Genomic DNA, 72,089 nt, shown 5'->3' on the forward strand with positions numbered 1-72,089 from the left:
TCCTGCACAACTTCAAACCTATTATCATGGACACCCTTTACCTACCCCAGCGGACGGGCCACGTTTTGCTGGTAGATGCTTGGGGTAGGTAATTTTGACAACCTTTGAAGGGTTAGTCTTTTTTGTTAATAAATAAAATCTTAACCTTTTGTCGCTTATCCTGTGTTGTTATCCTTCTGGTTTCTTTGATTCTCAATTGTTTTGGTATACACTTATTAAATCAGTAGTTTTAAATAAGTCAGATTGAAAACATTTAGGATATGATCCTTGATCAAATATCCTATAGTTGAAAAATCCCAAAAAGTAATACATGTTTTAAGGATCATGAGTTCAGTTGTCAAAGTATAGGGTTATTCAAATAAACAATGAATAAGATAAAAATAGTTAAGGATCATACCTGAGGATCCAAGTTAGGATCCTAACCATAATCAGGATAACTATAAGATAAACCTTAGAGAGAAATAAGGATCAAGGATCCTTAGTTGTTTAACTTCAAGGACCTGAAATAGAGCATAACTTGGGACTAAGCCAATATAAAATAAGAGTTAGCAACTGGGGACAAGCCCAAGGATAACTGGGGACAAGCCCAAGGATAACTAGGGACAAGCCCAAGGATAACTGGGGACAAGCCCAAGGATAACTGGGGACAAGCCCAAGGATAACTGGGGACAAGCCCAAGGATCGTATGTAAACTGGAGTATGGCCCTAACTGGCGACTATCCAAACTTAGTGACATGTAAATGCCAAAACCTTAGCTAACGTGAAAACGTTAGAAACCTTAGGAACGGATGTATGGTACGTCTACCATTATACGTAGGATCCTAGGTATAGCTAGTACAATGGAATTATCAGCCCCTAAAGCGAGTACTGGTCCCAATGCCTTGAACTATACCAGGATCATCATGCGCTACAGGAGAAACTAGGGGTCAAGCCCAAATAACTGGGGTTAAACCCAAGGATCTGGATTGCTTCTGTAGATAATCAACATTATGCTAAGGATACCTGAACTTTCAAAACTCAAAGTCTTGTGAGAGAAGGATGAAGGACACATGATCCTTATCCTTGTATGAGAAAATAAGTAAAGTGAAATAGTTCAGGATTTGGATATTACCAGAGTAAGGATCAATGAGGCTTTAAGGATCCTTCAAGGATACCCCTAATGTAAGGATCATAGGCGCCAGGAGGATCCTGCTCACATGAAATATTTCTTCAAATGGACAACATTCCAAGCTCTTGGTAACAAATCACCTTCCATGGTCAGCAATCTATATGCCCCCTTTCCTGCTTCAGCTTCAATCAAATAAGGGCCTTCCCACTTTGGTGCCAACTTTCCATCAGCAGGATTGGTGGTATTCTGGAATGCTTTCCTCAATACCATATCCCCAACTTGAAACTTCCTTGTTAGGGCTGGATTTTTACAATACATGATCCTCACGTGTGATCCTAACCAGTGATCCTTGTTTCTTTGGCAGATAGTGATCCTCAGCAGAGTTCCAGGATCAGGATCACGGACCATCATAGGATCCTCATGCTAACAGTTGCTTTCGTTGAACTTAATGTCATTTTGCAGGAATGTCTAGCAGGATCCGCTCTTAGCATCACGATCAAAGGACGCGTATTTACAATTATAGCATGTGCTTAATCGAAGATGAACGTTGCAAAGGATATGGAAACTTGGCATGATTTAAGGGCGACAATTTAGGCTAGATTTACTTTTATTTCTAAAGGGGTAATGAGCTGATTATTAGTCTTTTTACCTAAAATAGGTCACCTACACTTGTATATATAACACTCTTCCCCATTCGGAAGAACACACAACACAATTCTCACACGCTTAGACACACATTACGATAGTGATCCTTGTACTCAGCTCATTATCATCCAAAGTTGTAACCATATTTTGATATATTGAAGTTTGGTGATCGGTAGTTGCCATCACCCGAGGTTTTTTATGCCGGAGATCATACATTGATCAAGGGCTTTTTCCTCGTATAAATCATTGTGTCTTTGCATATTTCACACTGAAGTGATCCTTTACTTTTTCAATAAACCAAGCATCATACCCCATTTACATAAAGTTTGGTTGCATTATCCTTGTGAGATTTTTGACCAAAACAGTTTGGCGCCCACCGTGGGGCAATTGGTGCTTCATTCATAAGAAAACCTTTTTGTTCGAAATTATTTCAAAGAATTACATGGCTTCATCATTGAAGAATACGTCCACGGCAATGTCTGCAGTCACCTCGTCCCAGAACACTCTGCCTCCACCACCGGCAGTATCCCAGAAAAATGCTGAGAAGAGACCAAATCCTATCTTCTCTAAACCTCCATCTTCTTCTGCTATGAATTCTTCTGTTCCTAGTACTAGTGATGTGTTTGCTTTAATTTTGCAGATGAAGGATCGTATGCAGCGGCAGGATGAAACCAATGAAAGGATCCTCAGGGAAAATGGAGATCTCAAAAGACAAAAGAAGGCGGCAGAGGATCATTCCCCACTGATGCCCAAATCCCTGAGCTTTGATACTCCAATGATCACTTCTCAGCCATCGGGAGTCCCAGACGTGCAAATTATGGGAGAATCAAGAGGATTGCACCTCGGATCGGCAGCAATGACTCAGGCATCAGGCTCACACTTTCAGCCGGCAGGATCCTATCCCCAGCATATGGGATCCTTCATGAATTCAGGAGCCTATCCGGGAGCACAGCAGTTTCAAGGATCCTACTTTGTTCCAGGATCATCCCAGGTTCAAGGATCCTCCTTCATTCCAGGATCATCCCAGATACCAGGATCCTTCCAGATGCCAGGATCCCTAAAAAGTTTGCAAACAGGAAGTCTAGATGTCCATCGAGGGGACTTCATTCCAATGCAGACCATTGCTTCCACTGGTCCCTCCGTTATCCCAGAATCCCAGCAATATGGATTCACTAACTTGAACTCAATGGGAGGTAACACTTTAAATAATTATCTTACCACTAACCATGGATTCATGCAGGATACATGTATCAATCATGCTATGGCCAGGGAGTTGCAGAAGCTAAAAGATATGATCTCAAGTGTTCCAGGGGTAGTCAAGCCTATCCCAGAGATTGCAGATGGAAGCCATAAGTATCTCGCTTTGCACCACCAATTTGTGATGCAGAGGTACCCAAAAGGTTCCATATCCCTACTATGAAGCTGTATGATGGTACAACGGATCCTGAGGAGCACATAGCACAATACAGGGAAAGGATGGAGATCAATCCAATCCCGGAAAAGCTAAAGGAAGCATGCCTATGTAAAGGATTTGGATCCACTCTTACTGGATCAGCTCTTAAATGGCTGCTAAGTCTTCCCCCTTACTCTATTACTTCATTTGCTAATTTAGTTGATTTATTCAATAACCAATTCTCTTGTAGTAGAAAATTTGAAAGATTAACTAGTGATTTACATAGGGTAACTCAAAGTCATAATGAATCATTAAGGGATTATATAACTAAATTCAGTAAAGAATCCTTGGACATTCCCAACTTGGATATGGCTACGGCTGTTGAAGCCTTCAAAATGGGACTGCTTAAGGATTCATTATTCTATGATGATCTTGTTATGACACCATGCAGGAATCTAGATGAAGTAAGAACTCGGGCACTCAGGTTCATCCGGCTAGAGGATGACAAGAGGATCCAGGAGAGACAAGTAGGATCCTCAAAACAGGAGAAGCAAGGATCCTCCTTCAAGAATAATAAATTCAAATCCTACCATAGAAGTGACAACCAGATTGTGCATGCTGTTGACCAAGAAGAGGATGATGAAGATTATCCTCCAATCTCAGAATATTGTTTTTCCGTTGATAATCATGAACTAATCCTTGCAATGCAGAATCTAGGAGAAAAAGCTAGGTGGCCCAGGAAGAATGATAAACCTTCCGGGACTAAAGACAAGTCAAAATGGTGTGCATACCATGAGGATTTCGGGCATCTAACTGAAGAATGCATAGCTTTAAGAAAAGAAATTGATATCTGTTAAGCAAGGGGCATCTAAAAGAATTGTTAGGAAGAAAAAAGCAAAGGACTCAGGATCCCGAAAGGATCCCTAAAAAGGCTCCAGCCCCTCCGGCGAATGCACAAGTGATCAACTTTATTTCCGGAGGATCAGACATCTGTGGTACATCCTTCTCGGCGGCCAAAAGGCATGCAAAGGAAGCAAAAATGGATAATGGAGAGAGACCTATTCGAACATCAAGTGTCTCGGAAGGAAAGACGATAACGTTTGATGAGAATGATCGCATTAACATCCAGGATCCTCATCATAATAGTTTAGTTATTACTCTCTTTATCTCTAACCATTTTGTCCGCAGGATCCTTATCGACGGAGGAAGCTCAGTAAACATTATCCAGCTTGATGTTCTGAAGAAAATGGGTATCCCAGAATCAGACATCACACCAAGATCCTCCGTGCTTGTAGGATTCAGTGGAGAAACGAAGAAAACTCTAGGGGACATCAAACTCCCAATCTACGTGGAAGGATTACATAATTATCAAAAATTTTGTGTTATTGACTGTTTATCTTGTTGCAATGTTATCCTTGGCAGGCCCTGGATACATGATATGAAAGCAGTCCCATCCACCTATCATCAATGTGTGAAACTCCCTAGCCCATGGGGGATAATCAAGATCGACAGTGATCAGCAAGAGGCTAAGGATTGTTATACCTCATCCATGAAGCCAACCTCGAAGCCAAGGGAGCAATAGCAATTACAGTATCCTCTGAGGAATGTCTTGGAGGCAAGGGAACAAGATGTGGATGAAATCCTCTTGGATCCTAGTGATCCTGGATCAAAAATCTATATCGGATCAGGGATCCTTGGCAAGATGAAAGAAGACATGATATCCTTCCTCAAAAGAAGAAAGTCTACCTTTGCATGGAAGCACGAAGATATGACAGGTATATCTAAGGATATCATAACTCATAAACTTGGCATTGACAGGTCTATCAAACCAATCCATCAAAAAAGGAGGAAGTTTGCACCAGAAAGGAATGCCATTATCCAAGAAGAAGTAGAGAGACTACTTCGAGCAGGTATGATCAGAGAGGTAAAATATCCAAAATGGTTAGCCAATGTGGTCGTTGTCCAAAAGAAAAACGGAAAGTGGAGGGTATGTGTCGATTTCACTGATCTGAATAAGGCATGTCCCAAGGATCCTTTCCCATTACCCCACATTGACTCCATGGTGGATGCAACAGCGGGGCATGAACTGTTGACCTTTATGGATGCATCATCTGGTTTCCAACAAATTCAGATGGAACCATCTGACCAAGAGGATACAGCCTTTATGACCCCAACAGGTTTGTATTGTTATATTGCCATGCCTTTTGGATTAAGAAATGCAGGTGCAACATATCAAAGGCTGGTGAATATGATGTTCAAAGATCAAATTGGACAAACTATGGAAGTATACATAGATGATATGGTAGTCAAATCAAAGAAAGCTAAGGATCACCTAAGGGATTTGGAAGAAGCATTTGATATCCTTGATAATTATAACATGAAGCTTAATCCTTCAAAATGCCACTTTGGTGTTAAGGCAGGTAAATTCCTAGGATATATGGTAACTCAGAGGGGTATTGAAGCAAGTCCGGAGCAAATTAAAGCACTGGTGAATATCAAATCCCCTGCCAATGCTAAGGATGTGCAAAGGCTAACAGGCAGGATAGCAGCTCTGAACAGGTTCATATCAAAATCCTCAGAAAAATGTAAAGAATTTTACGATATCCTAAGGAAGAACAAGAAGTTTGAATGGACTGAGAAACATGAGAATGCTTTACAAGCCCTTAAAGAATATATGTCCTCAGCACCAGCATTAACAAAGCCCGAAAAAGGAGATGTGTTATCCTTATATTTGGCGGTATCCTCAACTGCTGTAAGTGCTGTCCTTGTTAAGGATCATGAAGGTATACAATATCCTATCTACTATGTAAGTAAGAGTTTACTTGATGCCGAATCCAGGTACTCACACCTCGAAAAACTTATTCTTGCATTAATCATGGCATCAACTAAGTTAAGGCATTATTTTGAAACCCATACTATCGTTGTTAGAACTAACTTTCCAATTAAGAATGTCCTCAGGAAACCAGAGATGTCAGGAAGAATGGCTAAGTGGGCAGTAAAGCTTAGTGCCCATGATATAAGATATTAGCCAAGAACAGCCATTAAATCCCAAGCACTAGCTGACTTTGTGGCTGATTTCAGTAGTGATCTACAAAAAGAAGCAGAATTGGAGGTCCAGCAGCTGGATGAGACCAAGGATCCTTGGATACTACACACTGATGGATCCTCAAATGTAAAGGGCACAGGGCTCGGGATACTACTAAAATCGCCACAGGGGGACATAATACCCCACTCCATAGCCTGTGAGTTCCAAGCAACTAACAATGAGGCTGAATATGAAGCCTTAATTGTTGGCTTACAAATTGCTAAGGATATGGGGGTGAAGTATCTTAATGTATATGTAGACTCATTATTGATCACCAATCACTTTAATGGATCCTATGCTGTTAAAGGAGAAAAACTAACCAAATATTTAGAGATAGTCAAGGAATTGGCACTCTCTTTTGTCTCTTTCAGCTTAACACAGGTACCAAGGGAGGAGAACACAGAAGCTGATGCATTGGCCAACCTAGGATCATCCTTGAAGATTCCAGAAGACATAAGTATCCCTATCATCCATATCCTGGCTCCTGCTATTGAAAATCAGGTGGCCATGGAAATAGAAGAGGATACTGCAGTGATCCCTAGTGAAGAAGCTCAGTCTTATTCAGGATCATGGATCTCACCAATCATGAGATACTTGCAATACGCGGAGATTCCGATGGGAGAAGATCCTAGAGCTTTCAGGACTAAGGTATCTCAATTCACAATTTTGAAAAATGTATTATATAAACGATCTCTTGCAGGACCATATTTAAGATGTATCGAGGATCCTGAAATTGAAGAAGTGTTGAGAGACTTCCACGAAGGAGATTGTGGAAACCACACTGGGGGCAGAGCATTATTCTCAAGGATCCTTAGAACAGGATACTACTTGCCAACTATGAAAAGGGATGCTGTAGAATATGCTAAGAAGTGTGATCCTTGTCAAAGACACAGCAATATCCTCCATCAGCCAGCTGAATTTTTACACCCGATACCATCCTCTTGGCCATTCATGAGATGGGGGATGGATATAGTTGGCAAGCTTCCTAAAGCACCTGGTGGAAAAGTGTTTATGCTTGCCATGACCGACTACTTCTCCAAATGGATAGAAGCTGAAGCTTTTGCTTAAGTCAGAGAAAAGGAAGTTATATCCTTTATTAAAAGAAACATTATAACTAGATTTGGCATTCCCTCTGAAATTGTATGTGATAATGGTTCCCAATTCATTGGAAGCAGAACCACTAACTTTTGTGACAGTTGGGGAATTAAGATGATAACATCAACACCAGTTCATCCACAAGCCAATGGTCAAGCAGAATCATCCAACAAGATCATCATCAATAATCTGAAGAAGAAGCTAGGATCCAAGAAGGGGAAATGGGCAGAGGAGTTACCTTATGTGCTATGGGCTGATAGGACAACTCCCAAGAATGCCACTGGTCAAACACCTTTCTCTTTAGTATTTGGGGCAGAAGCAGTGATCCCAACAGAGATGGTGATCCCAACTGCTAGAACAAGTGCTCGTGATCCTGAAGAGAATGCTACAATCCTGGCACAGGATTTGGATACTATTGAGGAAATCAGGGATCTGGCTAGGATAAGGATGGCAAGCTACCAACAAAGAATGGCTGGTGCTTACAACAAAAATGTTAGGATAAGGAAGTTCCAAGTCGGAGATATGGTGTTGAGAAAAGCATTCCAAAACACTATCAATCCTGCTGACGGGAAGTTAGCACCAAAGTGGGAAGGCCCTTACTTGATTGAAGCTGAAGCAGGAAAGGGGGCATACAGATTGCTAACCATGGAAGGAAATTTGTTACCAAGAGCCTGGAATGTTGTTCACTTAAAGAGATACTTTATGTGAACATGATCCTTCAAGCATGTGATCCTTACATTGAAGTATCCTCGAAGGATCCCGGTGATGTCAGTGACCCTTACTCTGGTAATGTCCTTATCTTAAAACTATTACATTTCCTTACTTTTTACCTAAGGATAAGGATCATGTATCCTTCATCCTCTTCTCACGAACCATTTGAGTTATGATAGTTCAGGTATCTACAGCATATCGTCAAAGATCTTCAAAAGCAACACAGATCCTTGGGTTCAAACCCAGTTATCCTTGGGATTATCCCCAGTTTTCGCCAGTAGCGCACGATGATCCTGGTATAGTTCACGTCTTTGGGACCAGTACCCACTTTCGGGGTTGACAACCTCATCGTACTGGCTATACCTAGGATCCTACGTATAATGGTAGACGTACCATACATCCGTTCCTAAGGTTTCTAACGTTTTCACGTTAGCTAAGGTTTTGACATTTTCATGTCACCAAGCTTGGATAGTCGCCAGTAAGGGCCATACTCCAGTTTACATACGATCCTTGGGCTTGTCCCCAGTTATCCTTTGGGCTTGTCCCCAGTGATCCTTTGGGCTTGTCCCCAGTTATCCTTTGGGTATGTCCCCAGCTACTAATTTATCTTTTACATTGGCTTAGTCCCAAGTTATGTTCCGTTTTTCAGGTTTTCGAAGTTAAACAAATAAGGATCCTTAATCCTTATTATCTATTAAAAACTCATCTACGGTTATCTTGATTAAAGGTTAGGATCCTAACTTGGATCCTCAGGTATGATCCTTGACTATTCTGATTATACTGAACAACCCTTACACTTTGACAACAAAACCTATGATCCTTGAAATTGATTGCTTCAAAAATTTTCAATGTCAGGATATTTGATCTAGGATCATATCCTAAATTTATTAAACATGGTTTGCCCAACTCTTGTTACTCTAACAAATATATTTCTAAAACAACTGGAAAATAAAGAGGATAAATAAAGGATAACAACACGAGATAAGCCAGAAAGATTAAAGTTATATTATTAACAAAAGGATCTTAAACCCTTTCAAAAAAGTTGTCAAAATTGCCAACCCACATTTCTACCAGCAAAACGTGGCCCGTCCACATGGGTTGGCAAAGGGTGTCCATTGTCTATGCGGTCTTAGCAGGTGCAGGAAATTAAAAGGCGGCAGGATCACAAAGGCTTCATTCCCCAAACAGAGGATCCCTCCACTATTTGCGATCCTACCTATTGTTCAAAGTTACAAACCATAATTGTTTCAAACATCACAACCACAAACCACTACCAAACCTAAAAAATTGGGCTCCGGCCTAGTCACGAATATCCATCATCGCCCAATCCAGCAGCTCACACCTTTGCTGCTCCATCACCACCAGCTTCTCCACCCTGATCCTTATCAGCATCACCGCCCTCCAGCATTGGGATCTCCTCAGCTTCGTCTCATCCTCCAGCTCTGCCAATCTCGCCTTCCAACCCTCCACGTCCCATAAGCTTTTGTCAAAGGCAGGATCCTGAGCCTCCGCAGCCATCTGTAGTTGTATCTTGTACATAGCAATTGCGGCAGAGACCTTGGCGTCCTAGGTGATCTCCTGCTTCTCGCCATCCATGTTGATCAGCATTTGAGCAGCCTCATCCTTAGTAGCCCGGAGTTCCTTCTCAAGATCGGCTATCTTGGGATCCTTTAACACGCCCATTTGTTGGAGGTTGGCGAATTGGCTTTCCTGATCCTCGACATGGCCAAGGTAGGTCTCAATCTCAGCAAGTTTCTGCAGAAGAGAAAAAAGGTAAGTTCAGGACCAGGTGATCCTCAAAGAAGCAGGATATACAGGCAAAATACACAAGCAGGATATTCAAGAAGGATAACCAACAGGGGCAATGATCCTTACCTCATTGACATAGTCAAGGAACTGCTGGCGGAGCAGGGGAAATCCTTGGAGATCCTCAGAAGTCTTTCTCTTCTTCCCCTTACCCCTAACAGGTGCTTTAGGGGCCGAAGCAGAGGGACTGGAAACAGAAGTCTTCTTTCTTGAAGACTTGACATTGGCAAGTTCATCAATCCCGAACTTGGAGGCAGACTTGGCAGACTTAGCAGATTTCCCAGCGCCTACACAATCAAAACAAGATAAGTTCCCTTACTAACTAAACAGTCTTACATATAACTTACTTTTTAATAAGGATACTTACTTGACATAGTGGCAGATGCGGAGGATACTTCTTGTGAATCTTGGACGGTGACTTGAAAACTTCTGGTCTCAGGATCAAGCTTTTTGAAAGCTAAAACTCTCTCTCTTGCAGCAGGAGTTAACTTGAGATGAGCAACGGATATGGCTGCACAAAAGACAAAGAAAACATTAGTGATCCTCATCATAAGAGACAAGTCTAATGGTGATCCTTCCAGGATCCTCTATCCTACCATGAGTGGCCCACTCCTTGGGTAGATCCTTCCCATCAGGGATGGTATCCCTCCTAACAAAGAAGAAGCGTCGCTTCCAGTTTGTGTCATTTTTGGTAACCTTAAAAACAGGGTGATCCTCCCTGGCTTTCCGTTTCAGCAAGTATCGATAGGAACCAAACGTGGTAAGATCATAAAGCTCGGCCAGCTCTGCCATCCCCAAGTCAATCCCCTCCTGCTCGATGATCCTTTCGAAGGTATACAACACCCTCCAGATCATCGGCATGGCTTGGATATAAGATATGCCGGTCAAGGAAAAGAAGGATTGGGTAAAGGCTGGAAAAGGATACGAATATCCTATGGTGAACGGAGTTGCAGGAAAAGCCACCCAGGTCTCGGAAACAAAATCGCTTAAAGCGGTGGAGGTGAATGACTTGAAGATAGCATCCGCCGGAAAACAATGACGGATCCTATCAACATGAGCGTCGGTGAAGCAGCATCTCTCCGTAGGAGAGTCTTTAATGATCCCTTGGCTTTTTAGGGGACTGCTCTTCTTGTGATCCTTGTGAGGAGAATTTCGGAGCAACATACTTACAGCAGAATGAAAACAGAGGAGCAGAAAAACAGAGCAAGAGAAGGAAGAAAGAAAAGAAGAGAATACCTGATCGATCTTCGGTAGAGATTATAAAGGGAGTATATCTTGAATTTAAATGCAGATTGATCCTAACCATATCTCCTATTTATAATCATGATTTGCAGGGATGTCACCTCAGTGACGTAAGGATTGCAACGGCTAGTTCGAGATTAACGGCTAGTTATCCGAGTTGTTCGTTGCAGATAAGATCAAAGCAAAATATAACTCATTTATTTACAAAATCACTCCTTATATTTTGGGGGCAATTGTTAGGGCTGGATTTTTACAATACATGTTCCTCACGTGTGATCCTAACCAGTGATCCTTGTTTCTTTGGCAGATAGTGATCCTCAGCAGAGTTCCAGGATCAGGATCACGGACCATCATAGGATCCTCATGCTAATAGTTGCTTTCGTTGAACTTAATGTCATTTTGCAGGAATGTCTAGCAGGATCCGCTCTTAGCATCACGATCAAAGGACGCGTATTTACAATTATAGCATGTGCTTAATCGAAGATGAACGTTGCAAAGGATATGGAAACTTGGCATGATTTAAGGGCGACAATTTAGGTTAGATTTACTTTTATTTCTAAAGGGGTAATGAGCTGATTATTAGTCTTTTTACCTAAAATAGGTCACCTACACTTGTATATATAACACTCTTCCCCATTCGGAAGAACACACAACACAATTCTCACACGCTTAGACACACATTACGATAGTGATCCTTGTACTCAGCTCATTATCATCCAAAGTTGTAACCATATTTTGATATATTGAAGTTTGGTGATCGGTAGTTGCCATCACCCGAGGTTTTTTATGCCGGAGATCATACATTGATCAAGGGCTTTTTCCTCGTATAAATCATTGTGTCTTTGCATATTTCACACTGAAGTGATCCTTTACTTTTTCAATAAACCAAGCATCATACCCCATTTACATAAAGTTTGGTTGCATTATCCTTGTGAGATTTTTGACCAAAACATTCCTGATCCTGACATTTTTGTTATAAGCACCAGCCATTCTTTGTTGATAACTGGCCATCCTTATCCTTGCTAGATCCCTGATTTCTTCAATAGTATCCAGGTCTTGAGCCAAGTTCTCATCATTTTCCTCAGGATCACGGGTACTTGTTCTAGCAGTTGGAACCACCATTTCTGTTGGGATCACTGACTTTGCCCCAAATACCAAAGAGAATGGAGTCTGGCCTGTAGCATTCTTGGGGGTTGTCCTATCAGCCCAGAGCACATAGGGTAGTTCTTCTGTCCATTTCCCTTTCTTGGATCCAAGTTTCTTCTTCAAATTGTTGATGATGATCTTGTTGGATGATTCTGCTTGACCATTAGCTTGTGGGTGGACTGGTGTTGATGTTATCATCTTAATCCCCCAGCTGTCACAAAAGTTAGTGGTTCTGCCCCCAATAAATTGGGAACCATTATCACATATAATTTCAGAAGGAATGCCAAATCTAGTTATAATATTTCTTTCTATGAAGGATATAACTTCCTTTTCTCTGACTTGGGCAAAAGCTTCAACCTCTATCCACTTGGAGAAGTAATCAGTCATAGCAAGCATGAACACTTTCCCACCAGGTGCCTTAGGGAGCTTACCAACTATATCCATCCCCCATCTCATAAATGGCCAAGAGGAGGATATAGGATGTAGAAATTCAGCCGGCTGATGAAGGATATTGCTGTGTCTTTGACAAGGATCACACTTCTTAGCATACTCTACAACATCCCTTTTCATAGTTGGCCAGTAGTATCCTATCCTTAAGATCCTTGAGAACAATGCCCTGCCCCCAGTGTGGTTTCCACAATCTCCTTCATGAAAGTCTTTTAAAACTTCTTGAACTTCAGGATCCTCAATGCATCTTAAATATGGTCCTGCAAGAGATCGCTTATACAACATATTATTTAAGATTGTGAATTGAGATACCTTAATTTTGAAAGCCCTAGGATTTTCTCCCATAGGAATCTCTCCGTGTTGTAAGTATCTCATGATTGGTGAGATCCATGATCCTGATCCTGGATAAGATTGAGTATCCTCACTAGGGATAATTGTAAAATCCTCCCCTATTTCCATAGCCACATGATCCTCGATAGCAGGAGCCAAGATATGGATAATGGGGATGCTTATATCCTCCGGGATCTTCAAAGATGATCCTAAATTAGCCAATGCATCAGCTTCTGTATTTTCTTCCCTTGGTACCTGTGTCAAACTAAAGGAAACAAAAGAGAGTGCCAATTCTTTGACTATCTCTAAATATTTGGTTAGCTTTTCACCTTTAACAGTATAGGATCCATTAAAATGATTTGTAATTAGTAATGAATCTACATGTACCTCAAGGTACCTGATCCCCATATGCTTAGCAATTTGTAAACCAGCAATCAAGGTTTCATATTCAGCCTCATTGTTAGTGGTTTGGAACTCACAAGCTATGGAATGGGGTATAATGTCCCCCTGTGGCGATTTTAGTAGTATACCAAGCCCTGTGCCTTTGACATTTGAGGATCCATCAGTGTAGAGTATCCAATGATCCTTGGTCTCCTCCAGCTGCTGGACTTCTAATTCGGCTTCCTTTTGTAAATCACTACTAAAATCAGCCACAAAGTCGGCCAATTCTTGGGATTTGATGGCTGTCCTAGGCTCATATCTTATATCATAGGCACTAAGCTTCACTGCCCACTTAGCCATCCTTCCAGACATCTATGGTTTCCTGAGGACATTCTTAATTGGAAAATTAGTGTTAACAACAATAACATGGGTTTCAAAATAATGTCTCAACTTAGTAGATGCCATAATTAATGCAAGGATAAGCTTTTCAAGGTGTGAATACCTGGATTCAGCATCAAGTAAACTCTTACTTACAAAATAGACAGGATGTTGTGTACCTTCATGATCCTTAACAAGGACTGCACTTACTGCTTTTGAGGATACTGCAAGATATAAGGATAACACATCTCATTTTTCTGGTTTCATCAAGGCTGGGGCTGAGGATAGGTATTCTTTGAGGGTTTGTAAAGCACTTTCATGCTTCTCAGTCCACTCGAATTTCTTGTTCTTCCTTAGGATATCATAGAATTCTTTGCACTTCTCCGAGGATTTGGATATAAATCTGTTCAAAGCTGCTATCCTGCCTGTTAGCCTTTGCACATCCTTAGCATTGGCAGGAGATTTGATGTTCACCAAGGCTTTGATTTGTTCCGGGCTAGCTTCAATGCCTCTCTTGGTCACCATATATCCTAAGAATTTACCTGCTTTAACACCAAAGTGACATTTTGAAGGATTAAGTTTCATGTTATATCTGTCAAGGATATCAAATGCTTCCTCCAAGTCTCTTAGGTGATCCTCAGCTTTTATGGACTTTACCACCATATCATCTATGTAAACCTCCATAGTTTGTCCAATCTGATCCTTGAACATCATATTCACCAGCCTTTGATATGTTGCACCTGCATTCCTTAATCTAAATGGCATAGCAATATAACAATATATACCGGTTGGAGTCATAAAAGCCGTGTCCTCTTGATCAGATGGTTCCATCTGAATTTGCTGGAATCCAGAGGAAGCATCCATAAAAGTTAACAGTTCATGACCCGCCGTTGCATCCACCATGGAGTCAATGTGGGGTAATGGGAAAGGATCCTTGGGACATGCCTTATTTAAATCAGTAAAATCGACACATACCCTCCACTTTCCATTTTTCTTTTGAACAACAACCACATTGGCCAACCATCTTGGATACTTGACCTCTCTAATCATACCTGCCCGGAGCAATTTCTCTACCTCTTCCTGGATAATGGCATTTCTTTCTGGTGCAAACTTCCTCCTTTTTTGATGGATCGGTTTGAATGACCTGTCAATGCCAAGTTTATGAGTGATAATATCCTTAGATATACCTGTCACATCATCATGCTTCCATGCAAAGGTAGTTTTTCTTCTTTTGAGGAAGGATACTAGATCTTCTTTCATTTTACCAAGGATCCCTGATCCGATATAGATTTTGGATTCAGGATCATCAGGATCCATGAGGATTTCTACCACATCCTGCTCTCTTGCCTCCAAGACATCCCTTGGAGGATACTTTGATTGCTATTGCTCCCTTGATTTCGAGGCTGCTTTCATTGATGAGGTGTAGCAATCCTTAGCCTCCTGCTGATCACTATCGATCTTGATTATTCCCCAAGGACTAGGGAGTTTCACACATTGATGGTAGGTAGACGGGACTGCCTTCATATCGTGTATCCAGGGCCTGCCAAGGATAACATTACAACAAGATAAACAGTCAATAACACAAAATTTTTGATAATTATGTAATCCCTCAACATAAATTGGGAGTTTAATGTCCCCCAGGGTGTTCTTGGTTTCGCCACTAAATCCCACGAGCACGGAGGATCTTGGTATGATATCTGATTCAGGGATACCCATTTTCTTTAGAACATCCAGTTGGATAATGTTCACTGAGCTTCCTCCGTCAATAAGGATCCTGCGGATAAAATGGTTAGAAATAAAAAGAGTAATAACTAAACCATCGTGATGAGGATCCTGGATGTCAACACGATCATCCTCATCAAAGATTATGACTTTTCCTTCAGAGACACTTGATGTTCGAACATGTCTTTCTCCATTATCCATTTTAGCTTCCTTTGCATGCCTTTTAGCTGCTGAGAAAGATGTACCAAAGTTGTCTGATCCACCAGAAATAAAGTTTATCACTTGTGCATCTGCCGGAGGGGCTGGAGCTTTCTCAGGGATCCTTTCAGGATCCTGAGTCCTTGACTTTTTTCTACCCAGCAATTCTTTTAAATGCCCCTTGCTCAATAAGTATCCAATTTCCTTTCTCAATGCAATGCATTCCTCTGTTAAATGTCCAAAATCCTCATGGTATGCACACCACTTTGATTTGTCTTTGGTTGCAGCCGGTCTGTCATTTTTTCTAGGCCATCTGGCTTTATCTCCTAGATTCTGCATCGCAAGGATTAGTTCATTGTTATCAACGGAAAAACAATATTCAGAAATTGGAGGATAATCCTCATCGTCATCTTCTTGATCAACAGCATGCACGTTCTGGTTATCGGATCTGTTATAGGATTTGAATTTGTTGTTCTTGAACGAGGATCCTTGCTTTTCTTGTTTTGAGGATCTTGCTAATCTCTCCTGGATCCTTTTGTCATCCTCTAACTGGATGAACCTGAGTGCCCGGGTTCTTACCTCATCTAGGTTCCTGCATGGTGTCATAACAAGATCATCATAGAACAATGAATCCCTAAGCAATCCCATTTTGAAGGCCTCAACAGCCGTGGCTATATCCAAGTTGGGAATGTCTAAGGATTCTTTACTAAATTTGGTTATGTAATCCCTTAATGATTCATTATGACCCTGGGTTATCCTATATAGATCACTAGTTAACCGTTCAAATTTTCTACTACAAGAAAACTGATTATTGAATAAATTAACTAGATTAGCAAACGAGGTAATAGAGTAAGGGGGAAGACTTAGCAGCCATTTGAGAGCTGATCCAGTAAGTGTGGATCCAAATCCCTTGCATAGGCATGCTTCCTTTAACCTTTCTGGAATTGGATTGATCTCCATCCTTTCCGTGTATTGTGCTATGTGTTCCTCAGGATCCGTCGAACCATCATACAGCTTCATAGTTGGAACATGGAATCTTTTGGGTATCTTTGCATCACAAATTGGTGGTGCAAAACGAGATATCCCGTGGCTTCCATCTGCAATCTCCGGGATGGGTTTGACCACTCCTGGAACACTTGATATCATATCCTTCAGTTTTTGCAACTCTCTGGCCATGGCATGGTTGATACCTGTATCCTGCATGAATCCATGGTTAGTTGTAAGAGAATTACTAAAAGTGTTACCTCCCATCGGGTTTAAAGTAGGAGCAGTGGATGTAAATCCATATTGCTGGGACTCTGGAATTATGGAGGGACCAGTTGAAGCAATGGTCTGCATCGGAATAAAATCTCCCTGATGGACATCTGAACTTCCTATTTGCAAACTCCTCAAGGATCCTGGCATCTGGAAGGGTCCCTGAAACTGGGATGATCCTGGAACAAAGGAGGATCCTAGAACCTGGGAAGATCCTGGAACGAAGGAGGATCCTTGAACCTGGGATGATCCTGGAACAAAGGAGGATCCTTGAACCTGGGATGATCCTGGAACATAGGAGCATCCTTGAACCTGGGATGATCCTGGAACAAAGGAGGATCCTTGAACCTGGGATGATCCTGGAACAAAGGAGGATCCTTGAACCTGGGATGATCCTGGAACAAAGGAGGATCCTTGAACCTGCTGCGCTCCTGAGTAGGCTCCTGAATTCATGAAGGATCCCATATGCTGAGGATAGGATCCTGCTGGCTGGAAATATGAATCTGATGCCTGAGTCACTATTGCTGAACCGTAGTGCACTCCTTTTGGTCCACCCACATATTGAACATCTGGAGCCTCTGTTGGCTGAGAAGTAATCACAGGAGTGTCAAAATTCAAAGATCTGGGCACCAGTGGGGAATGATCCTCTGCCGCTTTCTTCTGTTTCTTGAGATCTCCGATTTCTTTGAGGATCCTATCATTGGTCTTATCCTGTTGCTGTATATGTTCCTTCATCTGCAAAATCAAAGTAAACATGTCACTAGTAGTGGGAGTGTAAGGAGCTGAAGAAGTTGGAGGTTTAGAGAAAATGGGAGTTGGTTTCTTCTCAGCATTTTTCTGAGATCCAGCAGGTGGTGGAGGCAAAGGTGGAATGCCCTGAGACGAATTGACCGCAGACATTGCAGTAGAGGTGTTCTTCAATGATGAAGCCATATATTCGTATGCAATGAACCGGAATGATCACCAACAGAAATACTTTCTTAGAGATGAAGCACCAATTGCCCCACGGTGGGCTCCAAACGGCTTTGGTTAAAAATCTAATAAGGATAATGCAACCAAACTCTTAGTTACGGGGTATGATGCTTGAAATGAAGAACAATAGTAAGGATCACTTCAATGCAAATTGCACAAACAACACACGGATTTATACGAGGAAAAAGCCCTTGATCTTTAGAAGATCTCCGGCATAAAAAACCTTGGGTGATGGAAACTACAGATCACCAAGCTCAAATAAATCAATAAAAGTTTAGAACTTCGGATTGTGATGAGCTAAGTACAAGGATCACTATGGTTATTCGTGTGAAAGTGTGAGAATTGTTAAGTGTTTAATGAAAGCTTTGAGACTGCAATTGCACGAGAGTGTGTGTGTAACTGAATATGGCTAAGTGTTCTAAATTTAGCTCGTCACCCCTTTGAAAATGAAAGCTAACTAAGCTAACTAATTGTCCGACTTTTGTGCCATGCTCCCACGTTCTCCACAACGTCCATTTCTATTCAAATGTGTGCGAAATACCCGTGGAATATTCCATAGTAACGTTGCCAAGACCAAGTCAAGCTCAATACTCCTGCAAAACAATAGTAAACACAAACAGCCAATCGTTAGTATGAGGATCCTTAGGGTGATCCATGATCCTGATCCTGAAGCTCTTCTGAGGATCACTATCTGTCACAGAAGTAAGGATCATTATTAGGATAGCAAATAAGGATCACTAATTGTTAGAAAATCCTCCCCTAACACCTGGTAAAATTGAGAATCTTTCTGCAATCCTATCTTGAAAGCCTGCACAGCTGTTGCAACATCAAGATGCGGGATATCTAAGGATTCACGGCTAAACTTGTTCACATAATCTCTCAGGGATTCCTGAGGTCCTTGAGTTATCCTGTAGAGATCACTGGTTAGTTTTTCAAAACTTCGACTGCAAGAAAATAGACTATTAAATAAATTCACTAAATGAGCAAATGATGTAATTGAGTGAGGGGGAACGTTTAAGAGCCATTTTAAGGCTGATCATGTTAAGGTAGAACCAAAACCCTTGCATAGGCATACTTCCTTGAGATCCGGAGGGATATGGTTGATTTCCATCCTTTCTCTATACTGGGAAATATGCTCTTCAGGATCCGTAGTTCCGTCATAGAGCTTCATGTTAGGGGTCTGAAATCTTTTTGGGATTTCAGCATCACAAATAGGATATGCAAATCAGGATATCCTGTGGCTGTCTTGGGATACTTCTGGAATTGGCTGGACCACCCCAGGTATACTGGATATCATTTCCTTCAATTTCTGAAGCTCCCTAGAAAATGCTGATGTTATACCGGCATCCTACAAAGATCCAATACCATTAGTAGCAAGAGTATTATTATTATTAGATACGTTAGCAGTCTGAGGATTCTGGCCATATCCTGAAGCATATCCCGAGCTTCTCACAGTTGACACCCTAACTGAAGAGGGTATCTCAGGAGTATGATTCTGAGAATGGCTAGGCACAATATTCCCCTTGTTATCCTCAGTGTATACTTCAGAACTAAAGTTCAAGGCTCTGGGTTGCAAGTGAGTGACAGCATCCTCAGCGGGCCTGCTTGAGCTGGATTTCAAGAGTTGTATCTCTCTCATCAGCATTTAGCTGGTCTCCTGCTGTTGCCTCATCTGTTCCTGGACACTACCAAACAAAGTTAGAATTTCTTCATTAGAGGCGAAAACAGGAGCAGACCCCTGAATGTTGCGAGCGGGGATAACATCTCGAGCCACATGAATTTCAGTTCCTTGTGAAGAGGCTTGCGTTCTCGGAGGAGGTGGTGGAAGTACCGAACCAATTGTTGTAGAGGTTGTAGAAGACACGGTGGAAGAGCTCATGTTTGATCTCAAGGCCATTGAAAATAGGGTAGCAAAAAGTTTTGAAAGTAGAAAACCAAGTAATGATTTTGCAAAAGTTTTTAGTAGAAATAGCACCACTTGCCCCACGGTTGGCGCCAAATTGTTTTGGTAAAAATTATCGAAGCAATTAAGTGATCAAATTAGTTAAGTGAGGTAGTGTGCTAAGAATGTGTATTGAAAGTATGATAATTAAGTTGTTTGCAAAAACAGTTTTCAGGATACAACTCAGGATATCGAGCTGTATCTACAATCAAACAATGAGCAAAAATGTAAAGGGTGACACGGGATGTACGAGGAAAGCCCTTGATCAATCTAGATCGCCGGCACAAAACCTCGGGAGCTGACAATCGCAACTGCCTTGTTCTTCTTATTACTTCAAATGTCAGGATACAGTGCAGGATATGATGCGGATCAACTAAGTGTTACAATGCATTTCGAATACAAGTGTAAGTGTGTTGTGAGTGTTGCAGCTAGAGAGAAAGAGAGTTCGAGAGATTGTGTGTGTTCTTATCTGATCCGATCACTCCTATTAATAGTAAAATGAAACTAACTAACTAGCCTATAAATCCGGGATAAATGGAATATTCCCTTTATGAACGTTGTAGTCCACGTCTTCCGACTTCAACATCAATAATTCAACAGATTTGCCCGAGTCTCAAGGAGAAGAAGTCCACTTGAACGTTATAGACTTGTTCCAATAATCTGCACGTGAATTAATTAGTTACTACCAGGATACTGTATCAGGATGTTACCAATATCCTGACCCGGTATCCTGATCGCAACAAAAGAAACATAATCAGTATATTGTTCAGGATACATAAGCAGAAAACCAGCCATAACAGTAACTATGTAAATAACATTTAAGAAAAGAAAACACTGACATTTGCGCGATGCGACGGGAGTGGCGATTTACAATAGGATACACGTTTACCATTAGTTTATCAGTCGTTTCGTGATATTACGGTATTGGTCTAGTACCAATAGTCAGTATAGAAATCCAAAAAAAAAAAAAAACAAAATAGCATGGAAAAGTTTAAAATACATGAATCTCGTGTCACTATGGTCAAACTTTTGCTACTATGGGGCTAGCCTAACCTAGGGAGCGAATTCATTTGGATTGATCAATATAAAGAGGAGTTACAGATAATAAAAATATGGTCAATGCTAATACTATTGGAATTCAAAATGCATGTAATACTTTTCGTCAAAAGGCTATTTTTCTGAAAATGGTTGGTTAAAATGGGTAGAGAAGTGATTTTCCGTTTTTTCCTTTCAAGTGACCGACCTTAGGAAGGCAATGGTAATTGTTTTTTACTCCAACTATAAGGGCCATTTACATATAATGCGTATATAAATCAAAATATATTTTTATAACTTCATAAACAATAAATAGTTTAGTTTATTGTTGTCATCAAGAGGGTTTTTGAACACCACCTTTTTGTGCAATTTTTTCTAATAAAGGAGGATTAAGAGTTCATGGTTTTTACATGTTGGCAATACTACTGAGCGCTTCTATGGTTGGATTAGTGGTAATAGTTACGGTGGCTATAGATCCCTGCCATAATGACCCTACCTTAAATTTAAATTTAATATCAGCATTAGTGAGATTATTTTAACTATTGTTTTAGACAAATCTTGATACCACAGAACCATCATAGATGTGATGGTAATTATCACCACCTGTGACTTTGAAAAGCGTTGTGTATCAATAGAAGACACAATTTCATCCCATAATAAGGCCAACAAAGTTGCCATACCAAAGGTCATCCGTGATAAATGAAGTTGCCCTTTCAAGTGTACCAAAATATAACCCAGGTCCAAGTGTAGGTAATGCAGTTAGTGTTGCCTACTTTGACAGAAGAATCACAAAAAAACAAAGTTAGTGGAAAGTGTTTCAGCCAAACGACTTTTTTGACAAACATCAGTCTGCATAAAACTGCATATAACTGGTAAATTGATCTCACTTCAATTGTATATTTGTTTGGATGTAGAACACACATTGAATTAAGAATGACTAAGCAAAACTCAAGAATGCTTTAAAAGAGATACTAAAAAAAGAGCTTACCCAATTTCATAAATCACCAAGGGACCAGAAGCACAAATTCTACAACATTAAGCTAAAAAATAACCAAAATCCTAAACATCTAGAGATCCTAGAAATGACAAGAGCACTCCCATCACCTAAAAAACCAATAAAAACCCTTACTACAATTATTTAAAAATTTAGAAAAAGCAAAAAATATGTATAATGAACATATGAAAGCACACATACTTGGCATCATCTCAAAACTAATGCCTTCCGCTTGGGGTTGTTCTTTTAAGCATACCTTCATCTTTCCAACTAAACTCCTTGGAAATTTTTTTATTTTGAACCTAATATGTTGAACAAAGCCATAAATGTAAATCAACAAATTTTATATTGCAAATATGAAATCAAACATAAAAGAACTTCTCTTGTTAAATCAATGTTTGTTCTCTAAAATGATGTATTAGCAACTCCACTAATAATCACCATAGCTATATTCGCAATCGGACCGGAAATCCATACCTCAACAGATGAGCAGCAACAAATCGAAGAATCGGACAATGGTGACAGTAGAACACGAAAGCTTGCGGTTGCCGTGGACACCAAAATGAATCACCCCATTTGCAGATCAAGAATCAAAGAAATTGGATTTCAAATGAACAAATTGATTTTGGTACTTAGGTTATGAATTGAACTAACCTTAGTGCAAATAGAATGTCTGGTGGTTGAGGGCGGGTTCAGTGTTCAAGTTGGACCTAAGAGTGTCGACTCCCCAGGATGACAACCCTTTGGTCAGAAGTTATATCTGAACAACAATAGGCATGTACCGAAATCTGTCAATCTCCATTTGTTTCGTGTAGAAAGAGGTTATGTGACAGCATTTTGTGTCAAGTAAACGTGACCCGATTTTTTTCCCGCCTAAACCTAGCTAGGAAGCATTAGAGGATTAAAGTTTGTTTTTAATAATCCTAAACAAATCTAAAGCAATTCATATCTCAAAATAAGACAATATTCAAACAAAATCGAGCCTATAAAAACTCTAAAATGAACAAAAATAAAAGACTGAAATGAAGACTAAAGAAGTTTATTATGAGCAACAGCCTGGCAAAGCTTAAGCTCTTCATCATAGAATAACACACGGTTGGAATGATTTGCATAACGTTTTCGATATTAAAGACGGAACAATGTAGCTAGGGTGAAACGCCGATTCTTGAAACAAAACTGGTGCAATTTGACGCATTTCTGTTAGCTTAATGCGGGACGGAGGACGGGGTCCATGCCTTGGTGCTTTTGGAGTGATGGGTAGTTTGAAATCTTTGCTTTTACCCTCTCCCTTCATGTTAAACATTTAATATAACGCCGTTAGATCATTAAACAACATGATAATTTTCCAAAAGAAATAATAAAATTCTTATGCTAACCTCACAAAAGGCCATTGTTCGGTAGGTTGTGGCGTTGCTGTGCACGATATTTCTTGTCGAGACCGATCTGGCGTAGTGTAGTTGAAATAGAACTGGTGAGCTATCACAACCTGAAGCATGGATATTCAAACCAACTTTTGAAACTTTTCTTATATGTAACTGATTAACCTTTGGTGACACGTAAGAAACAAAAATGAATTCGAGATTAAGACAAAACTCACAGCTTTTCTGACTCTCTCAAAGACATGGAAAACTACTCAATGATGATCATGGTGTAGGTGGCAAAGTATCTTGACCTTGAATCACAAGTTACAGAAAAATGAGTCATGTTTACCGATCAATAGTAAATAGATATGAAATGTGGATTACCAGCAACTCCCTTGGAAGTGATTCAACTCTGGACTCATAATCGGATCGATCCACTTTAGGAAATGGATCACGTGGTGTCTTAGGTGTTCTTTGTAAATTATTCTCCTTGTGCACATCAAGTTTAAATGCATTGTTTGTATTTTGAACAACAAATAGGGGGTGAATGTTAGGAAACTTTATTATATTTGTTGTTGAAAATTGTTCAGGTTACTTAGAATTAATTCCGTCAACATGAACCGACCGATTAACCGTCCCAGAAGCACTAAAGCTTTCATAAGAAAAAAAAATATTTCAATATGAAAAGTTTACATCAGAAAAGAAAATGAAACTTTTCTTATGAAAAAGCTTACATAAGAAAAGAAAAAGAATATCTCAAATATGAAGCTTTCATTAGAAACCCAAAAGGAACAAGTTGGTGACAAAAATAAGATAAGCCACATTAAATAATGGATGGGCACACATACCAATATCCTATCAAACAATCACATTTGAGATAGGCACATGGAAATCTCTATAAATACATAATTCCTTCGTAGGAATTATGCGTGTCTTGTAAGGTAAATTTTTCTTATAGAGTTTTTGTGTGAGTTTACGCCCTGGTTTGGCCCAGGGGGTGACATTCAAGATTCAAGTTTATTCTCAGATCGACTCCTTCTTCTTTGTTTGATTCCGCCAAACAAAGATTAATTCTTATGTTCATAGAACGATACATTTATTTTATAAGAGTTAATCATTGAAGAAATCTCACTGTCTCTATTTTTATTCTTTGAATGTTTAGATACTTCATAAACACCCGTCTCTACGAGCCAAGAAAGTTGAATCATTCGAACAGGATCGTAAAAGGGGACCAACAAGTCTCCAACGCATATTTGATCAGAAAGAATTAAATATGTGGCAACGACGATGGATCAAGTTACTGAACGATTACGACTGCAAGATAAAGTATCACTTGGGCAAGGCGAACGTTGTGGCGGACGCCTTGAGCCACAAAGAACATGCGAAACCTCTAAGGGTGCGAGCCTTAGAAATGACCATACAAACTAACTTTACTTCTCAGATTCATAGATTCATGAGGCTCAGCATGAAGCACTTAAACCAGAGAATATTCAAGCCGAATCATTACGAGGAATGGATATTGATTATATCTTTAAACATGGGTTTAAAAACATAGAACCCTAGTCATGTTTATTCAATCATGATCTAGGTATAGATACCAAGTTAGAGATACTTACTTGGAGGGATGATTATCTTTGAGGATAAAGACGAAGCCATGATTCCCTTTTTGGTACCTTGTGTTGATGGATCACACTAGAGAAAATTTTGTATTGGTGTTCTAACAGAGTTTTTTTATCACCACTTATCATCAATATATAATGGATCAATGAATAATGGTCATGAATAGTGATCCGTTTTAAAAAACTCTATGTATTCTCTGTCAATGGTACCTAAAGGGAAATTATAATTGCCCCTTGAACTAATCAATATTTACAATTACTACCATCAAGTAATTGTCAGGGACTAGTTATGTCATATTGGTAATGTTACAAAATGATCTGTAAGGCCACATCAACGGGTTATTTCTAACATTCTCCCACTTGGCCGAATGATCATTTGTGATAAGTATGAGTAAGTTTGGCCAAGTTTAAACATTAATCAATGTTTCAAATTGAAATTGCAACAGAAAAATATAGTCATTGAGTTATTGTCAACTCAAGACCCCCATTAATCACGTCACAACCCCAAATCAAAACATACGTAAATTTAAGACCAAAATGACTGAGGTAAGCCCTTTGAAATTAATTTGTATAATTCTTGTCTATACGTCATCAGGTGCACATACGTATTTATAGACAAACAAATTGTGTAATTGAGGAAAAATAATAACTAATTATTCATATGTACGATATGCTATTATGTAAGGCCTTTAGTAAAGCCCGTCTTTATTATGAGCTCTTAAAAAGACTTTGGGTATAGACCTTAGTTTTCGGATCCGCAAGCATATCCTGAATGTAAATGTATTCGATACAAGTATTTAGGTTCCTCTTCTTGTTCATAAACGAACAATAATTTTGTATCGAAGTTTAATGCAGCACCTCTCGAACTGTTACTGTTCGAGGAAATAAGGTAGCTGACTTTTCACAGTAAGTCTTCAATATAGTATTTATATGGAATTAATAAGTTTATGAGTCCACTGATAAAATTTCAACAACATTTAGTGACAACTGCGTTGTTAATTAACAACATATTATGTCATTATAATTTAGGTTGTTGTTCACAGTTTCTCATGACTCCTCCATGAGATAGATTTGTCCGGAGACATAAGGATTACCCCAAATTGACTTTTAGTTTCTTTTGAACATCATAAAATCAAGGTAAGAATAATCAACCTCTTCTTATAGTCTTTCTCATTTCTTAAAGATATTGTAAGATGCTTCATAATAATCTAGAGTGATCTAATGTTCATCAATGTGAGCAATATCTAAACGAGCATAGACTCGAACCTTCATAAGGCTTCTAATTAATGAAGCATAAGGAAGTAATCCCATTTATCATTATATCCTCTTAATGAGAGAAATATTGTTTGTTACATATGTAAGGACCCACATTAGCTTATGGCACGAAACTAATGCCCCAATGGGTCTATCTCGGTATATTTTTGTGACAACTGTCAAATTTGCATGCATCCATACAATTATTAAATGATGATTAGTGCTTAATGACTGTGCCGATTTACAATTTATGACTTGAATTACTTTCTGTTTACCGCAGTATACTTACATGTGCATCATATATTGCAAACGACACATTATTGACTGCATGCAAACATATTGACATAAATGATGCACAAAGCACAGTTAGCACAGTTAACAGACAAACCTGGAAAATGCGGACGGAGTTTAGTACATAGACAGACGTTGTTTTGAGACCCAGTGAGAGCCAGAAACTAAGTATTACACTAGTGTAGAGTGTACGGAAGTAAGGACCACAAAACTGCTTCACTAGGTGATAGTTTAAGTGCCGGGAAGTGCCCAAAACCCACATAAAGTGCAGAATTCTGCATAAATCAGCAAAATTCAGCATTTTACAAACTAGTAACATGCAAAAATATGGTAAAATGGTCCTGAATGCTTTCCTAAGTGTCGGGAATTAAAAGTGTCAAAAAAGGGTACATAAAGATCACTAAACGGAGTAATTTGACACTTTAACGAACCGGTATCTAACCGAATAACCGGACACTACCTGAAACACCAAAATTATACAAGAAGCATTGTTTTAATGTTTTTGAGCTAGTTATGACCCCCGAGCACCCTAACACACTATATGATGCATGATACACATAAACACTAAACATTATACTTGGATTTCAACCATTATGCTTAACTTATCATTCAAACTAACCAAATACCCCCCCCCCCTCATGTTCACGGCCACAAGGTGTGGCCCCACCCCAAGATTTGCCTAATCTTCCCTTGATTTTATTTGATCTTCCTTGGATTGCTTAAGATCTTGTAGTGTACTTATTAGACACATTAACTTTTGGGTAAAACTATAAGATGGTTTATAAGAAGATAAGTGCTCATTCATTACCTCACTTCACAACACCACACATCTCTTCTTCTTCCTCCCTCACCTCACGGCCACATACAACCTCCACAACACCACCATTTTCAAGTCATGTTCATCCATTCTATGGTGTACACAAGGTGTAAGGAGCCAAGTTAGGAAGCTTGGAGCTTTCGGAAGTTGAAGGACCCTCACCGATTGCTTTTATACACTTCAATTCTACACTTGATCGTCCTTAGCCATGAGCTAGTTGTAAGATCTTCTACTCTTCATTTTACTTCTATTCTAAGTGGATAAAAGACATTACATAAGGTTAAACATGAAGAACACTAAAGAACATAATCATGAAACATGAACATAAGCTTGAAATTATAAGAAAACTTAAGGAAATCATGTTGTTTAGTGTTGTTATGATACTTGATGATTGGTGGGTTGTGTAAATAATGTAGATCATCATATGATCTTGCTAGATGATTATTAAAAACATAATCTAGCAAGATGAGAGAATGAAAATGTTAGAGATTTATAAATCATTCCCAAGAAAGACATGAACTTGAAAAGATATATTGTTTTTAATGCGGGTTGGTGTGTATATGGAATTAAGTATATTTTAAGCCCTTTTTACACGTTAGTCAAGTTTTAAATTTATAAAACACGATATTTTACTAACACCAAACACACACATGGGCAAGTGCACCCATCGTGAGCGTAGTATAGTGTTGGCAAGATACCGAGGTCGTCCAAGGACACAAGAGCTTTTAGTACCGGTTTATTATCAACGTCTAATCAAATCAAAATTTTAGAAACAAGTTTTAAACTAGAAAAATAAAAACTAACTAAAATGCTGAAAAATAAAATAAAAATAAAAACAGATAGACAAGACGAATCACTTGGCTCCGACGCGTGTATAGTGTAACCTTTGATTATTTCCGCACTTTTGCACTTTTTAAGAGATTATCTTAGTTATTGTAGTAGGCCCCTCTTTTGAAGGTGACGTTACCCTCAACCTAGTAGTTTGAGTCAACAAGGATACAATCCTAAAGGGTTGGATTATTGAAAGATAATTAATTAAGTTATTAATGCATATTGTGGTAGGCCCCTCTTTGAAGGTGACGTTACCCTCGGCTAAGTAGTCTGAGTCAGCAGGGATACAGTCCTAAGTAGCCGGGTTAAAATATTAATAGTAGTTTAACTTATGAGGGGATCAAAGAGTTTGGACCCCCGCCATCCAATACGGGTGGGTATTGAAGGAGGTCCTACTAAATTTGACATAGGTCCTTTGCAGGATCTATACACTGAACAATGGCAAGACTCTTACCAAACTGTTCTCTTAACCCCCGACCAGGTAGCCAACATAGCTCCATATAGACCGTGGAGATATGAATGGTGAAAATCTTTTATTTTATATAGACAGTAAAATAATGCCAAGACACCACGGACAAACGATAAGGAAGAATCACCTTCAACATAAGAAACTAGTTATTAAAGTCATTAATACATAACCAAGTAAAAAGTGCGAAAAGATTAAAAATAAAAAGTATTACACTAGACACTTGTCTTCACCAAGTGATGTAAGAGACTTAGGCAAACATGGTCTTTGATTGTCAAGAACTATTATGATCAATCTTGGATCCCGAGACGACTCACACACTCTATGATGGACAATGGATGATGGTGGTGGATGATGGTGTTGTGATGGTGGTGGGTGAAGTGTGAGAGAGGTGGTGTGCCAAGGGATGAGTTTCAAGTGATCCAAGCACTCCTATTTATAGGCTGAACAGAGGCTCGGGCGCGGCCCCGTGTCCGTTGGGCACCGCCCCATGTCCATCCTCCTCTCTTTCTTCATTAATTGCAGTTTGTCTGCATTAGTTGACCACGCCCCCGTGTCTGCTGAGCACAACCCCGTGTGCAGAAGCATATCTGTACTATCAAAATTTGCCTGGATTCTGCGAATCTTATAGTTGACCACGGCCCCGTGTCCGCTGAGCACGACCCCGTGGTGGGCGATGGAAGCTTCTACAACTTTGTCTTTTCTGCTGACACTTGGGCACGCCCCCGTGCACACTGAGCACGGGGCGTGTTCAGCCTTCTGTTGTCACACCCTCAAAATCCACGCGCGGAGTATTACCGCGAGGCGTGTGATGACCAGGATCTTAGCCACTAATTATTTTGAACGGATTAGTTATGGTTATAAACATTAGCGTAATTAGTGACCTAATTTAATTTTTTCAAAACAGAGTTTAAGTTCACAGCGGAAAGGGGAAGAAAACTTATCATAATTGAAACCGCAAGTTTATTAACATGTTACTTACGAACCACACACTCCATCCGATTGCAACGTCCGTCCAAAGCTGTATCGAGCAACCTGCAAAGCATGCAGTGGAGTGTCAACATAATGTTGGCGAGTTCACGTGTTTGCAGTTTTCCAGTTTTAATCCCAAAAACTTGTTTTAACCAGTCAATTTACTCGTTTATACATGCCATGGGGAGCTACCCCAAAAGTTAGCGACTAAACTGTTTTTCCAATACCGAACACTAGGTAACCGTTGCGTTTCCGCAGGATGCCCCGATGTCAATGTTCTATCATCATTGACGGATGCCTGAGTACATTAGTTCACGCCCGATCCCATACGCGGGCACGGTGTGAGGCTGGTAAAACCTAAATAGCGCTATCAACTAATAACCCGTTCGCCTGGCCCCGGCGACTAATCGGTATTATGTAGTAGGGACTTGAGTGATAGAGTTTCGTTTAGTGCCGTTTGTTGCAATCCGTATAAACAGTAATTAACTAAAGGTTCCCAATAACAAGGGAAGAAAAGTAAGTTGTATCCCTCACCGGGGATATTGTTGTTACCCGTATCCCACACAAGGAGATAGAAATACCGCATCCCTCACAAGGAGATAGTAAGCAATTCCAACCCAGGAAAAGTTGTTTCGTTCCGTTTCCCAACCACCGGGAACGCATGCTTTAAGTAAAAAGTAGTGAACTCACCTTTGCTTTGCTCGGTAGTCAATTTACTTGTGTTACGTTGGTCAACCATACCCTATTATGGTCATTAAATATTTATTAGGTTCTTATGCAAGTAGTGCCATGTAGTCACGTACAGTCCTACACGTATCTAACACGTAGCACGTAAATCATACTAGCGTATACGTTATTGGGCCTATACTAGCATATAAACAGTTAAACAGTAACCGTTAAACAGCAACAATGATACACAGTCCATAACAGCAGTTTGTGCAGCTCAATAACTAAGTGAAGTAGTCCAGTCGAAACCGTGTGGTCTCGACTCGAGACTATGAGGTCTCGAGTCGCAACCACCGGACTCGAAGTCGCAACAGCTGGTCTCGATTTGTGAACATTTGAGTCGCAACCGGAGGGGTCTCGAGTCAGGTCTCGAGTCAAGATCAGGAGATCTCGAGTCGCAACCTACCCGGTCTCGAGTCTCCTGTTGCTTTCCCGTTTTCGAGTGGTCTCTGAGAGGTCTCGAGTCGTAACCATAAGGTCTCGACTCGCAACTATGCAAATGTTTCTAGAATCCTCCGAATGGTACTACCCAATCAGGTTTCATCAGCACGTACTATCCAATGAATTTTTATTAACATGTTCCATATGCTGTACATTCCTAAATTCAGATCCAACCATCATATTTCAAATATTTCTATCATCAAACAAATATTTTATCATGCTCATATTTCAAAACGGATCTACTCCAATCATCTTCTTCATTTTATTTGTCCAAATCAATCTAATCTAAATAATTCTAACTGATTTCTTAACACCCAAACAGTTCACACAGATAAACACTCGAACAAAACCATCAGTTAGATATCACCACCACCAATTACCTCCAAACTCAATATTAAATTACCCAAATCACGTATGTAGCATTTTATAAATAAAGTCATATCATCATCGTAAGTATCAGTCGAATACACATTACTTCAGTGAACATTTCAACACAGTTTATAGTTTAATATCTTCAAACAACTCCCACCTCTAAACGAACAGTCAATAAATAATTGTGCAATTCATGTATACTACTGATATTAACTACCACATACTACAGATATAATTAAAAATCACCTAGGACTTCAAATAAACATACTACTGGCCATGAATCACAAATATACAAAACAATTTCATAGATTTATAATAAACCGAGGCTCAGCACAACAAACTTTCGCATACCGATCTCATGTATATGTATCAGTTAGCTCACAATGTATAACCAAGATTCATAATTCAACACCAATACAATTAGTTTTGCACAACCGGAAACTGACCGAATATATCACGAGACCAAAGGGGTGAGTTCTACTGCCATCGCTTTCTGTTCTGAGCTGTTATCCGCACCACCGCCACTATAAGGTCCTTCCGACGTCCGGTGGCGAACGCCGCCGTCGACCACCGCCATCAATGGTACCTAAAGGGAAATCATAATTGCCCCTTGAACTAATCAATATTTACAATTACTACCATCAAGTAATTGTCAGGGACTAGTTATGTCATATTGGTAATGTTACAAAATGATCTGTAAGGCCACATCAACGGATTATTTCTAACATTCTCCCACTTGGCCGAATGATCATTTGTGATAAGTATGAGTAAGTTTGGCCGAGTTTAAACATTAATCAATGTTTCAAATTGAAATTGCAACAGAAAAATATAGTCATTGAGTTATTGTCAACTCAAGACCCCCATTAATCACGTTACAACCCCAAATCAAAACATACGTAAATTTAAGACCAAAATGACTGAGGTAAGCCCTTTGAAATTAATTTGTATAATTCTTGTCTATACGTCATCAGGTGCACATACGTATTTATAGACAAACAAATTGTGTAATTGAGGAAAAATAATAACTAATTATTCATATGTACGATATGCTATTATGTAAGGCCTTTAGTAAAGCCCGTCTTTATTATGAGCTCTTAAAAAGACTTTGGGTATAGACCTTAGTTTTCGGATCCGCAAGCATATCCTGAATGTAAATGTATTCGATACAAGTATTTAGGTTCCTCTTCTTGTTCATAAACGAACAATAATTTTGTATCGAAGTTTAATGCAGCACCTCTCGAACTGTTACTGTTCGAGGAAATAAGGTAGCTGACTTTTCACAGTAAGTCTTCAATATAGTATTTATATGGAATTAATAAGTTTATGAGTCCACTGATAAAATTTCAACAACATTTAGTGACAACTGCGTTGTTAATTAACAACATATTATGTCATTATAATTTAGGTTGTTGTTCACAGTTTCTCATGACTCCTCCATGAGATAGATTTGTCCGGAGACATAAGGATTACCCCAAATTGACTTTTAGTTTCTTTTGAACATCATAAAATCAAGGTAAGAATAATCAACCTCTTCTTATAGTCTTTCTCATTTCTTAAAGATATTGTAAGATGCTTCATAATAATCTAGAGTGATCTAATGTTCATCAATGTGAGCAATATCTAAACGAGCATAGACTCGAACCTTCATAAGGCTTCTAATTAATGAAGCATAAGGAAGTAATCCCATTTATCATTATATCCTCTTAATGAGAGAAATATTGTTTGTTACATATGTAAGGACCCACATTAGCTTATGGCACGAAACTAATGCCCCAATGGGTCTATCTCGGTATATTTTTGTGACAACTGTCAAATTTGCATGCATCCATACAATTATTAAATGATGATTAGTGCTTAATGACTGTGCCGATTTACAATTTATGACTTGAATTGCTTTCTATTTACCGCAGTATACTTACATGTGCATCATATATTGCAAACGACACATTATTGACTGCATGCAAACATATTGACATAAATGATGCACAAAGCACAGTTAGCACAGTTAACAAACAAACCTGGAAAATGCGGACGGAGTTTAGTACATAGACAGACGTTGTTTTGAGACCCAGTGAGAGCCAGAAACTAAGTATTACACTAGTGTAGAGTGTACGGAAGTAAGGACCACAAAACTGCTTCACTAGGTGATAGTTTAAGTGCCGGGAAGTGCCCAAAACCCACATAAAGTGCAGAATTCTGCATAAATCAGCAAAATTCAGCATTTTACAAACTAGTAACATGCAAAAATATGGTAAAATGGTCCTGAATGCTTTCCTAAGTGTCGGGAATTAAAAGTGTCAAAAAAGGGTACATAAAGATCACTAAACGGAGTAATTTGACACTTTAACGAACCGGTATCTAACCGAATAACCGGACACTACCTGAAACACCAAAATTATACAAGAAGCATTGTTTTAATGTTTTTGAGCTAGTTATGACCCCCGAGCACCCTAACACACTATATGATGCATGATACACATAAACACTAAACATTATACTTGGATTTCAACCATTATGCTTAACTTATCATTCAAACTAACCAAATACCCCCCCCCCCTCATGTTCACGGCCACAAGGTGTGGCCCCACCCCAAGATTTGCCTAATCTTCCCTTGATTTTATTTGATCTTCCTTGGATTGCTTAAGATCTTGTAGTGTACTTATTAGACACATTAACTTTTGGGTAAAACTATAAGATGGTTTATAAGAAGATAAGTGCTCATTCATTACCTCACTTCACAACACCACACATCTCTTCTTCTTCCTCCCTCACCTCACGGCCACATACAACCTCCACAACACCACCATTTTCAAGTCATGTTCATCCATTCTATGGTGTACACAAGGTGTAAGGAGCCAAGTTAGGAAGCTTGGAGCTTTCGGAAGTTGAAGGACCCTCACCGATTGCTTTTATACACTTCAATTCTACACTTGATCGTCCTTAGCCATGAGCTAGTTGTAAGATCTTCTACTCTTCATTTTACTTCTATTCTAAGTGGATAAAAGACATTACATAAGGTTAAACATGAAGAACACTAAAGAACATAATCATGAAACATGAACATAAGCTTGAAATTATAAGAAAACTTAAGGAAATCATGTTGTTTAGTGTTGTTATGATACTTGATGATTGGTGGGTTGTGTAAATAATGTAGATCATCATATGATCTTGCTAGATGATTATTAAAAACATAATCTAGCAAGATGAGAGAATGAAAATGTTAGAGATTTATAAATCATTCCCAAGAAAGACATGAACTTGAAAAGATATATTGTTTTTGATGCGGGTTGGTGTGTATATGGAATTAAGTATATTTTAAGCCCTTTTTACACGTTAGTCAAGTTTTAAATTTATAAAACACGATATTTTACTAACACCAAACACACACATGGGCAAGTGCACCCATCGTGAGCGTAGTATAGTGTTGGCAAGATACCGAGGTCGTCCAAGGACACAAGAGCTTTTAGTACCGGTTTATTATCAACGTCTAATCAAATCAAAATTTTAGAAACAAGTTTTAAACTAGAAAAATAAAAACTAACTAAAATGCTGAAAAATAAAATAAAAATAAAAACAGATAGACAAGACGAATCACTTGGCTCCGACGCGTGTATAGTGTAACCTTTGATTATTTCCGCACTTTTGCACTTTTTAAGAGATTATCTTAGTTATTGTAGTAGGCCCCTCTTTTGAAGGTGACGTTACCCTCAACCTAGTAGTTTGAGTCAGCAAGGATACAATCCTAAAGGGTTGGATTATTGAAAGATAATTAATTAAGTTATTAATGCATATTGTGGTAGGCCCCTCTTTGAAGGTGACGTTACCCTCGGCTAAGTAGTCTGAGTCAGCAGGGATACAGTCCTAAGTAGCCGGGTTAAAATATTAATAGTAGTTTAACTTATGAGGGGATCAAAGAGTTTGGACCCCCGCCATCCAATACGGGTGGGTATTGAAGGAGGTCCTACTAAATTTGACATAGGTCCTTTGCAGGATCTATACACTGAACAATGGCAAGACTCTTACCAAACTGTTCTCTTAACCCCCGACCAGGTAGCCAACATAGCTCCATATAGACCGTGGTGATATGAATGGTGAAAATCTTTTATTTTATATAGACAGTAAAATAATGCCAAGACACCACGGACAAACGATAAGGAAGAATCACCTTCAACATAAGAAACTAGTTATTAAAGTCATTAATACATAACCAAGTAAAAAGTGCGAAAAGATTAAAAATAAAAAGTATTACACTAGACACTTGTCTTCACCAAGTGATGTAAGAGACTTAGGCAAACATGGTCTTTGATTGTCAAGAACTATTATGATCAATCTTGGATCCCGAGACGACTCACACACTCTATGATGGACAATGGATGATGGTGGTGGATGATGGTGTTGTGATGGTGGTGGGTGAAGTGTGAGAGAGGTGGTGTGCCAAGGGATGAGTTTCAAGTGATCCAAGCACTCCTATTTATAGGCTGAACAGAGGCTCGGGCGCGGCCCCGTGTCCGTTGGGCACCGCCCCATGTCCATCCTCCTCTCTTTCTTCATTAATTGCAGTTTGTCTGCATTAGTTGACCACGCCCCCGTGTCTGCTGAGCACAACCCCGTGTGTAGAAGCATATCTGTACTATCAAAATTTGCCTGGATTCTGCGAATCTTATAGTTGACCACGGCCCCGTGTCCGCTGAGCACGACCCCGTGGTGGGCGATGGAAGCTTCTACAACTTTGTCTTTTCTGCTGACACTTGGGCACGCCCCCGTGCTCACTGAGCACGGGGCGTGTTCAGCCTTCTGTTGTCACACCCTCAAAATCCACGCGCGGAGTATTACCGCGAGGCGTGTGACGACCAGGATCTTAGCCACTAATTATTTTGAACGGATTAGTTATGGTTATAAACATTAGCGTTATTAGTGACCTAATTTAATTTTTTCAAAACAGAGTTTAAGTTCACAGCGGAAAGGGGAAGAAAACTTATCATAATTGAAACCGCAAGTTTATTAACATGTTACTTACGAACCACGCACTCCATCCGATTGCAACGTCCGTCCAAAGCTGTATCGAGCAACCTGCAAAGCATGCAGTGGAGTGTCAACATAATGTTGGCGAGTTCACGTGTTTGCAGTTTTCCAGTTTTAATCCCAAAAACTTGTTTTAACCAGTCAATTTACTCGTTTATACATGCCATGGGGAGCTACCCCAAAAGTTAGCGACTAAACTGTTTTTCCAATACCGAACACTAGGTAACCGTTGCGTTTCCGCAGGATGCCCCGATGTCAATGTTCTATCATCATTGACGGATGCCTGAGTACATTAGTTCACGCCCGATCCCATACGCGGGCACGGTGTGAGGCTGGTAAAACCTAAATAGCGCTATCAACTAATAACCCGTTCGCCTGGCCCCGGCGACTAATCGGTATTATGTAGTAGGGACTTGAGTGATAGAGTTTCGTTTAGTGCCGTTTGTTGCAATCCGTATAAACAGTAATTAACTAAAGGTTCCCAATAACAAGGGAAGAAAAGTAAGTTGTATCCCTCACCGGGGATATTGTTGTTACCCGTATCCCACACAAGGAGATAGAAATACCGCATCCCTCACAAGGAGATAGTAAGCAATTCCAACCCAGGAAAAGTTGTTTCGTTCCGTTTCCCAACCACCGGGAACGCATGCTTTAAGTAAAAAGTAGTGAACTCACCTTTGCTTTGCTCGGTAGTCAATTTACTTGTGTTACGTTGGTCAACCATACCCTATTATGGTCATTAAATATTTATTAGGTTCTTATGCAAGTAGTGCCATGTAGTCACGTACAGTCCTACACGTATCTAACACGTAGCACGTAAATCATACTAGCGTATACGTTATTGGGCCTATACTAGCATATAAACAGTTAAACAGTAACCGTTAAACAGCAACAATGATACACAGTCCATAACAGCAGTTTGTGCAGCTCAATAACTAAGTGAAGTAGTCCAGTCGAAACCGTGTGGTCTCGACTCGAGACTATGAGGTCTCGAGTCGCAACCACCGGACTCGAAGTCGCAACAGCTGGTCTCGATTTGTGAACATTTGAGTCGCAACCGGAGGGGTCTCGAGTCAGGTCTCGAGTCAAGATCAGGAGATCTCGACTCGCAACCTACCCGGTCTCGAGTCTCCTGTTGCTTTCCCGGTTTCGAGTGGTCTCTGAGAGGTCTCGAGTCGTAACCATAAGGTCTCGACTCGCAACTATGCAAATGTTTCTAGAATCCTCCGAATGGTACTACCCAATCAGGTTTCATCAGCACGTACTATCCAATGAATTTTTATTAACATGTTCCATATGCTGTACACTCCTAAATTCAGATCCAACCATCATATTTCAAATATTTCTATCATCAAACAAATATTTTATCATGCTCATATTTCAAAACGGATCTACTCCAATCATCTTCTTCATTTTATTTGTCCAAATCAATCTAATCTAAATAATTCTAACTGATTTCTTAACACCCAAACAGTTCACACAGATAAACACTCGAACAAAACCATCAGTTAGATATCACCACCACCAATTACCTCCAAACTCAATATTAAATTACCCAAATCACGTATGTAGCATTTTATAAATAAAGTCATATCATCATCGTAAGTATCAGTCGAATACACATTACTTCAGTGAACATTTCAACACAGTTTATAGTTTAATATCTTCAAACAACTCCCACCTCTAAACGAACAGTCAATAAATAATTGTGCAATTCATGTATACTACTGATATTAACTACCACATACTACAGATATAATTAAAAATCACCTAGGACTTCAAATAAACATACTACTGGCCATGAATCACAAATATACAAAACAATTTCATAGATTTATAATAAACCGAGGCTCAGCACAACAAACTTTCGCATACCGATCTCATGTATATGTATCAGTTAGCTCACAATGTATAACCAAGATTCATAATTCAACACCAATACAATTAGTTTTGCACAACCGGAAACTGACCGAATATATCACGAGACCAAAGGGGTGAGTTCCACTGCCATCACTTTCTGTTCTGAGCTGTTATCCGCACCACCGCCACTATAAGGTCCTTCCGACGTGGCTCCGGTGGCGAACGCCGCCATCGACCACCGCCATCAACATCGTCATCATCAGCAACAAGTGGCCGTCCTCATCATCGACAACCGTACATAATCGTTCCCGTCCTTGCTGCTGTCGCCGACTGGTTGCGCCGCCGCTCGCAGCGGTTCTGTTTCCATCAAGATCTCTCTCTCTTTCACCTCCGACTCTCTCTCTCTCTCTCTCTCGCTTTCTCTCTAGAGATGCAGATTAAGAGGGGGGTGTGTGTGTGTGTTACAGGGACAAGAAAGGAATGGAGAAGAACTTATGAGGGAATCAGGTGTAGCTGGCCGGAAAATGGCGTCGGTGGAGTCGCCGGAGAACAGCTCCGACCGCCGGAATAGGGAGGAGATGGGGAGTATTTGTCGGCTGCTTTAGGTACTTTAGGGTTTTGTGTTTTTGAAGAAAATGAAGGGGGAGAGGATTAAGTGTGTATAAATAGGTAGGGTTTGGGTTTAGGGAGTGGGCTTGGGCTTAGCCCGAGTGTGCGAGTTCATCTAACAACTACGTGTCTCAACCTACTGGCCCGGTTTATCTGTAAGATAACTGTAAATAAAATAGATAGCCGGACAACCCTCTCATCGCGGATTATTATTATGTAATTACATAATAATAATTATTATTATAATAATAATAATAATAAGGATAATATTAATAATAAAATAAATAAGTGTGCGTATTACTAAAATGCCCTTCTCTTGACAACGAGAGTACGGGTTGTCACATTCTCCCCATGTTACTGGAATTTCGTCCTCGAAATTTAAGCTAAGGTCGTACGGTGCGCTCTATATGCAAACATAGATTCCATTACTATACGTAGATACAAGCATTTTCACAAAGTCCACCAAAATGAACATGCAAGTCACATAGCACATAAAATCACATAGTACGAAAAGTCACGTAGCATAAGACCCACAGAGTTTGTACGTATTTCACATAGTACGGATTTTCACAATCTTAGCTATAACATCCAAGAAGCGTACAGGAAAACCCAAAGTGTCACATTATTCCCAAGTTCAAGAAATTTCGTCCCGAAATTTAGCGCGCAGCCACTGGCAAGCTAGTGTGATTAAACGTTTTCGTGGGGTGTCACATCATCCCCATGTTGGCTGGAAATTCCTTCCCGAAATTCAGTTGTAGCTTCAGTGCTAGAAGTTATGTTCGTAAACAACTGGGGATACATGCGCATCAGCTGGTTTTCCCGTTCCCAGGTAAACTCTGGGCCACTGTGTGAGTTCCAACGAACTCGGTCTGTTGGTTACACTACACTCGAGGGTTTTGATTTCCTGATCCTCGATCTCAATTGGTTTCTCAATGAAGCGTAGTTTGTTGCTGATCACGGGTTCCTAAAAGGAACAACAAATGTTTCATCTGACAGACACTTCTTCAGATTAGGCACGCGAAAGACGTTGTGTACCGCATTCAGCTCTTCAAGCAGGTTTAGTCTATAACAACCTTACCGATCCTCTCGGTAAATTTTGAACGGCCAAACATATCACGGATTAAGTTTGCCCTGTTTGTCAAAACGTACCACACCCTTCCAGGGTGAAACTTTAAGTAGAACCCAGTCTCCGACTCGGAGTTCTAGAGGTTTCCTATGCTTATCCGCGTAGCCTTTCTGACGGTCTGGAGCTGCCGCCATGCGTTGTCTGCCCTGGGCAATCCTGCCCGTTGTGTCAAGTGCAAGTTTTGGGCCGGAAATTTGGCTTCCGCCCAACATAGGGGTGACCGGCATCTGCGTCTGTGCAATGCCTCAACCTGTGTTGCCTGAATGCTAGTGCGATAGCAATTGTTGGAAGAGATTTCTACATAAGGGAGGTGTCCCTCGTATCCATGGTCAATACACATGTTCTCAACATGCCTTTGAATGTTTGGATGGTGCGTTTGGCCCGACCATCAGGTTGCGGGCGATAAATGGTGCTCATGCCTAACAGTGAGCCAAAGGTCTTTGTGCGCAGCCTGCGACGAATCGGATGCAAAATGTGTGTTTCGGTCAAAAGCGATAGAAGTCGGCACTCTGTGCCCAACATCTACTTCCATCAAGTAGATGGTTGCAAGTTCGAGAACTTGTTAGTTTCTTTGGTCACGTGCTGTTACTAGCAGACATTTCATCAATGCCTTGGACATGATAGAATAGGATATAAGCACCTCATAGATCATCTTCTAGTCGCTGGAGTTGCGGATATTTGAGCTTCTCTCAAATGCTAGGTGATGCTCTTTCGAGTTTAATCCCTGGTGGGTTGCGTAAACGGTCGAGGAAAGCGGGCTTTGCGACGTTAAAAGTCGCGCGTTGGAAACTTAGCGCAAGACGGTTTGAGTCGTAGAAGTACCAGGGTAAAGCGGAGGAGTCGTTCGGACTACCTCGGGTTTTCGGAGTAGGTTCAGATGTCGTCGAAAGAAACAAGCATTGAATTTTGACAAGATGGAATAAATTCGAGTGTCGTAACTAGGTGTTGACCGAATCGAGTCCGACGAACAGTGCTTGTGATACCTTTAACCTCCAAGGTATCCTTGACTCGTTGCTCCAACGAGTAATCGTTCGTAAAAAGTATTTCATCCGACAGAGATTTGCGAATAATAAAATAAGATAAGGATTGTAAGATTAGTGAAACATTACATCATGAATCACGAAAATGTGAGAGGGGAAAACGAAATCAAGGCGTTCACTTGAGACAAGGTGCAACGGTCTTGGGATTGACAGTAAGGGTTCATCTGTTGCCATTGCAGCCACTGATCGTACACAAGTTGTATGCGGTTAGAATAAAGAACGTTGCTTGCCTGATGAGGGGTGTTACGTCGAAGTGGTTAGCACAATAAGAAGTAGCTAGAGAGGGATGACCGTTGCGCAGATTTGTAGGTTTCAGGTTCTACTGAGACGTCCGCCAGGATGTGGTTTCTCAGGTCGGTAGAAAATCAAGTTCGAGTGAGTTGTTCTAAGTCGAGCGAACGAGTTTAAAGTAGCGCTTGCGTCGGGGGGGGGGTTTCGATGTGAAACTGCGAAAACGGGTTTTCGAGAAAGCACGATTGAAGTAACACGTTGTTAAATTTCAAGGGCTAAAAAGTTTGTTGACTAAAGGTCGAGTTGTTGAATTCACCAAACCGAAGGGGCATCTGGTCAAGGTTTCTATACGAAGAAACGCGGATGTCGTGATAAAGAAACGATAGAAGCGGGGATACCTTCTGGGCAATAAACGTGAATTCGTAGGAAAGTTAGCGAAAGGATTCACGGGATCAGAAAAGTCGTCAAAGAATAACGGGTCTGGTAAATAAAGGATAAGGGAATGATCTAGGTCACCGTACTCGTCGGTAGGTTGATTGGCTCGTGTCTTCGTCTTGCCACGCTTTCAAACATACCGGTAAGAAAGATGCCAATTTGCGGGGTTTCGGGGCGTGCTATGGTATAAGGTTCAACTTGAATAAGGATTAACCATGTAACGAGGGATTAGGGAGAAATAACTCTATGGTCCATGGAAAGGTGATTCAATTACTGGCACTATAATGAGAAGCATACACCACGCATGCTTTTCGTTTTCGAGACATGCAAACAGAAACCCGAAAAGTGTAGACTTACTAGAATGCCCCAAGAATCCTGGTGATAAGTCGTGTGAGGGAACAAATCTCACTATTGAAGTTGAGAAAGGAAATACGCGAGTAAAAAGGATGCGAATGACGTCGTTCCTTCTAATATCCCATGATGTAAGAATGGCTCCCTTTTGTCGATTCGTTCTCGTAACTCCTCTATTTGGTCCATAGCAGACCTTTCCTGAGCAGGTTTGTCGGGTAAACGTCCTTCGTGTCGATTTGCAGTCCAAGGATGATATCAGGAAATACGTGGACGAGGACTTGGAATAACATGCTCCTTGCCCTTAGTGTATAGTGGTTTCGTATCAGGTTTAGGAGGACTCGCTTCTGTTTATAGCATAACATGCTAGCCTAGCCTTCATATGATCCACTGTGTTAATTACTAAATATACGCACTCGTACTAACATATATATATGCAAATGATATACGTACACACATGTGGGTTTTACACACATAAGTTATGCACAAGTAAATGTTGTTAGCCTACCATTACCAGGTGAGCATCTGAGGTTGACGAACCTTGCAATCCGGAGTGTGGTGTCGTTGTGGTTTTCATTAAAGAACGGTTATAGTCTAGTTTTCATATAAAAATATTTTATTTCCCAAACCAAAAATATTTTATATTTAAAACCTAGTTCGCTATAACCAATGGCTCTGATACCAATCTGTCACACCCTCAAAATCCACGTGCGGAGTATTACCGCGAGGCGTGTGACGACCAGGATCTTAGCCACTAATTATTTTGAACGGATTAGTTATGGTTATAAACATTAGCGTAATTAGTGACCTAATTTAAATTTTTCAAAACAGAGTTTAAGTTCACAGCGGAAAGGGGAAGAAAACTTATCATAATTGAAACCGCAAGTTTATTAACATGTTACTTACGAACCACGCACTCCATCCGATTGCAACGTCCGTCCAAAGCTGTATCGAGCAACCTGCAAAGCATGCAGTGGAGTGTCAACATAATGTTGGCGAGTTCACGTGTTTGCAGTTTTCCAGTTTTAATCCCAAAAACTTGTTTTAACCAGTCAATTTACCCGTTTATACATGCCATGGGGAGCTACCCCAAAAGTTAGCGACTAAACTGTTTTTCCAATACCGAACACTAGGTAACCGTTGCGTTTCCGCAGGATGCCCCGATGTCAATGTTCTATCATCATTGACGGATGCCTGAGTACATTAGTTCACGCCCGATCCCATACGCGGGCACGGTGTGAGGCTGGTAAAACCTAAATAGCGCTATCAACTAATAACCCGTTCGCCTGACCCCGGCGACTAATCGGTATTATGTAGTAGGGACTTGAGTGATAGAGTTTCGTTTAGTGTCGTTTGTTGCAATCCGTATAAACAGTAATTAACTAAAGGTTCCCAATAACAAGGGAAGAAAAGTAAGTTGTATCCCTCACCGGGGATATTGTTGTTACCCGTATCCCACACAAGGAGATAGAAATACCGCATCCCTCACAAGGAGATAGTAAGCAATTCCAACCCAGGAAAAGTTGTTTCGTTCCGTTTCCCAACCACCGGGAACGCATGCTTTAAGTAAAAAGTAGTGAACTCACCTTTGCTTTGCTCGGTAGTCAATTTACTTGTGTTACGTTGGTCAACCATACCCTATTATGGTCATTAAATATTTATTAGGTTCTTATGCAAGTAGTGCCATGTAGTCACGTACAGTCCTACACGTATCTAACACGTAGCACGTAAATCATACTAGCGTATACGTTATTGGGCCTATACTAGCATATAAACAGTTAAACAGTAACCGTTAAACAGCAACAATGATACACAGTCCATAACAGCAGTTTGTGCAGCTCAATAACTAAGTGAAGTAACCGTGTGGTCTCGACTCGAGACTATGAGGTCTCGAGTCGCAACCACCGGACTCGAAGTCGCAACAGCTGGTCTCGATTTGTGAACATTTGAGTCGCAACCGGAGGGGTCTCGAGTCAGGTCTCGAGTCAAGATCAGGAGATCTCGACTCGCAACCTACCCGGTCTCGAGTCTCCTGTTGCTTTCCCGGTTTCGAGTGGTCTCTGAGAGGTCTCGAGTCGTAACCATAAGGTCTCGACTCGCAACTATGCAAATGTTTCTAGAATCCTCCGAATGGTACTACCCAATCAGGTTTCATCACCACGTACTATCCAATGAATTTTTATTAACATGTTCCATATGCTGTACACTCCTAAATTCAGATCCAACCATCATATTTCAAATATTTCTATCATCAAACAAATATTTTATCATGCTCATATTTCAAAACGGATCTACTCCAATCATCTTCTTCATTTTATTTGTCCAAATCAATCTAATCTAAATAATTCTAACTGATTTCTTAACACCCAAACAGTTCACACAGATAAACACTCGAACAAAACCATCAGTTAGATATCACCACCACCAATTACCTCCAAACTCAATATTAAATTACCCAAATCACGTATGTAGCATTTTATAAATAAAGTCATATCATCATCGTAAGTATCAGTCGAATACACATTACTTCAGTGAACATTTCAACACAGTTTATAGTTTAATATCTTCAAACAACTCCCACCTCTAAACGAACAGTCAATAAATAATTGTGCAATTCATGTATACTACTGATATTAACTACCACATACTACAGATATAATTAAAAATCACCTAGGACTTCAAATAAACATACTACTGGCCATGAATCACAAATATACAAAACAATTTCATAGATTTATAATAAACCGAGGCTCAGCACAACAAACTTTCGCATACCGATCTCATGTATATGTATCAGTTAGCTCACAATGTATAACCAAGATTCATAATTCAACACCAATACAATTAGTTTTGCACAACCGGAAACTGACCGAATATATCACGAGACCAAAGGGGTGAGTTCCACTGCCATCACTTTCTGTTCTGAGCTGTTATCCGCACCACCGCCACTATAAGGTCCTTCCGACGTGGCTCCGGTGGCGAACGCCGCCATCGACCACCGCCATCAACATCGTCATCATCAGCAACAAGTGGCCGTCCTCATCATCGACAACCGTACATAATCGTTCCCGTCCTTGCTGCTGTCGCCGACTGGTTGCGCCGCCGCTCGCAGCGGTTCTGTTTCCATCAAGATCTCTCTATCTCTCTCTCTCACCTCCGACTCTCTCTCTCTCTCTCTCTCTCTCGCTTTCTCTCTAGAGATGCAGATTAAGAGGGGGTGTGTGTGTGTGTTACATGGACAAGAAAGGAATGGAGAAGAACTTATAAGGGAATCAGCTGTAGCTGGCCGGAAAATGGCATCGGTGGAGTCGCCAGAGAACAGCTCCGACCGCCGGAATAGGGAGGAGATGGGGAGTATTTGTCGGCTGCTTTAGGTACTTTAGGGTTTTGTGTTTTTGAAGAAAATGAAGGGGGAGAGGATTAAGTGTGTATAAATAGGTAGGGTTTGGGTTTAGGGAGTGGGCTTGGGCTTAGCCCGAGTGTGCGAGTTCATCTAACAACTACGTGTCTCAACCGACTGGCCCGGTTTATCTGTAAGATAACGGTAAATAAAATAGATAGCCGGACAACCCTCTCATCGCGGATTATTATTATGTAATTACATAATAATAATTATAATAATAATAGTAATAATAATAATAAGGATAATATTAATAATAAAAGAAATAAGTGTGCGTATTACTAAAATGCCCTTCTCTTGACAACGAGAGTACGGGTTGTCACATCTGTCTTCTTGATTTTGCTTGGGAAGATGCTGTCGGGGGGTCGGGCATGCCACGATTGTTCCTTTTCTTGTATTTATGTTAGATTTTGTTTCTTTTTTGCTTCTTTTGTTCATTTGAGCTCATTTAATCCTGAGAATACAAAAGGAAGACAAAAACACACTTTTTCCAACATTAGTACTAAAAAAGGGTTAGTTTCACGCCACAATTTATGTAATTTATATGTTGCATTTTGTGCACATCAAATACCCCCACACTTGAATCTTTGTTTGTCCTCTAGCAAAACTCTTTATAATGTGGTTTTACACTCCCAAATGGAATGGGTAGAAGAGAAGGTTTTTGGGCTTGTCATAGAGTGTTGGGATTTCCAAGATTCTTTATTAAGTTTTATTTTTATTTATTTACAATCCTATTCGTCATGATTTATTAAAAACGTTTCATAAGATAAATTACTTATTAGGGCATAACATGCCTTTTTAAAATTCCATTTATATACGAGTTCACATACCTCACAAGGGATCACTCAAAACTCGGCCGAAGGTGTTTTTTTTACTGAATCACTCGAGAGCGGCATGGAACGTACTCCTACCATAAGCTTGCCAAGCAATCAATCCTCCTCCTGTTTAACTATACACCTTTGTAAATATCAAGAGGACTTTTTGGGTGAAGGGTTAGGCTTGGGCTAAAGGTGGGTGGTTGGGTTAGTAGTTAGTAAAAGGGCTAAAAAGCGTAAAAAGCGTCGGTTTTCATAAGACTTGATACTTTTCATAACTTTTTATTTTGATAAACCATTTCAAACAAAGTTATTTTTTATAAACTTGTTTGTCTATTTCTTTGGCTTCATCCTCAATTTTTTTTTCAAGTCATAAGAAAAACCGAGCTTTGTTACTAAAAATAAAGGGTTTAAAAGGAAAAAGGTTTAGGTGGGTAAAAGGGTGTTTGAATTGGGTTAAGAAACGAAAAGGTTTAGGCTCAAAGGGGTTAACTAGGGGGATTTTGGGTAGGTGGTAAAAAAATGGAAATAATGGTGTAGAAATAAAAAGGGTTAGTCCTAATCCCTCCATCATTTACTTACTCGGGTTTAAGTTGGTAAGGACCGGGAATGTATCGTCGTGGCAAATTCTAGAGTTGTAAGAACCAAGCGGCTATTCACACAAGAAAAGAAAAATGAGCATTTAGTTTAAAGATATGTATTTGTATGCTCAATAAAGGCTCAAAACTCACTTTTGTGGGAATGGGTTTTTATGTGATCAAGTATATATAATCAAATTTTAACTAAGTTTGTCATGCCGTTTCATAATTTTCTTATGTTGGTTCTTTTTATCACGACGCTATCGGTTGTAAATTTGTAAAAATATAACCTTTTTAGAATTTTGAAATTCCGAACTTAAACTTAGACAGGTAAAAAAATGAAAATTTTGAAAAAAAATTTGGGGTGATTAGCGGTTGCAATAGAGTTTTATGTAAGGCTTGTTAATTAGGACTTGAAACATTCAAGGTTTTAGCATCAACCCCCCCCCCCACACTTAAATTACACATTGTCCTCAATGTGTCCCAAAAATAAGTTTTTAGGTTGATTGAATGTGTAAAAAGGTGTGAAAAACAAAATTTTATGTTACTGGGTATATGGACACGGCACCGTGGTGTCCGGGCACGACCTTGTGTTCAAGTGCCAGTAACAAAAGTTTGTAAAAAGAAACAGAAGCCTGGACACGGGGGCGTGTTCAGTGAGCACGCCCCGTGTCCAGTTTACCTGAACTGGGCATTTTCTACAGATTGTGCAGCACGGGGCCGTGTTGGGCGGGCACGACCCGTGTTGAGCTTGCTATAACGAAGAAAAATTGTTCGGATGGCCCTGTTTTCGTGCATGGGTCGCTGGTGCAAGTTTCCCTTGTTATCCTTCACCATCCCGAGTGTGTTTTAACCATTACAACATCATCCAAACACCAATTTAACTAAAACCATCATTTCATTTAAGTCATAGAGAATTACATAATCCTAGAAAATTAATAATTTAGATAAGTATGTTAAACGAAGCACAAGAAGCTTAAGCCAAGAAGTTCTAGCCTAAAAGTTATTCTAATTAGCAAAATTTCCGAAAAGATAATTCTCTCGGTTGGATGCAGCTTTGAAGAACTTCTTTTTCTGGGCATGGGTCCTCACACGTCGGCGAGCCATTCCTCTATCTCCCTTGGGAGGAGAAAGGCGGGCTCATTGGCGTCGGTTTGAGGGGGTACAACTTCCACCGGGACTTCTTGTAAATCTTCAAGTGGAGGCTCTGCTGGAATGTCAACCCATCCGGTAGGATTGTTGACTTCAAGTGCTAGGTTCCAATCCTCTTGAGGGAGGATTGGTTCCATGGGGGGTGTCACAAGAATGTTTAACCTCTGGTGCAAGAGGTTAATTTCTTGAAAACTGTTTTCCAGCCCCACCGTAAGATAATTTATATGGTCTATTAGGACCTCATCTGCCGAAGTCATTTCAACAAGAGCCTCCCGTAATGCCACGACGTAGCGTACGAGAGTTGCTTCAATTGAAGACCTTCTCTCTCTTTGACTGTTTCTGGAATGTGCAGAAGAGGTTCCACTATTTTGACTTGACATTCTACGAAAACAAACCAGAAATAGCTTATTTCGATGAAACAGTAACTTGGACACGGCCCCGTGCTCAATGAGCATGGTCTCGTGTTCACCTTTCTACAGATTTTTGGAACAAGGAATCTTGAAGTTTCAAATTATTTTTCAAACTTATGAAGCAATTTTGAGCAATAATAAATTAAAACAATGTTGTGCAACTTATTTTTAACAAGATTCCTTGAACAAAACTCAACAAACATCACAATAAAGCTTGAAATCTTAAGCTTTAATGGAGGTTTTGGAGCAAGAAAGATGAAGAAGAAGGTAATGGATAAAAGAGGAAAGGACAAGATGGTTGATAGAACCTTCTTTTAGCAAATACCTAGGATGGTATGTGAGAAGATCCTCTCAAATCTCTGTCCCTGGATGGTCCAGATGTGCAGGATTTTTGGCTGCATTTATAGAAAACGACAGCATGCTGGACACGGCCCCGTGTCGGCTGGACACGGCCCCGTGTGCAGGCAAGATCCTGACACACTTTTTCTGTATTCTGACAGGAAGTCAGAAGGGAATCTTTTGGTGGACACGGGGGCGTGTTGTCTGGGCACGGCCCCGTGTCAAAAAGGATGTTTATGATGTTTGTCTATTTTTAAGGAATTTATCCGTATCGGGTGGTTCCTTACCGGACGGAACAACCCCAAAGTGCCTAAGATACCTTAATTGCTCTAGATTAAGACGAGAACGCAAGAGGTTATCGGTGAGGGTGATTCCTATGCTAAATGTAGGTGGACAAGTCCAACCCTTTCCCGGGCTCTCGTTAAAGAAGGTGTATGCCAAATCGCTCAGGTCTATGTATGCATCAAACGAAGTCGTTGGGGAGTCCTTCACGGCACAATCGACACAAGGACGACTATCGCTCAAGTCCTCGCTAGAGTTGGAGGTCATATCGGGAACTTCGGAGTTGTTTGAATGCGATCTCAACAATTCTTCTTGGGTATTGTCTTGAGATGAATTAATAAAATCCATCCTAAGTTCTTTTAACCAATTAAGAATTATATCTTCTAATTGAAATAGTTCATCAAGAAGCATTTCTTTTAGAAGGTCCGGTTGAGCGCATTCGAGGAAGAGATAGGGATTATTTTTACTTTCGCCCCTCTTGAGGCTACAGGAAAACAATGGGTCTATATAGTGGGCTTATAATTTAGAAAATATCATTCTAATTCTTTATGAGGGCCACCACATATTTGACACCATGTACCATAAGAGTGCCGAAAGTAAAAAATATCATTATCACTCATGTTTGTGTCAAAAATTACCAACCGTCGGGATCTTACGGTTCTGTTTTCAGTAACTGAATCTTGGGCACGGGGGCGTGTCGAGTGGGCACGGCCTCGTGTTCAGCTTACTGTCTGAATTAAAACAGGATTGCCAGTTCCAATGATTGGGCACGGGGTGTGTTCAGCAGGCACGGCCCGTGCTGAGTTCTGCAGAAGCTGAAAAATTACGAAAATCCTAAAAAAAATGATTAGGCCATTGATTCCTAACTTTCTTAAAATCCTTGTGTTCCCGGCAACGACGCCAAAAACTTGATGCAGGTTGGTGTGTATATGGAATTAAGTATATTTTAAGCCCTTTTTACACGTTAGTCAAGTTTTCAATTTATAAAACACGATATTTTACTAACACCAAACACACATATGGGCAAGTGCACCCATCGTGAGCGTAGTATAGTGTTGGCAAGATACCGAGGTCGTCCAAGGACACAAGAGGTTTTAGTACCGGTTTATACTCAACGTCTAATCAAATCAAAATTTTAGAAGAAGGTTTTAAACTAGAAAAATAAAAATAACTAAAATGCTGAAAAATAAAATAAAAATAAAAACAGATAGACAAGATGAATCACTTGGCTCCGACGCGTGTATACTGTAACCTTTGATTATTTCCGCACTTTTGCACATTTTAAGAGATTATCTTAGTTATTGAAGTAAGCCCCTCTTTTGAAGGTGACGTTACCCTCAACCCAGTAGTTTGAGTCAGCAAGGATACAATCCTAAAGGATCGGATTATTGAAAGATAAATAATTAAGTTATTTTAATGCATATTGTGGTAGGCCTCTCTTTTGAAGGTAACGTTACCCTCGGCTAAGTAGTCTGAGTCAGCAGGGATACGGTCCTAAGTAGCCAGGTTAAAATATTAATAGTAGTTTTGTGACAACTCGAGTTTCCAAGATTCCATCTTCGCATTAATTACACATTGATTGTTTAGTTGATTACTTGATTGCCCTGTAATTGTACACGTTGGATTATATGTTGAGATGTTGTTGGATATGATATCTGTCTAATGTGATTAAAGTGCTTGTTAATATAACATGAAATCTGTTTGGAAAACTTAAACTCAAACCTTAAATGGCCCCGACGAAACAGGAATGTTTCGCCATTCACAACCCGACGAAACAATTGTGTTTCGCCATAAATCAATTCGACGAAACAAGGTGTTTCGTCGGCCCACTGATTCGCCGAAGCCCATTAAGGGCCCAGTACGTTACGCGGATATTTTTAGAGTTCCATTGTTCCATTCGTCACACTTTTAATGAATTAGAAACCCTAGAGTTCTCATCCCTCAGCGACGGCAATCCTGTGCGTTCGAAGCCATCTAGATCGATCGAGTCAGTAATTCCATTTATCCTGGTTAGTGTTTAACCCTTGCATGAATAATTGATTTCTTGCATAGCTAACTGTAGATTGAAGATATGATTCAGCAATGTATGTAATGCTTGGTCTTATGTTGAATCCCTTTTGATTGGTTATTATGATATGTATGAATGATAATGAAACTCGTAAACGCCGACAAGGTGCTGAATCTGTGAATGTTTAGGGTTCTTGTGGTTGTAGTTTCGAATAGGATGTTGTTCTAGGGGATAGATTAGCTGATGTTGTGAATCTGTGTTGGTGTTCATGTAATAGTCATTGTATGATATAGATCGTTTGAGATTAATCTCTGATTGATTGAACATCGAATGATAGACGTATGATGATTGGTGATAGTGTGTAACGGCTGAGGATAATGGTTAGGGTTTCTGGGTAATCATCAGTTACACGACGTAACTGACCTGGTGGACGAAACGCAAATTACGGCGAAACAGGGGGTGTTTCGCCGAGGGTAAATATGACGAAACGGAGGGTGTTTCGCCGTAGGGACCACGACGAAACATAGGGTGTTTCGTCGAAGGGTTGTATGACGAAACAAGTGTGTTTCATCAAAAGGGTAAAATGCACAGGGAACTCAGTTAAGTCTATTAGGGGTTAACTGAGTTAGTTAACTATTGTTAAAAGATAAGCATGTTTTGCATGAACTTGTATAACTGGTTAGATGCTATGTGTTAGTTGTTACTTGCATGTATGTGTCGATCTTGGCTATTACTTGAACAATGTGATTACCAACTGATTACGTATGTATAAACACTATAGGATTGGATTGAATAGTTGGTGAGCGAGTAATAATCGTATCGAGCAAACCGAGGTGAGTTCACACTTTCTACAAGGCATGGGATTCCCAAGGGTTGGGAATGGGTAAATAAACTAAACGGTAATCTACATATCCTCCTTGGGTAGGATATGTATGGCCATCCTCCTTGGGTAGGATGCCACTATAATTCCTACGTATTCTCCTTGTGTAGAACTACGTACGTCCGTCCTCCTTGGGTAGGACAACAACCTCAACTTACTAGACAAAACTCTATCATGAAGTCCCTCCTCTTTATATCGACTTAATCGCCGAGGCCGATGGCGAGCGGGTCATTAGTTAATAGCGCTATTAGGTTTAACAAACCTCACACCGTGTCGTTCGAACGGGCGTGTACTAATGGACTATGGCAAACTGTCAGTGATGATGGACACTGATGTAGGGCACCACTTATGTTTCGTTAGTAGTCGATATGGTATGGTCTAGTGGTTCATAGGGGAAGCCCCCCACTACTTATGATTATGGTTTGGGAAACAAAAGGTTACTGGTTAACTCATGGTTAACAAAATAACATATGATTTCAAAACGAACCGGTAAAACTAAACAACCAACTGTGAACTCGGTCAACTTTGTTGTTGACTCGTTGTTACATGCCTTGCAGGTCGTTAGGTATTTCAGGAGCTTGCATGAGGAGGCACGAACGTTGTGGGACATGGATAGTCGTATGCCATGCTAAACATTTAATACATTTTGAACTTATACTTTAGTTTTGAACATTATGCTTCAGCTTACAACTTAGACTATGCTTTTGTTTGGACACCAATTATATTGTGTTTGGGTTTTACATTTATTTTTGTACTATGTAATATGATTGGTGGCTTGATCCTGGTCAGTCACGCCTCCAAGCGGTGATACTCCGCAAGTGGATTTTGGGGGTGTGACAAATTGGTATCAGATCCATTGGTTATAGTGAACTTGGTTTTAATAAGAGAAAAAAGTTTTTTTTTTTAAAACCAGACTATAACCTGTACAGTGCTCAACGATCCACAACGACACCTCGCTCCACGTGCAAGACTCAACATTCTAGGTGGTATGGTTTATGTTTGTATTTCCTACTTGCTAGTCACATAGAATTTTGCTCATGATATGCTTAGATAAACGCAACAACTATTGATTGAAAATACATATGTGCTTACTCTCTTCTGTCATCGCACTATCGCGAACCTCTCTCACTTATGTTTCTTATGATATGAAGATCATGAGTGGACGTATCAACATGACTCAAGCCTAGCTGACGGCTTTAATTAATGAGCAAGTAGCTGCAGCTCTCGCAGCCGCTCAGGCAGGAGGTATAACCTTCCATTACAACTTACTTTAGGATCTTTGGATCCTACTCACGTAACCCAACACTTGTGCTTAACATTGTTTCTTCTTACACACACGACAGGTCAACATGCTCAGCCTCCTGCATGTACCTTCAAAACTTTTATGGACTGCCGACCTACTACTTTCAACGGCACTGAAGGAGCTGTAGGCCTCCTCCACTGGTTCGAGAAGCTCGAATCCATTTTCGAGATGTGTGAATGCCCTGAGGCACGCAGGGTGAAGTATGCTACTGGTACTCTGGAAGGTCTAGCGCTCACGTGGTGGAACGCTCAAGTTCAAATGCTGGGGATTGTTGCTGCTAATGCCACCCCATGGAATGATTTTAAGGAATTAATCAAGGAAGAGTATTGTAGTCGCGACGACATCCACAAGTTAGAGGTGGAGTTTTTCAACTTAAAGATTACGGGGTCAGAAATCGAAGCGTGTACGAAAAGGTCTAATGAGCTGGCAATTTCCTGTCCTACTATGGTGGATCCTCCCATCAAACATATCGAGCTGTACCTCAAGGGTTTAGTGCCAGAGATCCAGAGTCACGTGACAGCAACGAACCTCGCCACCATCCAGCAAGTCACTCGACTTGCTCACCGTCTCACTGATCAGGCAGTCGAGCAGAACAGGCTGCCCAAGCGTATTAGTGCTACTGCTACAGTTACTACTTCTGATGCCCCCAGCGACAACAAGCGTAAATGGGATGGGATTTCAAGCAAGGTTTCAACATCGGCTCAGTCTCAGTCTCAGCAGCGAAAGACTGACGATTACCAGAGTCCTTGTCAATCGTCTGGTAGTCAAGGGCAGGGTGGATACAAGGGAAACCACCCCAAGTGCAATAGATGCAACAGGCATCACAGTGGGCAATGCAACAAGGGTCGTTGTTTGAGGTGTAACAAGTTTGGGCATGAGGCAAAGGATTGCAGGAGTGCACGACCCGCGAAACAGATTCGTCAACAGCAACAGCAAGTTCCACAAAATCATCCGCAGCAGCAGGGTAACAGGGGATGCTTTCAGTGTGGTGCTGAAGGCCACTTCAAGAGAAATTGCCCCCAGTTAAGTCAGAATCAGAATAACAACAACAACAATCAGGGGAACGGGTGTCACACCCAGACCACGTAGAACATACAAAACGTGGCGGAAACGTCGGGGAGTGTTGTAACAGAATCGATTGTTTCAAATCCATGGCAATTGAAGTTCCGTTTTATTGATCAAACATGAAAGTTTACATTGTTTAAACAAGAACCAAATAGTACATAACATAAATTAACTAGTTCTTGTCTCGTTTTAAGTCACTAAGGCACAGGTCCGCCTAAGTATATCTTGATAAGTCCTATGCATCATCTCCTGAAAACACATGTGAAAATAGGTACGTCAGCATAAAAATGCCTGTGAGATACATTGGTTTTGTGAAAACGGAATTCATGACTTATGTTTGAGAAAATGTTTAGTCATGAACTTTGTAATTTGCTTTGTCTTGTAAATCATTTGAAAAATGATAAAATCAGATGATATGTATAAATAAGAAGACACTGTATGGTTAAACGGATAACCATGTAAAATGTGTTTGTATAAGATAAGTCGTTTGTAAAACAATGTCTCGAGAAAGTGTGTTATTTGTATAAAATGTCATATGTCTCAAATTGAAATGATTCAAATAACGTTACGATATGTAATACCATACAAGCATTTATATATAGGAAGTACCAGCGGCGTATCCACCATGTTTGTATCATATTACATACGCCACGTTACTCCAACCATTTACCCAAAACCAACCACCATGTAAATTGCTCATGTATAAATCAATTGTCAAGTGTTATTGTGTAAACCATGTCGAAATGTCTATGTTCCATGTAAACCACCAAGTATGTGTATCAATGTCAAAATGTTTATGTTCAATGTAGATAATGTAATGTGTACCCAAAATATATCTTGTATGGTAAGCGAGATGTATCAACTCAACCATATGTAAAAATGCACAAAACAAGGTGTTGAAGTAAAACATGGTTTAAATCAACGTTATGTTTCGTGGAACAATGCATGCTCTACTGATATAAACACTTGTGCGGTATTGTGAAATATGCATACATCCAAGCCTTGAGACTGTGGCGATAAACCCTTAAACAAATTAATGGTTTATCTAAGTTATGTATATCGAATTCGGTCATTCCTTCCAATCCTATCAAACCCAGGATTTCAGGAACGGGAGTTGTCAATTCCTATGGTACCACTACCTACTAACGAACGGCGTAGCTAATGTTAATGAATGTATTGTTCCATGTTAAACAAACCAAATGTGATACCAAAATGAAGACATGTGATGTAAACAATTGTACTAAGTATGCACACAATGGGCATAAATAGCATGAAATGCAAATGTGAAACAATGTACTAAGTACGCACACAATGGGCATACATAGCATGAAATGTAATGTAAAGCAATGTACTAAGTACGCACACAATGGGCATACATAGCATGAAATGTAATGAAATCATGTACTACATATGTACTATCGAACATAGCAAGTATATGATGTGAAAACCGGAAAGCATGAAAGTAACAAGTAGGCACATGTGTTTCACCCCAAAACAGTTTGGAAAACAGTAAAAGAGGGGTTCAATGTACTCACCTGAGATTACTTTGAATTCCTTGTGTAATAATCACACAGTGCTAGAGATCACGGATATCAAACGGCACCTAATAGGTTGCTATATTAATATACCGGACCAAAAATCGGAGGATCGGATAGTATGCGGGTTTGTAAACCAAACGAGTATGGAGACTCGTGTAATATGGTTTAAAAAAGCCTACATACTAAAATGAAACCTAACCTAGGTGCTTGCGACCCATTACGACCCGTTTAGGTAGCTTATGCTACCTTACGCGTCGTTCGCGTAGAACGCGTCTGGAACGCCTAACATCATGACCACAAGGTATAACCTCGGAAGGTTATAGCTATGGTCACCTAATGTGTTTGGTCGGATCCTAATGATCGACCAAATGGGTCCGGTTCGAAAGTATAAGCGATGGTTTAGATCGCTTACCTTACGACCCTATATATGCACTAAACTAAAAGTGACGAGCTAAGCATGTTAGAACATGCTTAACTAAGTTTAGAAAACAGGTTTGGCATCAAAACAAACGGCTTTGATGCTCACGAGTAGTTTGGTTACAAAATACGCAAGAATGCGCATTTTGGCCGAAACTACGACTCGTCACTGAGCCTAGATAATGTGGTAATCAGTAGGTATAGTTACTATGGACTATAACCATCGTGATCACGCTCACGTTATGAAGTTCCAACGAACTTCGCATCGACCATAAACTGGTCAATGCAGAAAGTCAAACATAGTTTGACTTTCAGACTTGAAAAGCGATAAAACAACGAAGGAACACTTACAAAGGGTCCCCGAAAGCTAATCTTGATCAAAGAAACTCAGGTATGAAGCAATACTTCAACTTAGAGCTTTTAGATCAGATTCTTGTGGGTTTTTGCAAGAATGGGGGGGGGGTATTTATAGGAAAAGTAGAGCCGTTAGGATCGTTTCTTGAATAACGTGCCATGATCTTGTCCATACACTTGTCACAATGTTATGGTACAGCAGGTATTGCCCCATATTGGCTGGAAGAGACAAGGGCCAGCTTGGCCTTTCGCTACATGAAGAGGCAACTGCATTTAAAACTGAATCTGCTGTTCTGGGGGAGCCATACGGACCGTATGGGTTATGGCTTACGGTCCGTAAGCCCTTAGTTTGGCAGATTTACAGTTTTGGTCCCTGCAGCCCCAAAACTTGGTATTTGATGCATTTTTGACACGTTTAAGCCCCGTTAACCCCATTTCAAAGCTCTAAAATGAAGTTAAAGTATAGGGAACTTAAAATGTGCTCAAAAATATCTCGGATGTCGGTTCGTTTGGCCGTACGGTCGCGATGTTCGGTTAATTACGACGGAATGCGCATAAGCGCGAAAGACGATCCAAAATTGCGCGACGAATGCATTTTTCTCATGCCAAACACTAAGGAATAATATAAGGATGCTTACATAAATTTTTGGACGTCCGGATGTATTCAGAACGTAAGTGATGCGCGAAAGTGGAAACTTATGCACTTTTTGACACTTTTAGTCCCTGAATGATCCAAAAGTTTGTTTTAGCATACCAAACCCCTCAAAGCCAATTTCTAAGCTATGTAAAGGATATTTATGGTATGTTTAACTTATGGACATGTTCTGGAATGTTTGTTACAGTTCAAATTGGCATACTTTCGCAGTTTGTCAAGTTTAGTCCCTGTAAGCGAATTAACTTGTTTTTGCCATACCAAAGCCTTCAAAACTTATTTCTAAGTTATGTAAAGGTTATTTAAGGTGTGTTGAGTATATGTTGCTGTTCCAGAGTATTTGTCGCATTAAACTGAGTACGTTTACGCACCAGTTTGCGTATAATTCCCCAGAAAGCGATGTAGAGCTTTAAATCGAACAAGAGTTGATATGTGCAAACGATACACATATTTATACAAGTCCAAAGTATGAAATACAATATTTCATTGGTTTGGCGTTTGTTTGATGGTTGAAGTGACACAGGTGTCACAGTCTCCCCTAGTTTAGGAAATTTCGTCCCGAAATTTAGTTTTAGAGGAAACTTGTGAAGACAGCTGTGGGGGTTTCGCTTTCAGACAAATCCATTGAACCCTTAGGTAAAACTCTGGGCCATGTTAGGATCCATAGCGAAAATTTCAACCCACAAAGTGAAGTCCTTGTAGTAACAAAACATGGAGTTTCGAACTACGGGCAGGAGAGCGTTTTCCGTGAAGAGTTATCATGGGAAACTTGTGTGTGCTTGAAATCAGAATTGGGGAGTGTAAGGATAAATGACATTGGTCAAAATCCAAGACTTCTCCCGTATCACTACTCTTGTCACTGTAGGCCTTAACACATGACATAACTTCCTGTGGTTTCTGTGCACTAAATTCCATAATTATGTAGGCCTCCATAATTACGTACTTCCTTGCACAGTCCGCACATTTCATTTCATAATGCGTATGGGAAAAAAAATCAAACGAATAATCTCTTCAGCTAAACTACCCAAGAGAAATATTTAACTACATCAACGTAGGATGTCTTTAACTAGATTGTCGAGCCAATCTATTTAACTTAGATCGACGTAGGATCTCTTTAACTAGACCACCCGAGGGCCTTTTTAACTATATCAACGCATGATATATTCAACTAGATTGTCGAACCAATCTCTTTAACTTAGATCAATGAATGATCTATTTAACTAAACTACCCACAGGGAATATTTAACTAAACTACCCACGGGGAATATTTAACTACATCGACGTAGGATGTCTTTAACTAGATTGTCGAACCGATCTCTTCAACTATATCAACAAATATTGTCCTTAAACTTTGGAATAGTACCTTATAATCCAAGGGACTTAACTACAACGTAGAAGTCCATAAGGATTTAAGATAGTACCTTTTTGAATATCCTACTACGAATCCCTCATATGAAGATATGAAAGATTCCACGAGGATTTGGATAACGAATATCCAGAGTATACAAAAACACAAAATGCATAATAGAAAACACAAGATGCATAAACACATAGTCATATAGCCACAAAGATTGTTTATCTAGATCCTTAATTTGTTAATTTGTTTTGTTGATTACGTACATGCATTTAAAGCACACTAGGAATCCATTTCATGGATTTCATTCGGTACTTTAAACATTAGCAAGAATATAACTATGAAGATAGAAAGATCTCCTATAAATTCGATTTCTTTTTCAAGAAAACGCAATTTTCGAATTAAGGTACAATAATTTTTGAATATACGGAAATACCCTTAGGTACCCTATTAAGAATTTATAGTGGTACTTTGGGTATTCGTGGAAAACACAAGAGATAATAAAATGGAAGAAATTACGGGGTAGTCTGTTCTTCAAGGAATACGGTTCCTTGATTGTCAGTATTGTAGAGGATACGTTGTTTATACATGACATCACATTTGTACATTGTAATGTAAAATAAAAAGGATTTATTTATAAACAACAACAACTGTTTCATGGGCCTTGACTACAAAAGAAAATAATACATAAGGCTTGATTATCTCTAAACAACATTGTCTTCTAGTTGGTCTGATGCTCATCCTTGCGCTGGATTCGCATTAGCAGTCTTTGGGCAATTTCTCTGGAATTGGCCCATTTTGTCACAGTTGAAGCATGGACCTAGTGGAAGACAAGCTTGAGCAGGATTTACTTGAGGTTGGTTTGGACCACCTTGGTTTGGGGTAAATCGACAAGCATTTGCCAGGTGACCGAGTCGCCCACATGATGCACATAAACGACACTGTAGGTAAGCTAAGTGGTGTGCATTACATTTGTCGCATATCGGTGCAGTACCGGCATAAGGTTTCTTTGCAGGAGGTTGAGTTGGTTGGTTGCGGGTGTTTTGGTTGGGTTGAGCAGCAATCGCACAATTCTGCGAAGCCTTACGCTTCTTAGACTTCTCAGGGGATCCAGTCTATTCATCCATGGTCTTTGATTCCTCGATTGGCTTCTTGTCACCCTTTCGAAAAAGTTTATGCTTTCTGATCTGCGATTCAGTCAAGGTTGCAGATAGCTCAATGGCCTGACGGAGTGTGGTAGGGTTGCTACCAGTGATAATGTCTTGTACCGAGTCAGGCAGGCCGTCGATGTACCTTTTGATAGCCTTGTCGAGTGGGGCGACCATAGTCATGGTTGATGGTCATTTGTTTGAACCACGAAGCAAACAAACAGCACCAAGGCTGAATCAAAGCAAATAGATCCTCGTAGTGTATCGCGAAGACATGCTCGCCTATAAGTGGACACTCACCCCAAGAGTTCCCAGGTAAGAGTGACTGGTCCGATTATGTGGATTTGTACGAACACTCTAACCTTAGACAGAAATCCCAGGGTACAGGCATTCACTCTTCCAGTTTGCACGTGTTCACACTATTTAGGACCCAAAACTTTGACGAGAGTTTCGAAAATTCAAAGGGGTTCAAAACCTTATAACAGAGGGTTCAAAACCTAGTAATCAATCATCCTAGAACAGATGATTAGTTTTCAAAGCGGTTTTGAAATTTATGTTCTTGTTGTGGTCGTCGCCTAAGGATAGGTGACGATATTGTTTTATGACTAAACGCAAGTAAACTCGCGTTAGGGTCCTAGGAAGGTTATAGACTAGGTCAAAGCATTACTAATAACCTAATTCCCTATAACCATTGGCTCTGATACCAACTTTTCTGTCACACCCCGACCACGTAGAACATACAAAACGTGGCGGAAACGTCGGGGAGTGTTGTAACAGAATCGATTGTTTCAAATCCATGGCAATTGAAGTTCCGTTTTATTGATCAAACATGAAAGTTTACATTGTTTAAACAAGAACCAAATAGTACATAACATAAATTAACTAGTTCTTGTCTCTTTTTAAGTCACTAAGGCACAGGACCGCCTAAGTATATCTTGATAAGTCCTATGCATCATCTCCTGAAAACACATGTGAAAATAGGTACGTCAGCATAAAAATGCCTGTGAGATACATTGGTTTTGTGAAAACGGAATTCATGACTTATGTTTGAGAAAATGTTTAGTCGTGAACTTTGTAATTTGCTTTGTCTTGTAAATCATTTGAAAAATGATAAAATCAGATGATATGTATAAATAAGAAGACACTATATGGTTAAACGGATAACCATGTAAAATGTGTTTGTATAAGATAAGTCGTTTGTAAAACAATGTCTCGAGAAAGTGTGTTATTTGTATAAAATGTCATATGTCTCAAATTGAAATGATTCAAATAACGTTACGATATGTAATACCATACAAGCATTTATATATAGGAAGTACCAGCGGCGTATCCACCATGTTTGTATCATATTACATACGCCACGTTACTCCAACCATTTACCCAAAACCAACCACCATGTAAATTGCTCATGTATAAATCAATTGTCAAGTGTTATTGTGTAAACCATGTCGAAATGTCTATGTTCCATGTAAACCACCAAGTATGTGTATCAATGTCAAAATGTTTATGTTCAATGTAGATAATGTAATGTGTACCCAAAATATATCTTGTATGGCAAGCGAGATGTATCAACTCAACCATATGTAAAAATGCACAAAACAAGGTGTTGAAGTAAAACATGGTTTAAATCAACGTTATGTTTCGTGGAACAATGCATGCTCTACTGATATAAACACTTGTACGGTATTGTGAAATATGCATACATCCAAGCCTTGAGACTGTGGCGATAAACCCTTAAACAAATTAATGGTTTATCTAAGTTATGTATATCGAATTCGGTCATTCCTTCCAATCCTATCAAACCCAGGATTTCAGGAACGGGAGTTGTCAATTCCTATGGTACCACTACCTACTAACGAACGGCGTAGCTAATGTTAATGAATGTATTGTTCCATGTTAAACAAACCAAATGTGATACCAAAATGAAGGCATGTGATGTAAACAGTTGTACTAAGTATGCACACAATGGGCATAAATAGCATGAAATGCAAATGTGAAACAATGTACTAAGTACGCACACAATGGGCATACATAGCATGAAATGTAATGTAAAGCAATGTACTAAGTACGCACACAATGGGCATACATAGCATGAAATGTAATGAAATCATGTACTACATATGTACTATTGAACATAGCAAGTATATGATGTGAAAACCGGAAAGCATGAAAGTAACAAGTAGGCACACGTGTTTCACCCCAAAACAGTTTGGAAAACAGTAAAAGAGGGGTTCAATGTACTCACCTGAGATTGCTTTGAATTCCTTGTGTAATAATCACACAATGCTAGAGATCACGGATATCAAACGGCACCTAATAGGTTGCTATATTAATATACCGGACCAAAAATCGGAGGATCGGATAGTATGCGGGTTTGTAAACCAAACGAGTATGGAGACTCGTGTAATATGGTTTAACAAAGCCTACATACTAAAATGAAACCTAACCTAGGTGCTTGCGACCCATTACGACCCGTTTAGGTAGCTTATGCTACCTTACGCATCGTTCGCGTAGAACGCGTCTGGAACGCCTAACATCATGACCACAAGATATAACCTCGGAAGGTTATAGCTATGGTCACCTAATGTGTTTGGTCGGATCCTAATGATCGACCAAATGGGTCCGGTTCGAAAGTATAAGCGATGGGTTAGATCGCTTACCTTACGACCCTATATATGCACTAAACTAAAAGTGACGAGCTAAGCATGTTAGAACATGCTTAACTAAGTTTAGAAAACAGGTTTGGCATCAAAACAAACGGCTTTGATGCTCACGAGTAGTTTGGTTACAAAATACGTAAGAATGCGCATTTTGGCCTCGTCACTGAGCCTAGATAACGTGGTAATCAGTAGGTATAGTCACTATGGACTATAACCATCGTGATCACGCTCACGTTATGAAGTTCCAACGAACTTCGCATCGACCATAAACTGGTCAATGCAGAAAGTCAAACATAGTTCGACTTTCAGACTCGAAAAGCGATAAAACAACGAAGGAACACTTACAAAGGGTCCCCGAAAGCTAATCTTGATCAAAGAAACTCAGGTATGAAGCAATACTTCAACTTAGAGCTTTTAGATCAGATTCTTGTGGGTTTTTGCAAGAATGGGGGGGGGGGGGTATTTATAGGAAAAGTAGAGCCGTTAGGATCATTTCTTGAATAACGTGCCATGATCTTGTCCATACACTTGTCACAATGTTATGGTACAGCAGGTTTTGCCCCTTATTGGCTGGAAGAGACAAGGGCCAGCTTGGCCTTTCGCTACATGAAGAGGCAACTGCATTTAAAACTGAATCTGCTATTCTGGGGGAGCCTTACGGACCGTATGGGTTATGGCTTACGCTCCGTAAGCCCTTAGTTTGGCAGATTTACAGTTTTGGTCCCTGCAGCCCTAAAACTTGGTATTTGATGCATTTTTGACACGTCTAAGCCCCGTTAACCCCATTTCAAAGCTCTAAAATGAAGTTAAAGTATAGGGAACTTAAAATGTGCTCAAAAATATCTCGGATGTCGGTTCGTTTGGCCGTACGGTCGCGATGTTCGGTTAATTACGACGGAATGCGCATAAGCGCGAAAGACGATCCAAATTGCGCGACGAATGCATTTTTCTCATGCCAAACACTAAGGCATAATATAAGGATGCTTACATAAATTTTTGGACGTCCGGATGTATTCAGAACGTAAGTGATGCGCGAAAGTGGAAACTTATGCACTTTTTGACACTTTTAGTCCCTGAATGATCCAAAAGTTTGTTTTAGCATACCAAACCCCTCAAAGCCTATTTCTAAGCTATGTAAAGGATATTTATGGTATGTTTAACTTATGGACATGTTCTGGAATGTTTGTTACAGTTCAAATTGGCATACTTTCGCAGTTTGTCAAGTTTAGTCCCTGTAAGCGAATTAACTTGTTTTTGCCATACCAAAGCCTTCAAAACTTATTTCTAAGTTATGTAAAGGTTATTTAAGGTGTGTAGAGTATATGTTGCTGTTCCAGAGTATTTGTCGCATTAAACTGAGTACGTTTACGCACCAGTTTGCGTATAATTCCCCAGAAAGCGATGTAGAGCTTGAAATCGAACAAGAGTTGATATGTGCAAACGATACACATATTTATACAAGTCCAAAGTATGAAATACAATATTTCATTGGTTTGGCGTTTGTTTGATGGTTGAAGTGACACAGGTGTCACAACGGGAATAACAACGGGGGAAACAACGGAAACAATGGCGCCCGGGGCCGTGTGTTCATGATTGATCAGGGTGAAGCACGGAATGATCCTAACGTGGTGATGGGTAAGTTCCTTCTCGACGACTTTTATGTTACTGTTTTATTTGATTCGGGTGCCGATACCAGTTATGTGTCCTTAAAAGTCAGTCAAATGTTAAAGCGCACACCAACACTTTTGAACACCAAGCATGTCGTAGAGTTAGCAAATGGTAAAAGTTTAGATCGCACACGTAGTTAAGGGTTGTAATCTCATCTTAGCTGGTAAGACCTTCTCTATCGACCTCATTCCTATCGCTCTTGGTAGTTTCGACATCGTAATTGGTATGGATTGGTTATCGCAACATCGAGCAGAGATTCTTTGTAAGGAGAAGATCGTCCGTATTCCTCGTTCTAATGAAGAACCTCTCGTGATTCAAGGCGACAGGAGTGGTGCTGTCGTGGGCATCATTTCTTTTCTTAAGGCCCAGAAGTGTTTGCGAAAGGGTCACACTTCTATTTTAGCCCTCGTTACTGACGCTTCGAAGAAAGAGAAGAAGATAGAAGATATTCCAGTTGTGCGTGATTTTCCTGAGGTATTCCCTGAGGAATTACCTGGTCTCCCACCCCATCGTCAGGTTGAATTTCAAATCGAGCTAGCCCCTGGAGCAGCACCAATAGCTCGTGCACCGTATCGCTTAGCCCCATCAGAACTTGAAGAACTATCTGCGCAACTACAAGAGCTCTTGGATAACGGTTTTATTTGTCCTAGCTCTTCACCCTGGGGAGCTCCAGTGTTATTTATGAAGAAGAAAGACGGTACCTTCAGAATGTGCATCGATTACCGTGAACTCAACAAGGTGACCGTAAAGAATTGCCATCCACTTCCACGCATTGACGACTTGTTCGATCAGCTGCAAGGGTCGAGCTACTACTCGAAGATTGACCTGAGGTCAGGCTACCATTAACCAAGGGTTCGAGACGAGGATGTCTCTAAGACAGTGTTCAAAACTCGCTATGGGCATTATGAGTTCCTGGTTATGCCTTTTGGATTAACAAATGCGCATGCAGTCTTCATGGATCTTATGAACAGAGTATGCAAGCCCTACCTGGATAAGTTTGTGATAGTATTCATCGACAACATTCTGATCTACTCTAAGAGTCAGGTGGAACACGAGCAGCACTTACGACTTATCTTGGAACTCCTTCGAAAGGAATTACACTACACACGATCTGGAGCTGGGAGCTGTTGTATTCGCGTTTAAGATACGGAGACATTACATGTACGGTACCAAGTGCACCATCTACACCTATCACAGGAGTCTCCAGCATATCTTCAAACAGAAGGAGTTGAACATGCGACAACGTCGGTGGGTCGAGCTATTGAATGACTACGAGTGCGCGATCAAGTACCATCCGGGCAAAGCCAATGTTGTGGCCGATGCCCTCAGTCAAAAGGATACTACACCTAGGCGTGTGCGAGCGTTACAACTCACCATCCAGTCTAGTCTCCCTGCACAGATACGAGATGCTCAGGTAGAAGCATTGAAACCAGAAAACGTCAGGGCTGAAGCTTTACGCGGCTCAAGGTAGAGGTTAGAACAAAAGGAAGACGGCGCCTATTATGTAACAGGACGCATCTGGGTCCCACTCTATGGCGATTTACGAGAACTTGTAAAGGATGAAGCACATAAGTCTCGTTATTCGCTACATCTTGGTTCGGATAAGATGTACCACGATCTTAGAACTACGTATTGGTGGCCTAGCATGAAAGCTCACATAGCAAGTTACGTTGGCAAATGTTTGACTTGTGCGAGAGTCAAGACGGAATATCAGAAACCATCGGGCCTACTCCAACATCCAGAAATACCATAATGGAAGTGGGAGAAAATTTTCATGGATTTTGTTACTGGCCTGCCTAGATCTCAACGTGGGAATGATACTATTTGGGTGATCGTGGATCGACTCAAAAAGTCTGCACACTTCTTGGCAATCAAAGAAACGGGTAAGTTTTCAACATTAGCAGACATTTACTTAAAGGAAGTGGTTTCGAGGCACGGGGTGGCAACCTCTATTATTTCCGATCATGATGCACGTTTCACTTCAGAACTATGGCAAGCGATGCACAAATCTTTTGGCACTCGATTAGACATGAGCACAGCTTATCACCCGCAAACGGATGGGCAGTCTGAACGCACCATCCAAACCCTAGAAGACATGCTACGGGCATGTGTAATCGATTTCGGCAATAGTTGGGAAAAACATGTCCCGTTAGTGGAGTTTTCGTATAACAACTGTTACCACACCAGCATTCAAGCCACTCCATTCGAGGCATTGTACGGGCGTAAATGCCGATCACCACTTTGTTGGGTAGAAGTGGGTGATAGTCAGATCACGGGTCCAGAACTTGTAGTGGATGCAACGGAAAGAATTGCTCAGATACGACAACGAATGGCGGCAGCTCATGACCGTCAGAAGAGCTACGCTGATAAGCGCAGGAAACCACTCGTGTTCCAGGTTGGGGATCGAGTGTTACTCAAAGTCTCACCTTGGAAAGGAGTAGTTCGTTTTGGCAAACGAGGTAAACTTAACCTACGTTACGTTGGACCGTTCGAAATCATCAAGAAAATAGGCAAGGTGGCCTACAAGTTGAACCTACCCGCAGAACTCAGTGGAGTTCACAACGTATTTCACGTGTCAAATCTGAAGAAGTGTCTGTCAGATGAGACCCTCATAGTTCCTTTTAAGGAGCTCACTATAGACGACCAATTGCGATTCGTCGAGGAACCAGTAGAGATTACTGACCATGATGTGAAAGTTCTCAAGCACACAAGAATACCTCTTGTTCGAGTTCGGTGGAACTCCCGTCATGGCCCAGAGTTCACCTGGGAACGAGAAGATCAATTGAAACTCAAGTATCCCCAGTTGTTCGGAAACAATGCAACTACTACTGAGGCTGAAGCTACTAAAGAATTTCGGGACGAAATTCCAAATCAACAGGGGGACGATGTGACACCCCAGGGAAACCAGTAAACCACACAACTTAACTAGCTTCCACAGTAAACGCATGCTAAATTTCGGGAGGAAATTTCTTTCAAGTTGGGGATAATGTGACAACTCGAGTTTCCAAGATTCCATATTCGCATTAATTACACATTGATTGTTTAGTTGATTACTTGATTTCCCTGTAATTGTACACGTTGGATTACATGTTGAGATGTTGTTGGATATTTTATCTGTCTAATGTGATTAAAGTGCTTGTTGATATAACATGAAATCTGTTTGGAAAAATTAAACTCAAACCTTAAATGGCACCGACGAAACAGGAATGTTTCACCATTCACAACCCGACGAAACAATTGTGTTTCGCCATAAATCAATTCGACGAAACAAGGCGTTTCGCCATCCCCATCACGACGAAACAAGGTGTTTCGTCGGCCCACTGATTCACCGAAGCCCATTAAGGGCCCAGTACGTTACGCGGATATTTATAGAGCTCCACTGTTCCATTCGTCACACTTTTAACGAATTAGAAACCCTAGAGTTCTCATCCCTCAGTGACGGCAATCATGTGCGTTCGAAGCCATCTAGATCAATCGAGTCAGTAATTCCGTTTATCCCGGTTAGTGTTTAATCTTTGCATGAATAATCCCGGTTGTGACAACTCTCGTAATTACATGTATTCGTACGATGTATTAATATTAATTAAAGTGCTTGATGACTGTGTGGAATTACATAACTATTTTTCGATTACTGCGTGATACTTACACGTGCTTGTTAACATACTAGTCTTGTGCAGAAAATTGACTGAATGGTCCGGAATGTTTTCCTAAGTGTTAGGAATTAAAAGTGTTATAAAAATATATATAAAAGACACCTTACGAAATAATTAAACACTTTAACGGAACGATATCCAATCGGACAACCGAACATTACCCGGAACACTAAATTTTTGTCAAACACATTGTTTCATTATTTCTTGGCTTGTCGTGATCCCCGAACATCCTAACACCCACTAAAAACCAAGTACTAATATATGAAAGTGTATACTTGGATTTTAACTTACCATTACCAACATAGTTCAAAAATTTACATCCACCCCCCCCTAACCGAATCGGTCACAAGGACCATTCCCCCCCATGCTTCATATCTTGTTCATAGATTTTATTCCATTATTTTATTTGATCATTTGCTTACATGAGTAGCCAAAATATAATGAAAGAAGATTATAAGAATGGTTGAAGATTTGGGAGATTATTCACATCATTTCAAAGATCACACCTCTCTCTCACTAACTCTCTCTCCCTTTCTCGGCCCTCAGTAGAACCGCCACACCACCACTCTATCACCACCATATTCATCCATTCCAAGCTCCATTGAAGTGGTAGAAGGTGCCTTGTGACGGTGAAAGCTCGAGGAACTTGAAGGAACTTCATTTCTTGCTTTCTTACACCCTTTTCATCATCCTTTTCACTAGAGATTCCTCCCTAGCTATAAGCTAGTAGTAAGTCTTGATCTACTCTTGTTTATTCCTACTTTGAGTAGTTAAAAGTTATATTATGTTGTGATTCATAAGAACACTAAAAGATTTTAGACAAGAAGCTTGAACATAAACCTTTACATGAAACATTACATGAAAGTTTACATGAAGATAAAATGCTACTAGTATGATGTTGTAGTGAACATGTTGTTAATTTTATGATGATCCTTGGTTGTGTGATGTTAATCACCATATGAATCTTGTTAAATAATATTTAGTAGTATGATTTAACAAGATTAGAAAGTGGTTATGTGCTACATAAAATAACCACCTTCTAGCTAAAGATGAACTTGATAAAAATGATTCCACCATGAAATCTAACTAAACTAGAGAGTTGATGATTTTGTAAATCCATGAGTTACAAAAGGATTTTTTGTAAAGAAACCAAGTTAGAGAAGCGGTTTTTGGAAAATCATGACTATTACAAACACTTACACTATTTTTAGAAATAAGACAAGTATAAGAATGTTTTATTTACAAGAAGAGTTCAAAAGGGTTAATTTTTGTAAAAATTGTTTACGAGTTGTAAACACTAAATACTTTCAAGAAAATGATTTTCAAAGAAATAAACACGCTTCGGAAGGTAACTAAGTCCAATAAAAGCATTACCAAGTTACTACGCGTTTTCGAAATGTATCAAGTTCATGATTAGTGTGTAACACATATATTTTGCTCTTGGTAATGTAAAGATTGATTGTTGATGATTGTTGAATGAATTTTTGAAAAAGAAAAAGATATGCTAGTAAGCATGGACACCTCCATTTACAAAGGAAACTCTGGCGAAATTTTCTAAAAATTCCAACACTTAGAAAATATTTTTCCAAACAAGTGTTACAACTATACTTTATAACTTGTGTTTCGAATATAAACTTCGCCATAATTTTTGTAACAAGATACGAGTGTCGGAGGTTGATTTTCTTAAATAAAATTGGAAAAATATATTTAGAATATATATTTTAATACTAAAACGCTTGTGTGATTATTTGCTTATGTTGTGAACTAGTTATATTATTTAGGGCAAAATAATGTAACTTAGCGATATAACTTGGCATTTGAGTTGTGTGGTATGTGATAGAAGTAATGAGTAGATAAACCATACGTGGGATACGTGTTATGCATGAGAAATTGATTGTTATCTGTACTTTACTAGGACGTGCTTGATTTCTGATTATTAGAGTAACTAATCTAACCGAGCAAACAAAGGTGAGTTCACACACTTTCTAAGGCATGGGATTCCCGGTGGTTGGGAATGGGTTAAAGAATTTAAAACGGAATCTACATATCCTCCTTGGGCAGGATATGTACGGCCATCCTCCATAGGTAGGATGCCAATATTAATCCTGCGTATTCTCCTTGGGTAGAATACATACGTTTGTCCTCCTTGGGTAGGACAACAACCTTAAAACTTACTAGACAAAACTCTATCATGAAGTCCCTCAATTTATATCGACTTAATCGCCGAGGTAAATGGCGAGCGGGTCATTAGTAAATAGCGCTATTAGGTTTAACAAACCTCACACCGTGCCAGTCGGACGGGCGTGTACTAATGGACTATGGCAAACTGTCAGTGATGATAGACACTGATGTAGGGCACAACTTATTTGCGTCAGTAGTCGATATGGTACAGTATAGTGGTTTACAAGGGGAAGCCCCCAGTGATCTCGGATATGGTTTGGGTAATATAGAAGGAACTGGTTAAACATACTTTCAACTATGGGGTAACCCCCACGGCAAATAAGCCAACGAAAGTCAAACCACGTTTTAAGAAAACAATTTAAAACTAAATAACTAAACGTGAACTCACTCAACTTTGTTGTTGACTCGTTGTTACATGCCTTACAGGTCGTTAAATGCTTATGGAGCTTGCACGAGGAGGCAGTTGTTGTGGAATATAGATCGTTATGTTTCGTGTTAAACATTTAATCCTTATGAACTTATTAAACCTATGTTTTGGACTTTAAACTTATGAACTATGAACTTATGTTTTGGACTTACGTTTTATGCTTCCGCTGTTAACTTAAAAACGGTTATTTTAGTTTGGTCACCAATTGTATTGTGGTTGGTTTTCATTTACTTAACTACATTGTTCAATATGATTGGTGGCTCGATCCTGGTCATGTCACGCCTCAAAGCGGTGATACTCCGCATGGTGGATTTTGGAGGTGTGACAGATTGGTATCAGAGCCATTGGTTATAGTGAACTTGGTTAAAAAGAGAAAAGCTTTTTGACAAAACCAGACTATAACCTGTATAGTGCTCAACGATCCACAACGACGCTTCGCTCCACGTGCAAGACTCGACACAATAGGTGGTATGATTTATGTTTATATTGTCGGTTAAATAGTTTACACTGTGCATTAGTTAACGTGATAACTGCTATTTGAACCTTGTGTCCTTACTCTCTACTGTCATCCCACACTTACACACCTTCGCGACACTTTTCTCACTTACGTTGCTTCGTGGTGAAGATCATGAATGGACGCGGAGGACGTATCAACCTAACTCAAGCCCAGTTGACGGCCTTGATCAATGAATGAGTTGTTGAGGCACTCGCAGCTGTCCCTGCAGGCGGTATAACCTGCCATATCAACCCATCTTAGGACGTTTAGATCCTACCCTCGCGGACCAACTCTTGTGTTTAATCTTGTCTTTTCATTCTCGCGCGACAGGTCAGGCTGCACAACCTCCTGTGTGCACCTTCAAAACCTTCATGGATTGCCGACCTAGTACTTTCAGCGGCATAGAAGGAGCTGTAGGTCTTCATCACTGGTTCGAGAAGCTTGAGTCTGTTTTTGAGATGTGCGAGTGCCCTGAGGATCGTAGGGTGAAATTTGCTACTGGAACGCTGGAATGTGCTGCGTTAACCTGGTGGAAAGCACAGGTACAACTGCTTGGGCTGGCGGTAGCTAATGCCACCCCATGGAATGACTTCAAGGTACTGATCAAAGAGGAGTACTGCAGTCGTGACGACATCTACAAGCTGGAGGTGGAATTTTTCAATTTGAAGATGACGGGGCCTGAAATCGAGGCATATACAAAGAGGTCAAACTAACTAGCTATCTTGTGTCCCACTATGGCGGATCCTCCTATCAAGCGTATCGAGCTGTACCTTAAGGGTTTGGTGCCAGAAATTCAAAGCCACGTGACCTCAGCTAATCTTGGCACCATTCAGCAAGTCATTCGGTTGGCTTATCGTCTCACTGATCAGGCAGTTGAGCAGAATTGGCTGCCCAAGTGTATTAGCGCTACTACTACTGATGCTCGCAGTGATAACAAGCGCAAGTAGGATGGAAATTTGGGTAAGGGTTCTGCATTAGCTCCATCCCAACAGCGAAAGACAGATGAGTACAGAAGCCCCAGTTAGCAGTCTTCTGGGAATCAAGGTCAGGGTGGGTACAAGGGAAATCACCCTAAGTGCAATCGATGTAATTTGAACCACAGCAGGCAGTGCAACAAGGGTCGTTGTCAGAGATGTCATAAGATGGGTCATGAAGCTAAGGATTGCAGGAGCCCACGTCCTGCGAATCAAAATCGCCAACAACAACAACAAGCTCCACAGAACCACCAGCAGCAGCAACAACAGGGCAACAAAGGATGCTTTCAGTGTGGCGCTGAAGGCCACTTTAAAAAGAACTGTCCCCAGCTGATCTAGAACCAGAACAACAACAACCAAGGAAAGGGGAACAACAATGGAGGCAACAATGGAGGCAACAACAGAGGTAACAATAATGGCAATGGCGCCCGAGGTCGTGCCTTCGTGATTGGTCAGGGTGATGCAAGGAACGATCCAAACGTTGTGATGGGTAAGTTTCTTCTGGACGACTTCTTTGTTACTGTTTTATTTGATTTGGGTGCCGATACTAGTTATGTGTCCTTAAAAGTTAGCCAAATGCATAAGCGCACTCCAACGCTTCTGAACACCAAGCACACGGTAGAAATAGCA

The 72,089-nt window shown here is 40.2% G+C and overlaps 1 pseudogene; it reads right to left on the reverse strand.

The window, feature by feature from the left end:
• Nucleotides 1–22,913: 22,913 nt before the first annotated feature.
• LOC110933721 lies at nucleotides 22,914–31,611 on the reverse strand (annotated as a pseudogene).
• Nucleotides 31,612–72,089: the final 40,478 nt, after the last annotated feature.

The sequence above is a fragment of the Helianthus annuus genome, chromosome 4, assembly GCF_002127325.2.
Source record: "Helianthus annuus cultivar XRQ/B chromosome 4, HanXRQr2.0-SUNRISE, whole genome shotgun sequence".
In the NCBI taxonomy this organism is placed as follows: Eukaryota; Viridiplantae; Streptophyta; class Magnoliopsida; order Asterales; family Asteraceae; genus Helianthus; species Helianthus annuus.